Genomic DNA, 72,089 nt, shown 5'->3' with positions numbered 1-72,089 from the left:
CATTTCTTAGTATTTCATTAAATGAAAAAAAAATAACCTTTTTTTTAAGTGTAATATTTCTTAGTATTTCATTAAATGAAAAAAAATAACCTTTTCTTTAAGTTTAACATTTCTTAGTATTTCATTAAATGAAAAAAAATAACCTTTTCTTTAAGTTTAACATTTCTTAGTATTTCATTAAATGAAAAAAAAATAACCTTTTCTTTAAGTTTAACATTTCTTAGTATTTCATTAAATGAAAAAAAATAACCTTTTCTTTAAGTTTAACATTTCTTTGTATTTCATTAAATGAAAAAAAAAATAACCTTTTCTTTACGTGTAACATTTCTTAGTATTTCATTAAATGAAAAAAAATAACCTTTTCTTTAAGTGTAATATTTCTTAGTATTTCATTAAATGAAAAAAAAATAACCTTTTCTTTAAGTTTAACATTTCTTAGTATTTCATTAAATGAAAAAAAATAACCTTTTCTTTAAGTGTAATATTTCTTAGTATTTCATTAAATGAAAAAAAAATAACCTTTTCTTTAAGTGTAACATTTCTTAGTATTTCATTAAATGAAAAAAAAATAACCTTTTCTTTAAGTGTAACATTTCTTAGTATTTCATTAAATGAAAAAAAAATAACCTTTTCTTTAAGTGTAACATTTCTTAGTATTTCATTAAATGAAAAAAAAATAACCTTTTCTTTAAGTGTAACATTTCTTAGTATTTCATTAAATGAAAAAAAAATAACCTTTTCTTTAAGTTTAGCATTTCTTAGTATTTCATTAAATGAAAAAAAATAACCTTTTCTTTAAGTTTAACATTTCTTAGTATTTCATTAAATGAAAAAAAAATAACCTTTTCTTTAAGTTTAACATTTCTTAGTATTTCATTAAATGAAAAAAAAATAACCTTTTCTTTAAGTGTAATATTTCTTAGTATTTCATTAAATGAAAAAAAATAACCTTTTCTTTAAGTGTAATATTTCTTAGTATTTCATTAAATGAAAAAAAAATAACCTTTTCTTTAAGTGTAATATTTCTTAGTATTTCATTAAATGAAAAAAAATAACCTTTTCTTTAAGTGTAATATTTCTTAGTATTTCATTAAATGAAAAAAAAATAACCTTTTCTTTAAGTGTAATATTTCTTAGTATTTCATTAAATGAAAAAAAAATAACCTTTTCTTTAAGTTTAACATTTCTTAGTATTTCATTAAATGAAAAAAAATAACCTTTTCTTTAAGTTTAACATTTCTTAGTATTTCATTAAATGAAAAAAAAATAACCTTTTCTTTAAGTTTAACATTTCTTAGTATTTCATTAAATGAAAAAAAAATAACCTTTTCTTTAAGTTTAACATTTCTTAGTATTTCATTAAATGAAAAAAAAATAACCTTTTCTTTAAGTTTAACATTTCTTAGTATTTCATTAAATGAAAAAAAAATAACCTTTTCTTTAAGTGTAACATTTCTTAGTATTTCATTAAATGAAAAAAAAATAACCTTTTCTTTAAGTTTAACATTTCTTAGTATTTCATTAAATGAAAAAAAAATAACCTTTTCTTTACGTGTAACATTTCTTAGTATTTCATTAAATGAAAAAAAATAACCTTTTCTTTAAGTGTAATATTTCTTAGTATTTCATTAAATGAAAAAAAATAACCTTTTCTTTAAGTTTAACATGTCTTAGTATTTCATTAAATGAAAAAAATAACCTTTTCTTTAAGTTTAACATTTCTTAGTATTTCATTAAATGAAAAAAAATAACCTTTTCTTTAAGTTTAACATTTCTTAGTATTTCATTAAATGAAAAAAAATAACCTTTTCTTTAAGTGTAATATTTCTTAGTATTTCATTAAATGAAAAAAAATAACCTTTTCTTTAAGTTTAACATGTCTTAGTATTTCATTAAATGAAAAAAAAATAACCTTTTCTTTAAGTTTAACATTTCTTAGTATTTCATTAAATGAAAAAAAAATAACCTTTTCTTTACGTGTAACATTTCTTAGTATTTCATTAAATGAAAAAAAATAACCTTTTCTTTAAGTGTAATATTTCTTAGTATTTCATTAAATGAAAAAAAATAACCTTTTCTTTAAGTTTAACATGTCTTAGTATTTCATTAAATGAAAAAAAATAACCTTTTCTTTAAGTTTAACAGTTCTTAGTATTTCATTAAATGAAAAAAAATAACCTTTTCTTTAAGTTTAACATTTCTTAGTATTTCATTAAATGAAAAAAAATAACCTTTTCTTTAAGTGTAATATTTCTTAGTATTTCATTAAATGAAAAAAAATAACCTTTTCTTTAAGTTTAACATGTCTTAGTATTTCATTAAATGAAAAAAAATAACCTTTTCTTTAAGTTTAACATTTCTTTGTATTTCATTAAATGAAAAAAAAAATAACCTTTTCTTTACGTGTAACATTTCTTAGTATTTCATTAAATGAAAAAAAATAACCTTTTCTTTAAGTGTAATATTTCTTAGTATTTCATTAAATGAAAAAAAAATAACCTTTTCTTTACATGTAACATTTCTTAGTATTTCATTAAATGAAAAAAAAATAACCTTTTCTTTACGTGTAACATTTCTTAGTATTTCATTAAATGAAAAAAAATAACCTTTTCTTTAAGTGTAATATTTCTTAGTATTTCATTAAATGAAAAAAAATAACCTTTTCTTTACGTGTAACATTTCTTAGTATTTCATTAAATGAAAAAAAATAACCTTTTCTTTAAGTGTAATATTTCTTAGTATTTCATTAAATGAAAAAAATAACCTTTTCTTTAAGTGTAACATTTCTTTGTATTTCATTAAATGAAAAAAATAACCTTTTCTTTAAGTTTAACAGCTAGTATTTCATTAGGTAAAATAGCCATTTTGTGAAGATAAAATAAAATAAAAAAATAACCTTTTCTTTTAGTGTGACATCTCTTTGTATTTCATTAGATAAAATAGACATTTTGTTGAGATAAAAATAAAAATAAATAATAACCTTTGTAACATCTAGTATTTTATTAGATAAAATACATTTTTTAAATAAAAATAAAAGTAAAAACAACCTTTTCTTTAAGTGTATCATTTCCTAGAAGCAAAATACAACAAAATTAAATATCAAAGATATTAAACAAAACGTAAATCATATTTATTCAAATAAGAAACTAAAATTGATCACTTACTATAATAACTGAAAACCACAGACTCCATTATATTAATTCAAATACCTATTGAAATATCATCAAAGCATTTATATAGGTTTCAATACCATGCTATTGTCGAGGATATTTACTCTGCATCTTTCGAAAAACAATACTATCACCAAACACATGATGAATCAACATTCCTGTTCTGGGCTCCAATTGAGAAAAAAATAGTAGACAACAAATCTATTATCGAGCAAACAGAACTCATTACTTAAGGTTACCCAAGAATTATAGACAGACAATAAAATTTCCATTGTGAGTTTACTAATATTAAACCGACATTAATAAATAAAGGATTTTCTAACCATAATGTTAATCAAGGCTAATTTGAAAGTTTATAGGCATGCAGCAAATCTGGTAACTACATCAGACAATTTTTACCAGTAGCAGAGAAAGTGAGTCGAAAGTACATTGATATTCATTAAATATGGTAACTACATCAGCCAATTTTTTTCAGATCCAGAATCAGCAGACACAAAATATCTATTCAATAAAATATATCTAAAGCAAGGACGTTTCTTGATAATCATATGTAATTCTAGGTATAATTTCTTCTAGATTATATCCTTATAGACTTTTGCATCGATGTTAGAAAATCTTGTTATTTTTCTCAGGTGTCTTTTATTAATATTTCGATAAAAGTTGTCGAGATTTTATGAGTTCAATCCAATGATATTGACACCAATAAAAAAAATGAACATTAATATGCGAATAGCGATACTAAAATTATTGAATGTTGTGTATTTTTATTTACAGATGTTCCTGCCTGAATGCTTATAGTGAATTTGAATAGATCATCATAATCTTTAAGCACAGTTATTGTTTGAAAATGTCTTTCTCAGGATTTAACAAACTCTGAACATTTTTTATTTGTGAAATATGTGTTTAAATGAAATATTTTAATGTTCAAATAAATCAATCGAATCACAAATTGCAGAAAATGTGTCTTTGAAATAAAACTAGATTGTATATAGTATGAGAAACCATAGCACCAAGAAATATATCTTAGAGGCGTAAAACGAAGTAAATGATATATTCTTTGAATGATATGTGTCTTTTCTCGAATTTGTTAAACATTTGTGAATTTCGAAAAAATGCGAGGATAAAAGTTTTATTTAGAACTGTTGATAATCTTATTCTATGATCAATTTTAGTAAAATATGCAGGTACCCAGTTATGAAAAGCTATATTCTTGTGAAGTGTGTGGATATTCTTCTACTAAAAAATCAGCGTTAGTTCTACATATGAGAATGCACACTGGGGAAAAGCCATATTCTTGTGAAGTGTGTGGATATTCCTTTTCTCGTAAAGGCGATCTAGTTACACATATGAGAACTCACACTGGAGAAAAGCCACATTCTTGTGACGTGTGTGGATATTCTTGTTCTAAAAAAAACAATTTAGTGACACATCTGAGAACTCACACTGGTGAAAAGCCATATTCTTGTGAAGTGTGTGGCTATTCTTGTACTCAAAAATCAAAGATAGGTATACATATGAGAATGCACACTGGAGAAAAGCCACATTCTTGTGAAGTTTGTGGATATCCCTTTTCTCGAAAATCAAACCTAGTGGCACATATGAGAACTCACACTGGAGAAAAGCCACATTTTTGTGAAGTGTGTGGATATTCTTGTTCTAAAAAATCAAATTTAGTGACACATTTGAGAACTCACACTGGTGAAAAGCCGCATTCTTGTGAAGTGTGTGGCTATTCTTCTTCTCTAAAATCAACGTTAGTGAGACATATGAGATTTCACACTGGTGAATAGCCACATTCCTGTGGAGTTTGTAGATATTCGTGTTCTATAAAATCGGACCTAGTGAAACATATGAGAACTCACACTGGGAAAAACTGAAAGGGACGGCTAGAATCCTGAAAAGATCTCTTGGTTGGACTCACTAAAATAGGGGTAAATGTCAGACATCTGGTTGGATGTCCCATCCCCTAGAAGAAAAAGTTTAAGAAAAATGAAAAAAAAAGGGAAAAAAACAAATTCCTGTGAAGTTTGTGGATATTCGTTTTCTCAAAAATCAAACCTAGTAACACATATGAAAACTCAAACTGCAGAAAAGCCATTATTGTGAAGGTTGTGGATATTCCTTTTGTAAAACATCGGACTTGTTGAGACATATCTGAACTGACACTAGCCCATGGTTGTGGGCCCCTTGATTTCTGAGAACTTCGACTGAAGTAAAATTAAACAAAAAGGGAAAAGATACATTTTTGTTAAGTGTGTGGACAATCTTGTTCTGAATAAAAGAATTAGTGATACATATGAGAAGTTACACTAGAGTTGAATGCCTACTAGACACTGTCCTCGAGTGTCTAAGGTCTCTCTGTACAAGGGTGTGCCAGAACAATTTCGCATGAGGATACAAACCCTGACAAAATATTCAAAATCACATAGTATTTGCAGCCTAAATAAGATCTCCTCACTATGGTTAACCCACATTTGCTTTTCCGATGAATGGTGCACCTTCTCCAAGTGATATTACCTCAATTAATAGCACGAAGCTGGATACTCCACCAGATTAGATAAATTCCTGTCCTGGAATCCAGTAAGAACAAGAGACCAAAATAAAAGATATACTACAACGTATAAAAATGGTTAACTGGGGAGAGGAAAATTATGTTCTTAATTTCTTTACTAACTCAGTGCTTGAGAGATAAAGAACTTAGATGGAACATTCGAATATCTATGTATCTCATATAGACTCCAAGTGTTAGCCCCTGATTGTGGGCCTCTTAATTTCTGAGAAGTTCGACTGAAGTAAAATAAAACAAAAAAGGGAACGGCCATATTCTTGTAAAATATGTGAATATTCTTGTTCTGTTAAATCAAGTTTAATGAGGCATATAAGAACTCACACTGGTGAAAGTGACAAATTTCCATTTGATGAAGAACGATTAATTATAGTTGCACAAGACAAAGGCTTATTCACAAATGGATTTAAGAAAATAGTTGGTCTACAAAAAACCGACCAATACATATTCTGTCACTCGGCTGTTGAAAACCCAAGCACCCTTATGTCTGGATGAAAGATCCTTCTATCCGATGGTAATTACACTCGCCACAACAAAGTATGTAGATACCTACACTGGAAGATCTATGGAGAGATGCAAGTAGATAGGTCGTCGAACATCTGGGAACATGAATCACCACCGATAACATCAAATGGAAAAGTGACAGTGTTCTACGACAAAGACATACAGGCATTCAGATACATAAAAGACAAGGCCATCAAGCAAGATATAGTAACATGAAACAATCCCGAAAGGACTGCACTCATTATCGATGATTCCAAGTTATCACAGTTCCAAACGACCTTGGCGTTAATAGAGCAGAACGGGAAAAGATACAATATCAGGACCTAAAAAATGATCTAAAAACAATATGGCGTCTGAAAGAAATAAACATTATACCAGTTGTGGCAGGAGCAACTGGCCTAATAAAAAAGAACCTTCAAAAATACTTAGAAGCAATCCCTGGAAAACCAAGCTGTAAAGAAATACAGATAGCAGCCATAAAGGGAACAGTGTCTATTCTTAAAAGAGCCCTCGGATATAAATTTAAACTGTAATAGAATAAATTCTTAGCCTCAGGAAGGAGCCCATTGATCTCTCCAAACTAACAAAAGTAAAATAAAAAAAGGGAAAACTATATTCTTGTAAAGTATGTGATCATTCTTTTTCTCAGACATCACATTTAGTGAAACATATGAGAACTCACACTAATAAATGTATGATATGAATCGACATTTGGAATTACAAGAGGTTTCAATTATACCAATTATCATAGGAGCAACTGGGCTAATGAAAAAGAACTTTAAAAAGTACATAGCAAGCATACCTGGTGAACCAAGTGCAAGTGAAATACACACGATTGCACTGAAAGGGACGACTAGAATCCTGAAAAGATCTCTTGGTTGGACTCACTCAAATAGGGGTAAATGTTAGACATGTGGTTGAATGTCCCAACCCCCTAGAAGAAAAAGATGAAGACAAATAGAAAAAAGAACAAATATAAATTTAAATCATAACAGAATAAATTGTTAGCCCCAGAAGGGAGCCTCTTGATCTCTTAAAACTTATAGAAGTAAAATAAATTTTGAAAATGAAAAGAAAAAGTGAGTCCTAATTCAAAGACAAAAAGATACATAAAAGTGAAGCCCATTAAATCAGACATTGCATATAGAACAAGCCGTATAGAACTTATTCACGAGATTTTCAAATGACTATAGACTTAATAGAGCTGAACTGAACGTAAACGGTTAACAAAATAGCAGGATCTAAAGAATGATGTGAAAACTGCCCCTTTAATAACTCAATATTGTACCAATTGTGATAGGAATAACTGTTCTAATGAAAAAAAAAATTAAGAAATACTTGGAAACAATCCATGGAAGACCAAGTTGGCACAAATACAGATAGCAGCCGTAAAGAGAACAGCATCTTTACTTATAAATTTAAACCATGATGAAATCATATGATAGCTCCAGGACGAGGCTACTTTATCTCTTAAACAAACCAAAGTAAAAAAAACAAACTAATCACACCGAAAAAGTACCCATAAAGAGAAGCTGCCAATGACAAAAAACATGCCAGTTCTGAAGATCACTAATGAAGCTCTACAAGAAAAATTAACTTCAGCAACTAGAAAACATGTGAATTGAAACATCTCAAATTTCTGGCTGAAACATTACGAAGGCAAAATATGCCAGTATGTTCGATTTAATGAAAGTGTTTTTCACAAATGATTCTGACAAGTGTTTCTGATAAAGAATTCCATGGAAATCCCAGTATTTGTCACTCCAGATGTTTTCTACCAATAAAACATTTTGTCGTTTGGGATTAAAAATTAAAAATTTCATAAAATGATGCATTCTTATTCAATGTAATTGTGTATTGCAGAATTTGCAATGAAAATTTAAACATCGTTAATCAATTACTATTTTCCCCCGTGCCCACGCTGCAACAACGAAGAGGAGGAGGAGATGAGAGAACATATGTTCTTTCATTGCAGCGGGGTGTGGAGTCTCTGGAAGTATGTCAGAGAAGTAATGGCTCGCATCGACCCCGAGCGGTTGGTGCCACTTGATTTAGCATACAGTGTCGACAATGTGGACCCGCCGTTTGCCAGGGAAAAACGGGCAGTGTTTCTAGTGATCCTAGCTGTAGCTAAATTAGTGACGTGGGTTTCACGTCTGGTCATTGTCTATGAGGGGCGATCTGTTTCGGATCACGATCTGGTTGTTTATTTTAAGCATCAACTAAAAATGAAGATCAGATGCGATTGGAAAAGATTGCACCACATAGACTTTGATAGAAGATGGGTGCACAACGCTATCTTGTACATCCGACGAGGTGCTAGGTTCGAGTTCGTGTTTCCACCCTAGTGGTATTGGTCCTGAGGTGCTGTTTTTTTTTTCTTTCTCGGAACCCAGCCCTTTGGTTAAACAAAGTTCACTTTGTACCATGGGTAGACGTTAGGTAGTTAGGCTTTGTAACCACCAAGAGTGGAAAAGATGTACTTTATTAGGGCCTAGACTAGGGTACGTATGAGTGTCAATCCCGTTCCCGAACCTTTTTTATTTTTTGTAGCAGGCACTAGGAGAGCTTCCAAAGATGCCCAGGCCACCTGTTTGTTTTGTCCCTGGTCTGTTTTTGCCCATTACGTACTATATCTTGGAAGACGCCGTCCATCCCTGATGACCCCAACCCTAAGTTATTTTTGCAGAAGTGCTGTCCTTTAGGAATCGACCTGCTTGCTTTCACCTCTCCCCTTGGGGAGGGGACCGGAAGACAGTGGGTGTTCCATTTTATGATCAGCAATTAATACGTTTAATTAAATACAAAGATTTCTGTAAATTTTCTTACTGTTAAAATAAATATTTATTTTGACTCTAACTTCTATTAATTTTTGTTTTCTTGGAATTTTTATTTAAGTAAATACAAAGATTTCTGCATATTTTCTTACTGTTAAAATAAATGTTTCTTTATTTGGACTCAGGTTTTAGTTTTTTTTTTAATTTGTTAATCGTTAATATTCATGGACAGACATGTAACAAATTCGTGAGTTCTTCATAAAAAAAGTATAACCCTATAGCAAATTTAGATTTGACGGCTCATATCAGTTTTCATTATTTTTCATATAAATAAATAAAAACTTTATTGTTTTAGTGTTCTCGGTTTCGATGACAATATATTTTTTTCGTTTACAATAAGCAAACAAAAATGTTTTATTGTAAAGTAAATATTTCCTTATTTTAACTGTAACTTCTGTTAGTTTTTATTCTTTCAATTGCTACCAGTTCATATACCTAACAACATAAATACAGAGACATAACAAAGGTAATACCGTTGTTAAACAATGTGGAAGAGAGATGTGCAGAAGAAAAAGGAATAAACATGGAAAAACAAGGTACACAATCTTCATATTTTGATATGATCAATAAGAATGGAATTGCAAATTAATCAAACGAAATTGACCATGATGTTGGAATTTTTTTGTACCAATAATAGTTCATCCCCACTGTTTACATTTATTATTTATATTCTGGTTCTTCTATTTGATTTTCTGTATTTCGTATCCTTTATGATTCTTAGTTTCGTATATTTTGGGTTTGTACGAAACTCCCTTTAATTTGAAGAAAAGGGAAATGCTAGCTCCTTGATGACGTCACGAGATCAGCGCGAAATTAGGCCTCTTTTGAAATTCCGGCGATGAGGATATTGGACATGATTTCATTGCCCGGCACTGAATATGGAATTTTGACGAGCCTCCTTCAAAGAAAAAAACCCGGCAAGAATACCCCGGACACGCGACGGGACAAACTTCTGAAGATTATTTATGTGGCTACAGTCTGCACGTAATTGGAAGGAGTATAGTTTTTTAAAAGGACTGTAAATCGAGAAAAAAGAAAAAGGCACGTGACTTACTGGCTTTCAAATTGTGAGTACGTTCCTAAAATTTATTACATATGAGAGTGTGATTAGGAACTACTATTTTGAATCTTAATATTGTGTTCGTTCATTGATGCGACATTTTCAATATAAGAACCAGTATTATTTTTTTCATTATATGTTGTTACTTTGGCGTTCTTTGAATTTAATGGCCGCAAAGGGAAAAATTTGCAACTAATTTTATTGTAAATAAAATTTCTTCTTCGTTTTGAAACAAGACCTTTATATTTTATCCTTTACCCCCCCCTTTTATTTCATGCTTTTTTTAGGCTAGTTACTTTCGCGTCGAATTTATCTGAAAGAGGATAAATTTCCGACATTTTACACATTTTTGTCCCTTTATGTAAAAGTTGTTTGGAAAATTTCTGCTTTTATTTGAAAGCACTTTGGAATTTTTTTTCCCCTACATTTAGCAAATTTTTGTTGCTTTTTTTTTGGAACACTTTGAAGATAAAGTGTACCCTTTTCTAATCGAGATACGTTTTTATTCTCTTTCTTTCAAATTAGGATTAAATTTAACCTCTTGAAATCTTTCTTGTACCTCCGCTACCTGACACTATCAACTTGTCTCTTAGATTCGTTTGACAACTGTGAATTTCTTCCGCTATTTAAAGACATTTTCCAAATTTGTTTTCGCTTTATTTAAAAGCATTTTGCAAATTAGTGTTCCCTTATTTAGAAGCATTTTGTAAGTTTATTGCTTTTATTTAAAGGCATTTTGCGAATTTTTGCCCCTTTATTTAAAAGCAGTGGAAGTTTTCTGCTTTTATTTAGAAGCATTTTACAAATTTGCTGTTTCTTTATTTTTAGTATATCCTTCCTATTTCGAGAAACGTTTAAGTCTCTTTCTGTTTCTTCCTTCTTCCAAACGTCTGTATTTCGAAACGGTCTGAATAGATATTTCAACTACTAAATTTTTTTCCCTTCCCCCCTTTCCACATTGTTAACTTGTAATTTAGCGTCCCTTTGGAAGTTTCGACGACTACTATTAGTTAAGAAGACTTGTAAGGTGTGTCTCGGGCATTCGACATTCGCTTAACAAAAATTCCCGAATTTAACATAGTACGTCTGCATAGAGATTAGAATGTTATATTTAGTTTATTCCTGAATTTAGCATTTTTATGTAGGTCTAATGTCTTTAATTATATCTGTAATATATTTTACGTACGCCTAGTGTAGCGCACAATTTTTCATATATTTTTTTCCTAATAAAGAGATTAAGCAATACATATATACTTTCCATTTTCTCCCCTTTAGAATTGAAGTTGAAACTTTTGTAGCCCTCTTTCGGAATATAATTTACATTTTACTTGCATTAGTTGAATTTCCACGGGTATTGCGATTTCTGCTGGGAGAAACTATAGCATTTTCTGTACCTAGTCAGCGAATGAGAGATCCAGATAGAGTGGGGTAATTTATTTTTCGTCCTAATCCAGCGTGTTCGATATTTTTTGGAAGTTGGATTTCCCCACTTTAAGAAACGACCTTTATCTAACTATACCCTAGTGGGGAGCCTAGTAAATAGAGATCCTGTGTCTGAAACCGGTGTTAGTTATATGTTCGTATTTTTCCCCAATATATATATATATATATATATATATATATATATATATATATATATATATATATATATATATATATATATATATATAAAGGGAATAAGTATATACCCTACTATCGTGATTTATAATGAACACGTACGTTCTCTCACATATACTGAATGTCTCTGGCTTGTGAATTAACCAGATGATGTTATTACGAATAAAGTTAAACAGACGATGTTATTACGTTAAAGTCTACTTTACCTAAAACTTGTTGAGTTCGCATGTGTGCGATTACTTTCGTATTTTGTTGTAAAAAAGGATTTCTTATACGTTGAATATATTTATGATAATTTTCAATAGCGAGTTTATACTCATTTGCTATACTTTGTTTTTATTAAGTCGAAATTGTTAACCTTAGCAACATCCGATGAATCATCAATCACAATCTATACTGATCGAACGAACGGTTTATTTATTTATTTTATTTTTTTTTTTAATGTAGGTGAAAGGTGATAATGTAGGTATGGACATGAAATGCCATTATTTAGCTTTGGTCAGAAGTGGAATTCAATTCTATAGTTTATTTCAAAAGCAACAAAGGAAAGTTGTTTTTGAGGATCCGTCATTCTTGTACCATATCTCCGTCACCATCCCAATTTGCAGAACTACTCTCGCCTCCCCTACCATGTCGTTATTTTGAAAAGGAGTCATAAGATTGGATATTTACCGATTCTATAAATTTTTCTTTTGTACAATTTTGTATCTTGGTAATTTAAAAAAAAAATCTTAGCAATTAAATCTAACGTTAGATCTGGGGGTGGGGGAATGTTTTTGGCGTGTGCGTGTCGTGGGGGATAGGGGTATCTTGTGATAACTGCTAGTGAACAGTTACTTCATCAGTAAGGAATGAGAAATATTGATCAGCAACATTCCTCAGTTCCATCGAGCAAATTTGCATAAAATCAATTATAATTAGCTCGATTAAGAGGAAAGGCAATCCTAATTTCTACTATTTCCTACCATTCTAAGAGTTTGTGAAAAAACAAGTTCCCCTTGCGTTAGCTTAGCCTGTATTTGCATTTAGTTATTTGAATTCCTTTGAAGATACACATGTGACATTAGTGGCATATACCCTCCCCGACGTAGTTGTTTATTTAAACTCTCTTCCCACTTTTTTCCTATGTTGCATTTCAGTGAGGATATTGGTATAAAGAGTGTTAAACGTTATTCTTCATTGCCAGTCAATTAACTTGCATATAGAACTTTGCATTTTAAATCAACTTAATTTTAATTTTGAGCCATAGTGACCCTTTTAATTTGTAACTGGGGACTGTATTCCTTGATATTTTAACTGCTCAATATGCTGTATTGGTCTTGTTTTGTTTGTGCTATGAGGAAGAAATTTTATGCATATACCTTTGTAACCTTTGTGTGTGCAGTTTTTTGTGTATAATATTTTGAACGCCTATTTTTTGTATTTGTTTGGATTTACTCCATATTTTTTAAAAGAAAAACAAAACAAACGCTGCACGATGTTGGTCACTCGTTCTTCCGGATTCCTTGTAATGAAACGAAAGTTTTATTTAGGGAAGATTATCGTTGTCTTAGATTTGTTGCGGTTGCAGAGGGAATTACTTAAGCCTTATTTTATGACAATGAAGGCCGATGTCGATGAATGATTATCATCGGTAGATAACATAACTGAGTTGTTGGGTGATCGTTCCTTATGTGAGGACGTGGACTGTTCGCTTGTAGAAGCGGATGCTGTTAATGTTGTAGTGTTCTCGTCCCAGGTTCGATTCATTCTCCTGAGGTTGGCAGATGGCGTGGAGTGTGATTCCTTGTGTAACCCTGTGATATTCGAAACCCATAAGAAGATGCTTGGCGAGTTAACAACTACTAAGTCCAAATGTCCAGACTCTGAATTCGGTTTGCTGAGTGCTGGCAAGTTTGGCTTGAGAAATGCTGCATCACAGTCTGAAAGCAGTGTTGCAAGTGCCCCTTCAGAGGATCTGCGTAGTCAGGCGCTGAAGATTGATTTTTTTCTGGCGGGCAGTTTGCCACTGATATTTTAAAGAAAAATGTATTGGGAGTGAGCTTCCCAGGTATCATGAATGATACCACTCGTGTCCACGACTTGTTAAGCGTGGGCATGAATATTGTGAAATTCATGGAAAGATTTCCATAGAATGTTGGAATTGATTTACCCTCTAACCATGTGAGTTCGAAAACTTGCATATGTGGTTATCTACCGCAACTTTGTCAGAATAATGAGGAACTTAATCATGACGGTGAGATATTACTCGGGACGTGTAGTTCTGACAATGCTCAGTGGTTGAAGGACACGAGTCAATCCTGTGTGAAAGTGCAAGTTTGTGTGCTTCTTTAAGTGCTAATCTTAGCACTGGGAGAGAAATTCTCCATCAAGAGTATAGGGCAGAAAGTACTATATCCACCTGTCAACATGTAAAAACCAAGAGGGGAATGGGTTTGGAAGAGTTACGTGAACTCGAGTTGGACTGGGGTGTCCAGATTCATGTTGAGAGTAACTCGATAAAGAATCCCATGATGGATTCTGTCGAATTTGCTGACTACATGGTGTGTAGTTCAGCTTCTCCGAGTTCCTACGAGAGTGTAGGATATGTTGTGCAGAGATTACTTGCAGAACCTTCATTCTATGAAGTTGCTCCTTTAAGTAGAACGTTTCCTGTTTTGGAGTCACATGCAGGTGTTATTGTGTTTAAATGTTTTGTGAAGATCTGCCTTGGCGTAGCTTACTGCAGTATTGCAAGAGCTATCGAAGTCAAGCTCGATTTGTCCAGGAGTGTTTCTGAGGCGCTCAGAAGCATCTTATACTTAGTTAGGAGTGAGTTTTCTGATGCTGAGATGTTTGTTTCAATGCTGAATACAAGAAGATTGAATCTCTCCTTGATAGGAGTCTTCCATAAATATTACATCTTCAGCTATCTGGGTGTTTCTGACACCTATACTCAACTTTGTTTGTTTGGCTATATGTATATAGCTATACAAACGTTTAAAACTGTAATTGCCTTGCATAATTTGTGCAGAATTTGGGTTCCAGTTTTATTTCATTCCACCAAGATGAAGAACTTATCAAAGCTTAGGGTTGATTGGATTCGTCCCTCTTGTAGCACCGGTGTTGATGTCACTGGGCTCTGGTGGTTACGAGGGAGCTAAGATATTTTGGTGTTCGCTAGAGATAATATAGGGATGAGGAGGTTGGATGGTAAATTATGTGAACTTCTCAAGCCTTTATACTCTTTTACATGTATGTAGTTGATTATCTGGCGAAATATTCTCAGTTCAAACTTCTGTTGCAACCTTACATCTGATCATTAGTTTTAAATTTATTAATCTGGTTAGGTACTTACATGTGAATTTTTATAGAATAAGCTTATTTGAAATTTTCTGATTTTTTGTTCTGATAAGTGTTTCCTGGAGTTCTTCTGACCATACATTGTGTGGTATATGTATACACACACACACACACACACACACACACACACACACACACACATTATATATATATATACATATATATATATATAAAGAAAAAAATGTGTTTTGTAATATTTACAGGTCTCATCCAACTGTAGGTTAACTGCCATTTCCTGTTGGAGGAGAATGTTGGAATTTTTTGTGCCAATAATAGTGCATCCCCCCTGTTTACATTTATTATTTTTATTCTGGTTCTTTGATTTTTTTGATTTTTCTTTCTGTATTTCGTATCCTTTATGATTCTTAGTTTCGTATATTTTGGGCTTGTACGAAACTCCCTTTAATTTGAAGAAAAGGGAAATGCTAGCTCCTTGATGACGTCACGAGACCAGCGCGAAATTCAGCCTTTTTTGAAATTCCGGCGACGAGGATATTGGACGTGATTTCATTGCCCAGCAGTGAATATGGAATTTTGACGAGCCTCCTTCAAAGAAGAAAACCCGGCAAGAATACCCCAGAGACGCGACAAGACGAACTTCTGAAGACCATTTACGTGGCTACGGTCTGCACGTAATTGGAAGGAGTATAATTTTTTAAAAGGACTTTAAATCGAGAAAAAAAAAGAAAAAGGCACGTGACTGACTAGCTTTTAATTTGTGAGTACAATCCTAACATTTATTACATATGAGAGTGTGATTAGGACATACTATTTGAATCATAATATTGTATTCGTTCGTTGATACGACATTTACAATATAAAAACCAGCGTTTTTTGTTTGTTTGTTTGTTTGTTTTTTTGTTGTTGTTTTTTGTTTTTTTTTGCTTTATATGTTATTACTTTGGCGTTCTTTGTTTTTGAATTTAATGCCCGCAAAGGGAAAAAATTGCAACTAATTTTATTGTAAATAAAATCTCTTCTTTGTTTTGAAACAAGACCTTTATATTTTATTTTTTTACCCCCTCCCCTTTTTATTTCATCCTTTTATTTTTGTTTATTTTTGTTTATTTTTTTGCTAGTCATTTTCGCGTCGAATTTATCTGAAAGAGGATAAATTTCCGAAATTATTTATTTTCTTTTTGAATAGGGGGTGGGGATGGAGCTCTTTTAAAAACTATATCTCAGTATTTTCTTCATTTGTTTATATTTGAACGATTATCGAGACTCCCAAGATGTAATCCTAATCCTCTCATGTCGGGCATTATTTTTATTCGAAAGTAACACTTGACACTACAGTTTTTTTAACTGAATAAACGCTTTAAAATGAGTTAAACCAACAAAAACTTACAAAGCTAGGTAGGAAACGAACACTTAGAAAAATCGAGTTTATCTTTTTAAAAAGAACAGTAAACAAGTAAAAATATCTTAATATTATGGAAGTGTAGTCTCTTTTAAAAACTATATCTCCTTCAAGAACAGTTATAAAATTTGTTTTCAATCGATATTTATTCAACAATCGACAAGTTTTCCTACCTAGACAAGTTATCTATGGACGAGTTTTTCGTGATCGAGTTTTCAAGGCACCTTTGTATGTACATATAATTTCGTTGAGCGTTCGGCAAGAACATCCAAGAAAGGAAACGAATTGTCCTTCTCACTTTCCATAGTGAACTTAAGAGCCCCATGTAAGGAATTCAACCTATTAAAAAATATCAACGCTCCACTTTGCGATGGAAAAATAGCAAAAGTGTCGTCAACATATCTAAAATATGCAGTGGGTTTAGTTGTAGAATTAAAAATAACGGATTCACCCGACGAAAATATCCGCTAAAGTTAGGGTCAACAAACTCCCCATTGAAACCCCATCGACCTGACAGTACATAATATCACAAAAACTAAACTCCACGGATTTAGTGCACATTAAAATGGGCCGACCATCATAGAGCGCGTCGGTACATATGCGTATATTGGTAAAGAGACTAGAGACATCAAATGCGCACATAAAAGACGTCTCTGTATTTGAATCCAACCCACGTACACAATCAACGAACCAAAAAGAATCTGGGATACAGTGCGTGGTATATAACTCGCGCACAGGTTGCAGAATTTCTACAAGCCACTGAGCCAAAGAATGTTGTGCTGAACCAACCATTGATAAAATAGGTCTCAGTGGAACACTGGAACACCTTGCTTATGGATTTGGGGGAGACCATACATTCTGGGACGTTGTGACCCAGAGGGCCTGATCCTGTCATAGACGTCCTTGCAAAAAACCTTCTTTTTAAATAATGCAAGTAGACGTCTTTGCATTTTAGTCTCGTTCTTGCAAGTATGATCCGTCAACTCGACGGGGCCGAGTTTACGGAATTTCGAAACATCATTGAGAATAACTGCCATTTTCTCAACGTAGTCCGATTTGTTCAAAATCACCACTCCTACACCTTTGTCTGGTTTGCACATATAAATATCAGTATTAGACTTTAACGCTTTCATAGTTTTAAATTGCGTTATGTTCCAGACAAAGTTGCTATGATCGAGAGGTGTGTTACTGTATCGGTGAGCTAAGGCAACTAAACTAGATTTCATCCCAGCAATTTTTTTCGGGGAATTCAGAACATTATGTCTAAGTTGGGAGAACAAAACTTCAAAGGCAGAAAGTGTTCTCTCTTTATTTATACTCGTACAAAAATCTAAACCCCTAGACAAAACTATATTTTCAATTTCTGTAAGAACAGTTTTTGAAAAATTGAAAATATGTTTGCTTCCATTAATGGATTCACACCCATATCTTCTGCGAACCAGAAGAGCAAGTTGTTTACTATTGTCTTTGGAAGCATTTTGCCTAGCAAATTGATCACCAATAGATAAATACTTGCAAAAACGGAAAACGTCAAAAAAGGACAGGAACCCCTTTCTTCACTACGGATCAGAGGTAATGACGATTAATAATATACGCCTCTAGCTTCTCCGTCAACTTATTAATGTCGTCACGTATAAACGCACGCTCCATAGACAAACTTGGTTTCACCCCAGATGCAGCAATGCGTTTACTAATGTACACTGGGGCCACATCTTGTTCCAGACAAGAACGCAAAAAAGCTAAGGAGTGTGAGAAAATAAAAATAAAAATAAAAATAAAAAAAGGAGATTGCTTACTTGGTGGCGCCGGCCTCGAGGGCGAAATTCTAATCTGAGTGGTTGAGAGAACGAGTCTCTTATAGACTTGGAGGAGTAGGGGGAGGCACTATTCTTCTGTTATAAAAGAATTGTGTCTCTGTCTAGCACCAGTTCTGTTAATGACTTACTGGTGAACGGTTGGCACAAATTAGTTACTCGCTGCTCGCCGTACTACAAAACTTGTTACTCGACCCAGTAGGGGGGGGTCGCATAGGGCATCCTTTGCAACCCCTCGGAGCTTACGCTATCACCGGGTAATCTACTTTACCCTCTAAATAGTTTTTTTCCACATCTTGCAAAGAATTTGCTGCTTACTCTTTCGTCGGTTAACTACTGTCATGAACGTCACGAAAGAGCAGCTCCTACGCAGAAGGGAGTCATTGATTCAGAAGATTCAGGGACGACTGAAGATGTGTCGTGATGGAGTTAGGCCATCGGCGTACTCATTCTTAAGGACGGAGATTCGACAATTCATTGTCGAGTTAGAGACTTGTATCACACAGCTGGAGTTAGGCTCCTTTGATGAGAGTACACCTGCCGAGATTGAGGGTGCTTGGCTGCCTCAACTAAAGGATTATTATGAAGACTTGGGCGATTTGGATCAAGCATACCGACAGCCAGAGCCCAGCCCTTACTCGGAATCTGCCTTTGAGTTCTCAAGGGCTTCTGCAACTACCGGGAGAGGTTCTTCCTTCATTGTTAAACCCCCACGTATACAGATCACAGGGCCTACATTTAGCGGACAGGAAATGGAGTCCGACCGCATGAGTTTCAGAAACTTCTTGACTAGGTTTGAGAACTGCGTGATCGGCATGGCCAATGATGCCGAGAGGTTGAACTTCTTGAAGTGTTCACTCTCAGACAGAGCCTTGAGGCTGGTAAATCACCTGAGTTGCACTGACACCAATTACCAGCAAGCCATGGCTATACTGAAGAGGGAGTATCTGGACCTGGATGAAATCATTGACCAAATATTCCAGGATATTCTGGACTATGTACCAAAGAAAGGTGGAGCCCTTTTTGAGCTGGGGGACTTCGTTTCCAGGACGGCATCGCTGTTGGAAGAGCTGGGGAATTCCTTTTCGTGTGACTTTTCTGTGGATGATTCTGGCGGAGCCAGACTGATGGCTAAGATTCTATTTGGGAAATTTCCTCTCGAACTGAAAGGCGAGATAATAGCGCTAACAAATAGACGGGTGCCACCTTTGTCCTCCATATTGAGACTAACTGGAGAAGCAATAAAGAGATTGCAGATTAAGGGCGGTGTCTCCTCCACTGCATTTACATCAACAGTAAGACAGAATACGTCTCAAAAGTTTGGTAGGGGGAACGCTATTACTCCTTCTTTTCATGTGGATGTGAACAATGCAACTTCAACCGGGTATTCCCGCACGTTGCCACCCATTCTCTCAGTTACATTCTCTTGTGGACCAAAGACAGTGTCAGTGAATTGCCTACTGGACACGGGTAGCGGGCGGACATATCTGGCGGCAGATGTACTGAGAACTTTGTGCCCAATCGAAACCCTTGGTGTCAATTGTCAGCTGAGATTGTCTACCTTTCTAGGTGAGTGTCAGCGTGGGTTCACAGAGGTAGTCCTGGGAGTTGACTTGGGTTCTGGAAGGACTGTGACATCTCCTGTCTTGGTAGCCGATGGTATGGACTTGTCGGTTCGAGTGGCCAACCTGGAATCTCTATTGCGTGTCTTTCAGGATGCAAAATATGCTTTGGCCGGCCAGTTTGAGACCGGAAAGGATTTAATACCGATCAAGGGAATAATTGGGTTACACCTGATTGAACACCTGGACTCATTAAAGCTGATCCCGTGTTTGAATGGATGGGCCTTTGCAACCCCGCCTGGATTGGTCCCGTTTGGAGCAGTGGACTCTTTTTTCTTGGAAGATAAGCCCCTCTCTGAGGTTACTCACCTCTCGTTTAATTCGGTAATGGAACATACCCCCCAGGTCGATTCATCACATTTATGTTTTGTCCTTGAAACACAAGCAACATACCTGGATCCCATGGCGGAGTGCTTTCCTGACAGTATGGTACAAAGAGGACTAGAACAAATGTTTACGTTGGAATCTCTGGGGCTTCCCAGTCAGGAGGACTTTTCTGATTACGATAAAGTTCAGATGAAGCGATTTGAGGAAACGGTAGAGCTTCGAGATGGAAGCTATTATGTGGAGCTCCCCTGGCATCACGATAGATTAGCCAGAGTCCCCTCTAATCATGCAACTTCCTTGCATGTTTTAGACCGGGTAGCAGCAAACTTGACTAAAAGAAAAATATATGATGAATATTTGGAGGTGTTTCGTCAGCAACAGGAGGACGGTATAATTGAAGAGATTTTTGTCTCCCCTCAGGAGTTCGACAAATATGTGTGGATACCACATACACCAGTTTTCAAGTCGGACCCTACGGCAACTACCAGGATAAGACCAGTGTTCAACTGTAGTTTGAAGACAGGAGATGGATTATCGCTGAACGAAGCAGCATATTCTGGCGTTAACTTAACAGAGGACATCTTAAAGTTGTTGCTGGCCTTTAGAGCCAACAATTATGTGCTACTAGCAGACATTCGCCTAGCCTTCCTAATGATTCGGCTTAAGCTGGAGGCGGATAGGAACCGGTTTTACTTTTTTCTTAAACAAGGAAATTGTTTGCGCTGCTTCCGCTATACCACCTTGATATTCGGGTTTACTTCCAGCCAATTTGTGTTGGGGTGCATCTTAAAATTGCATGCGGCAAAATACCCTCAGGATGCTTGCCGCAGAATGATGGAGGACCGGTTTTATGTGGATAACCTTGTGGCATCCGTGGCAGACGCGAGTGAGCTTACTACATTGTATTCCCTTGTTAGAGAGCGTTTGCTGGAAGGGGGCTTTATTATCCAGTCATGCAACTCAAACAGTCAGGCGCTCCGCAATAGGATGAAGGAGGATGGTACTCTAAGTATCCATGAAGAGGAGTGGGAGAGAGTACTGGGCTACCGATACTCCCCACATTCGGAGGAGTTGTATGTCGCTCCGGTAAAGTGCAATCCTGACGTGACAACTAAGAGAGGTGTTCTTTCAGAGTCAGCTAAGGTCTTCGATCCGTTGTCCCTATGTCTCCCGGTTACTATCCGCAGTAGAGTGCTAATCAGGTCCATGTGGAAGAATGGTGCAGGTTGGGATGATCCACTCCAGCCAGCGATCTTGAGCGATTGGAGAGAGCTAGCCAGGGACCTTTCAGGGTTGAGTGATTTCCGTTTTTTGCGCAAGGCGCTTATGGCAGGGCTGCCTGGAGATATGTACCTGTTTTGCGACGCGTCCAAGGAAGCATATGGGTTTGCCGTGTATATCGTACAAAATGGTCGGTCATCCTTATTATTTGCGAAAGCTAAGGTGGCACCTATGAAGAACAAGACTTTGCCTGTGTTGGAACTAATGGCCGTTTTCCTCGCCTTCAAGTGTCTCCCCACAATCCTGGACAATTGTGAAGGATTTGTTCCCGAGAATTTGTGTATAGCCACGGATGCACAGGTGGTCTTGTCCTGGATTTTATCTCAAAACATGGCTAGCAAAAATGTTTTTGCAAAAAATAGACTTAAAGACATTCTGCAGATGAAAGTGGAGTTGGAGTCTCGCTATGGCTTGAAGACTCTCTTCAGATATGTTGATAGTACACTCAACCCGGCGGATTTGTTAACAAGAGGATTAACATTGAGAAAGTTCCAATCCAAGATGGAATTTTGGTGTTCAGGCCCTTCCTGGATATGCGAAGGAATATGTCAATGGCCAGGACAGGATATGCCCTGTTTGAGTGAGATATGCCAGCGAATGACCCGCAGTTCAGCAAATTGTTCTTTGATCCATGATCAAGAGTACACTTCGGCCATACCTTTTCAGAGGTTTTCCTCATTATCTGGTTTACTGACTGTTACTGCCTTGGTGTTTAAGTTCCTAGCCATCCGATTTAATCGACAATGGGACTACAACTCTAAGGCAGCAATCTACCTTATGAAGACAGTGCAACGGCAAGAATTTCCCGTGGAAGTGGAGTACCTAAAGGAGCCGAGTGGTAAACCCATGCCAGTTAGGGTTCGTGCTCTGGATCTTTTTCTGGACCCTGACGGTTTGATTCGATCTCGGGGAAGAATCAACCAATCTTCCCACTTTGGTTATGAAGTTAAAAACCCCATTCTGATAGGGAAACATCATCCTGTTACCAGACTCATCATTTTAGATTGTCATGAAAGGTGTTGCCACCTTGGAACTGGGTCAACTCTAGCGGAGTTGAGGCGAAGCGGTTATTGGGTCCCGCAGGGTCGACAAGCTGTGAATAAGGTACTGGCTGTTTGTGCCAGATGTAAACGTTATAATTCAACGCCAGTGACGCCGAATGCTGCTGCTGCCCTGCCGTCGCACCGTACCGATTTCAGAGTCCCCTATAAACACACTGGGATTGATTTTACTGGCCATCTTTGGGTGAGTGACGGGAAACGAGATACGAAAATGTACTTGCTCCTGTTCACTTGTTTGAATATCAGAGCAATACACATTGAAGTAGTTCCCAACATGAGCGTACCCTCTTTCTTCCAGGCACTGGTTCGATTTACTAACCGATATGGCGTTCCCGAAACCCTTTATAGTGACAACGCGAAAACGTTTATAGGAAGTGGAAAGATTTTCGATCGTCTCTCTCTTTTTACGGACTATCAAAGAAAATACGGTCCTTGTAAGTTAAAACTTAAAACCATTCCCTTGTTCTCTCCTTGGTATGGAGGAACATGGGAGCGATGTATCAAGACCATGAAGAATTGCCTATTTAAGATTCTTGGCAGGGGTAGATTGGATTACTTTACCCTTCTGACAGTGTTATCGGATATTCAGAGGTCTGTTAATAACCGGCCTCTTACTTACCAGGTGTCAGCCGACAAAAATGCTACTCCAATTACCCCTAATATGTTCCTTAAGCCCAATCAGAGCCCCGGGCTATTGATACGACTGGATAGAGAGGATAGAACAACCTTGTTGCCTCCCAGCAGGGAGAGGCTAATTCAAACCTTGGAACTTAGGGACTAATGTCTGACAGATTTCCACAAACTATGGTATGAGGAGTACCTGCTAGAGCTGGGAAGGAAGATTCCTGGTCGATCCCGACTCAGTACAAGAACCCGCCTCCAGAAGGATGATGTTGTGCTGATTAAGAGTCCTTTGAAACCCAGACCGTTTTGGGTCTTAGGAACTATTACTGAACTGATTCCAGGCCATGATGGTGTCGTTAGAGCAGCACGTGTACAAAAAGGGGAGGGCTTGGAGGAAGTACATTCCCTGAAACATCTGTACCCCTTAGAGCTTTCTAGGACTCCTGAAGGACCTCCTGTTGCGGAGGGAGGGGAGACGTTGGATTCACCTCCTAGTGTTGAAGAGCAGGTCTGGTTGTGTCCCATGTGCAGCTCTCCGCAGCAGAATCAGAATATGATCGGGTGTGACTCGTGCGACGATTGGTACCATTTCCGATGTGTCGGTATTGACTCAGAACCTCCCAACAGGCAAAAGTGGTATTGCCCAGAATGTGCACCCCTTAAAAAACGACGGGGTAGACCTAGCCTGCTGCCTGCTTGATTGATATCTGGACTGATCGACTACTGCTATATTGTACTAACAGTTGTTTTTTGATTAAGTATTTTGGTGGTCTGTCATTTTTATGTAACTTTTTTTTTTTCTTTTCTCTCTTCTACCTTTTGTTTTTTTTTTTCTCGTTTTTGTCGGGAGTGTGTGAGAAAATAAAAATAAAAATAAAAAAAGGAGATTGCTTACTTGGTGGCGCCGGCCTCGCGGGCGGAATTCTAATCTGAATGGTTGAGAGAACGAGTCTCTTATAGACTTGGAGGAGTAGGGGGAGGCACTATTCTTCTGTTATAAAAGAATTGTGTCTCTGTCTAGCACCAGTTCTGTTAATGACTTACTGGTGAACGGTTGGCACAAATTAGTTACTCGCTGCTCGCCGTACTACAAAACTTGTTACTCGACCCAGTAGGGGGGGGGGTCGCATAGGGCATCCTTTGCAACCCCTCGGAGCTTACGCTATCACCGGGTAATCTACTTTACCCTCTAAATAGTTTTTTTTCCACAGGAGAGATTGGTAGATCTAATTCTACTCCTTAATCGTACAATATTATTACATGCTTCTATTTGGTGTTGTGTGTATCTCTTCCGAATATATTTAAATAAATGTTTACAGGTACAGAATTTATATATATAGTTTTGAAAATAATAAGCGGAAGTTTGTGATATTATGTATTTGTGTGATATTATGTACTGTCAGGTCGACGAGGTTTAATAAAATTATCCATTATTCACTCTTAGGTGTAAGTGGACAGAAAGTCGGGCTTAAGGAAGGAGAAAATCCAATTCCAAGGATACACTTTGGATTGGGACAAATTAAATAACCTCCGAATGAATTTTATCATTCAAGACTGAGTGCAGAAATAAGTTTCTTATATTAACTGCAAAAGTGCAGCAGAATTTTTCTGATTTTTTCTCCTAAGAGAAAAACTATCAATTTTTCCTTCTCTGACTGAGGACAGAAGGATCTTTTTTTTTTTAACAAGTGCAGAAGAATCTTTATTCTAACAGAAAACTATATATATTTCTCCTGAAAGGATAGAATTTTTTTTCTATCGGAAAAAATACAGAATTTTCTTTCACTACGGACAGAAGAAATTTATTATTTTTTTCTAAATAGAAATCTACAGAAGAAATTTCATATTATTACTGGGAACAATAAATTCCTCAATTTCTTAACTTAGGGTAAAAGAACCCTATTATTCAAATTGAAAAAGTACAAAGAAATTTCCCTCTTCTAAGTCAGAAGAAACTATAACTTAAATTTAATTATTAACGCTAAGTCCGGGGGGCAAGACTATCCCACGTGGATGACCGAAATATAGTTTTAAGTTCTAACCGAAAAAGTGTAGAATTTTTTTTCTCACCGAAAAAAAACTATTAAATTTTCCTTCTATAAACAAGACAGAAGGATAAATATGAATTAACAAGTTATAAAAAAATTCCTTGTTAATTCTAACTATAAATGTGCCGGGTAAAATATCTTATAGTAAACCTATTTACCCTTTAACGTACATTCAAGATATAAGACACTAACTTGTAGTAATAAAGTAAAGATAAAATCTTAAAACAAAATTACCGGGCTGAAAAATTATCTCCCGAGAAACTCACAATTTAGACCTAAGCTAACAGAGATAATGTTTTTAATTCTCGTTCAGCACACGAGGCAAAAGAGGAAATATAATTTTTATATATGTCTGAGCTCCAGGATATAAAGAAAAATAAATAAATAACTTATGCACTCTCAACAGACGCAATAAGAGAATATTGATAAATTATTCAATATCCCATTTATTTATAATGAAATGATATCAAATAAAATTAATCCCTAAAATAGGTGAATTATTTGATAGTAATGAAATACTGATATTTGGGGGAAATTAATTTACCGCGAATTTAAAATTGTCTGGGAGAAAGTGTCTCTCAAGAAACCTACAGCTTAAACTAAGCTAACTGAACGTAAATAAAAAATTTAAATCTCGCAAAATGCACGTCCTATATAAACCAATATACCGTACGGCTAAAATACGGAAATGTTACGTATATTTAACGAACACAAAATATGCTAAATTTAGTCAATAAAAATACATTCTAACACAAAGCAAGAATAGTTAGAAAATAAACTTAATTCCATCTACAAATAAAATTTGTAATATATCCATGAATGTAACACGTGCTCCGCTAGAGTAACAAATACAAGAAAATTCAAATTTTAGCATATAATTTAAATATCTATTTAAAACTAGTATATAGCAAATTTGTAGATGGAAAATTCTAAAACAAAAATCGTTAAATTTTCAGCTGAAAAGCAAAGGTAAGGGAAAATTCAAACGAAAATAAATCTTAAGAATTTGCGTTTTGAAAACGACGAATTCAAGATGGCGTCCTAATGAAGGAACGAGAAGGATGCCATTAAAAAAAGAGCGGGAAAATATGACGCAGTACAAAATGAAAATGGTGAAGGTCAGCTTACAAAATTAAAACATTCAAATAAAACATACAAAAATGAAAATAAAGCAATCAATAACTGAATAAAATTAAATGGGTCTTACTCAAAATATTATATTTTTAGAGAGAGTCTAAAATAGTAAGACAAAAACGGACTATTTCCTTAGGGAAGGTATACTAACGTATGTACTCACGTCACGCACACAGATTAAGTAGTGTGAGATTTAAAAGTTCCCACGTGGTCGGTAACAATGGGGAAAGAGTTCTAACGAAAGGCTAAATATCTTGTGTAGTTTTTAGATACCCAAAACTTAGAATTATATGTAAACGTATTATACCGTTTCTAAAGGCATAATACGCGAAATAATATAAGCAAATTGTGGTGAAATTTAATAGAAATATCTTATGTAGTTTGTAAACAAAATTTAGAAATATCTTTGTAGTTTGTAAACAAAATTTAGAAATATCTTATGTAGTTTGTAAGCAAAATTTTTCAAGACCTGAAAAAAATATAAGCAAAATACTGGAATTTTTGGGTTGTCACCAAAGTCCGCTTTTTAAGGTACCAAATTAAAGGGGGGAAATGGAAAAATTAAACAAGCAAAGAGAAATAAGCAAAAGAATTAACGACCTGAAATTAATTTAAAATGATCCGAATTTATTTAAAGAAAATAGTTATGGTTGCTTATATTTTCCTAAGCTCAGGTTTTCTTTTTCTCTCTTCTTCTCTGTCCCTGTTTTTTTTTTTTTTTTAATAAACAAAGCCTTAATAAGGTTTTAAAGTATAGCTCTCTGAAAAAGAGGGTTTCTTATTCTTTCTTTTCCATTTTCTGAAAGGGTTGGTACATCTCTCCTTTCTTCCGAAATAATTTTCCTTTTCTCTGAAAAGTGTTGTCTTGCTATTTCTTCTTCCGTTAGAAAGGGGGACAAAGAAATAAATCACTGTTTACGAGTCTCCTGTCCACAACTTTTAATAATTAGTGACAAGCTCTGTCACAATTCTTACGTCGGTCTCCTTTCTCTGAAAGGGGTTAACGTCTTCAATAAATGGTGTTTTTGAAACACCAATTTCAACTTCTCAATAAAGGCCTTCCATCCTTAAGGACGGTTGAGAGTTTTACATCGCTCGCTGGGCCCGACGGAATTCCAAATCAAGACTTCTCTCTCCGGTGTCTTCTTTGGGAATAATTTGAAAATGGCGGAAGAAAGATTTCTGGAATTCACTTTACAACCCAACCAATCAGCGTTAAGAAATGCTGATGGCTACCTAGAAAAAAGGAAAGGCATTAACAGGGAGAGAGAGAGAGAAAGAGAGAGAGAGAGAGAGAGGGGGGGGAAGAAATGTCCGCGAGGACTTGAATGAAAATAACAAAAAGGGAGAGAGAGAGTGTGGGTGAGAGAGAGTGACAGAGACGTGTCCACATTCGCCAGATGAAAAAGGCCATGCATGCTACAACAACTGCTAGTCGATATCAAGAAAAGGAGGGGGTAGGGATTAAGCAGATTTTACAAGTTGGCGAAAATGCTGATACCCCACTACTTGCCTTTTGCACTGTTGTTGGCGACGTTGATAAAAAATAAAATTTCGACACGATTTCAGGTATAAAGTCTTCATAAAAGATCCATGTATTTCCATCATTTGTCGCAACAAAGAATAAAGAATTAAAAACTCATAACACCCATGGATTTTTGATCAAGAGTCACTAATGCAACTTTGAAGCAAATAAAATAAAATCCTGGCTGAGAAAATTAAAAAAAGGTGACGTCATTGAAAAGAAAAATAACGCACTGGTTCGACCTCAAAATAAATTGTCAGCAACGAAAGTCTCTTGGTGTTTAATGAACACACAAATATCAGCTCTCAAAAGTAAAAAAGAGAATCACAATTGCCTTCATTCAATAATGCATCAAAAACACATCTTAAACTACACTACCATTCATTTGTTGATTCATTCGAACATTCATAACATCTCATCACTTACACCCATGATCTTATTTGTGAATTAACTCCCTATACGTCCATATTGTTATTTTTCGTTGCTATCAATGGTAAAGCTACTGCAAACAACTGGACAATAACCTTAAAAATTGCGGAACCAGATGGTCAATAAGTCCAGAGTATGAAGATGTAGTGAAAGCTCCATTGTCAAATGTCAAACTACAAGAATTACAGGGACAGAAATAAAGTTACTGCTGCTAGTCAAAGTTGTAACACACAACACCCTCCCCCTGGAACTTAACCAGATATCTTAAGCTGCAGGAGTCTTAATTATGAGTCTCTCAATTGCAATAACAACGGGCGTCCGAGCACAAAAACAAGACGACATATTGAAAACGGTAGCTCCAGAATCAACTGATTTTTTGCAGAAAAGAAATTGTTTCAGATAGAATAATTTATCGCCTCTTACAGTGCTGAGAAAGCTGATGAAGATTACCTGCAGGCTCATTATCTTCTTGTATATAATTAGAGACGCAATTTTCCCCCTCTGGACAACAACAGATGGCACATAAAAACTTATTATGTTTACGTCATTAGCCACTACATTATCTTGGTGACCTTTGACAGGGACCCCTTTGCAATCTAACTAAAGACTGCAATTACATACCCATTATTTCGTTATATTAAAAATTACATTTAGTCCGAGGAGCGCCATGACCATCATCGTCCTAACCTAAAGAAAAGTAGCTAAAATTTCACCCTCACTTTACTGACTACTCTTACGACACCATTCTACACGGAGTACGTTTATACTTTTACATACTTTCCTGGGTGTTAACCGTCATTAATTGATTACATATTTCTTACACATACGCATAATCGTACCAATTAAAGCCGACAAATTTAATGATTTCTCCCTGTTAAATATCGGCGCCGCTGATTGGATGAGAACTATTGATTCAACAGTTCAAACATGCGGTTATTCCACCAAATAAACGAACACTTATCAACTATTAAACATGCCGCCACTTTCCAGTACGTGCACAATAATCTTACGTTTTATTTATTATTCATGAATTTGTTCCGCTTTTACACTCTGATCTTATATTATTTACTTGTGAAAATGTTACACACCTAAAACATAAATGCTGGCCAACTACGCGATACAAGTCCTGTTTATAGACACTCGGAGCGAGGGACAGTTACAGATAGAGAGATACAGAGAGTGGGAATGAGAGAGACGCTGAGAAATAAGCCGTTTTTATTTTTAACGGAGCTGACGTCAATGTTTATGCTTGTTAATCAAAAATAATTTTTGTGACAGATCTCTGCCTGTCGTACCGCTGCTGCATTGTATTTTCTTTTGAATCATGTTTATTTTTACAAGAATGTTTACACATTTAATTAGCGTTAAAAATCCAAATTATACACTGAGAATGGAGTTGTTTTTTTTTTCGTAAACAAAACTGATTTTACTTTGATAATTTTTTTTTTTGGGCGCACCGTTGAATTTTCTTCATAAATAATAAAATTTATTAAAGTTTATTATTATAAGATTGTTTATACATTTGCAAAGCGAACAAAAATAAAATTATATGGGAAAACACGTTTAGTATTTTTTTTTACAAAATCCTATTTATGCAACGGGGATAGTTTATTTTTACAAGAACGTTTATACATTTGTCTACCGATTAAACATAAAAATATACAGGGAAAACCATTTTTGTAACAATTAACTTGATACCATTTATTTCTTTTTGTTCGTGTATGCAAAGTTATTTGTTTATTTTTCCTACGACCTGCCCAATTGTAGTATAAATACACCCAGCAACCCCATGTTTAGAACGGCTTATAAAATAAGCAGCCCAACCTTGTGTTAAGAACGGCTTCCGAGGTTGGAGGTGTTTATTCCGAAAGCCATTCTTAACATAGGGAGGTTCGGGTTTTTAGTAATACGTTGACACAATGATTCTCTGCTGTTTATTTTATTTTTCCCATTAAAATCATTCCTTTACTTTTTATTTATAATTTTTAACGTCTGTTCGTTCGCGTTTAATTTTTGATCAATCGATATAATCCGGTGGTTTCTGTCGTTCGCTGGGCTTTGCATGCAGAGAAACCCGGAAACGCCAAATTAAATTTGCAGAAGTACAGAAGTTTGACAATGAGTATATGTTATTATTTTATTTTGTTTTTTATATTAAAAGCATTGAACAATACAAAGTATAATTTGGGGTACTTATGTTATTTTTTGTACCGGGCTGAAATAATATTGTTTTCATTTACAATGCCATTTTAATATTCACAAAAAACGCGGTAGCAAAATGCACAATAAATGTAGAGGATGCATTAATTTTTTAGATTACTTAAACATGACTTCACAAATATCAATACATAGGAACGATTTTTGTCTGGCATTTACATTATTTTGTATATTATAAAAACTACTAGCAGTTCATTGAAAGAGTATTCTTTCAAATGGTAAAAAATTAGGCTGATAATATTAAATTACTCTTAAATAGTGTTACATACAGGGAGTACAGCTGTGGTGAGCATTGGAAGTACATATTATTATTACACTTATTAAATAAATAAAACAACTGTGTACGCTATTGTGGCAGTACAGACCTTAGTAATTTGATATTTGGCCAACAACAAAGAATAACAGCCGTATTTGAAATTTTGACGCATGCTACCACCGGGTAACGCCAGTTAACGGGTCCTGCTAGTATATTATATTTAAAAGCATGTGCAAAAAGAATACATGCGGTATGTTACGTTCATGCGTAGGAGCAACCGGGTAGAAGAGAAAAATCATATACAGAACGTAAAACTGAAACGTATATTGCTTACACGTTATTTGACGATCTGTCATTTTGAGAATGATGTGAATTGTACACATTGCGTAAACACCAGTGCCAAATCATTGGAGTCATACCTCCATCATAATTCAAAAACATTTTAACACACTATGTTACGTTCATGCATTAGTATACGAATGTGGACGACAGAACCGAGTGTAATAGCAACTTTATTGAGCGGCCATCTTACAATAATTAATCTTCCTCTTTTGTAAAACAATTTTATAGAAAGAGGACAGGACTAGGGAGGACAGTGGTCAGGGTTTTATTACACGATACATCACGCCCCCCCCCCCCCGTCAGGGAAAATGTTTTTTATTTTGTTTTCTTCTTAGGTTGAACGGATACGAGACAGGTTTTGAATGACAAAATGGGAGGGGGGAGATTGATTATTCATTTATTGGGGCGTGCAGGTTTTTGAATAATGCGTCCTTAACGCGTAGTTCATTCATAAACGCGTTCTTCAATTAACTCGTTTTCCATGTTTTGTGGTATTGTGACGTAACCGTCTTAGGGAGCGATTGGGGTCCCCAGGTGGAGGTCAAGACTCCTGAAATGCTTGAGAAACTGGGCAGATATTATTATTATTATTATTATTACTTGATTATCGTTTGTGTGCCCAGCAAAAGACCTTGCTGAGAGAAAGATTGCATTTGTAAACTTTATTGTTTTTAAAAAGCGACAACTTTGAGAAAAGGTAACAAAAACATAATTTCGTTTTTAATGCCAATGAATGAGGATTCAAGGTTAGAGGAGAAATGTCTAGCGTTTGAGTACAATTATCCCGACCGAGGTTACTTGGTTGATCTTTTGGGGCATGAGAGCATTTGCAGAATCGCAGGTGCACACGGGAAAGATAGAGCCTCCCCTATGAGTGACGTAAATAGATGCTATTGGTCCAGGAGGCGTCCCTAGCCCCACCCCTTACCTGAGTATATGAACGAAACTGCGAAAATGTAGTTGAGTTTGGGAGCAGAGTTAAGCACAGTCGAAGAGTCACCACACCCCTCTCTTCCCGCATCATTCCACTGTGATACCGAGAGAAATTAAGCTGTTTTGGACTCAGTAGAGTCTGTCAAAATCAACATTGAACTACGGACAATTGTACATAACTATATATCTGTATATCTTATCTTGAATTTAATCAGTAGAATGGAGAACTGAATTGTTTCTTTCTTTTATGTGAATGAAATTGTTTCCTTCAGGCCGACAGATCAATGAAGCGACGATATATCAACCCGATCGTGAAATTAAAACCAACAAAAGTGAGAAAAACATCGGCAAAATATAGTAATGATGAGGCAGATGTCTATAACAGGAGTAAAATGGAAAGGTTCTTCTTCACCTCCCTCTGCACGTTACTGCTGTTAACCAAGTTCCATCGCCGCAATGATCTATATCTGAACGATATAAAAACATAAACATCCGCGTATATATATATATATATATATATATATGAGCAAAAAGTTAATAAAACATGTTAAAAACACTTTGAAATGAGTTAAAAACATATTTAATCTGAAAAAGAAACACTAGATAAGTGGATAACTCATTTCAAAGTGTTTTTAACATGTTTTATTAACTCTTTGCTCGTATTATAAGCTCTATCTCCTATTTGGTTTTATCGAGCTTTTACATCTGGCTGAGATAACTTTATAAATATTAATTCTTTAATATTTATAATATACTTTAATTTTACCCTCTTGGATCATTTTGGTAAATTTAATTGTAATTTTTATTTTATATATATATATATATATATATATTCGTACACGCCGCAGAGCATCATTCATAAATGAGTTGTTCTCAGATTTCTCTAATGGATATGAGATTCTGTATTATTTATATTACGTTTTGTGATTTTCTCATTTCACATGAAAGTTTGTGTTTTGAAGTTAAAGCATCATTTAAGGTTTCTGGTATTTGTTAAGAGAAAAACCAAATCGCATAACATGATAATCAGTAAAATGTGATAGCAATTATTAAAATAAAATTCAAACCACGTAAAAATAAAACAACATCATTAAGTAAATCAAATAATTTTATTAAGTTTATTCAAATGAAAATAACTGGTAAACTAATTGGGAAGGTAAGAAAGCACAAAATTACAAAAGTTAAATGATTGGTAAATATGGGGATATTACAAATATCAGAAACTTCAATAAATGTGTGGTATTTGTCGAGAGAAATTCAAATACGAAAGAATTACATGCTTTAATACTTTATCAAATAGTAATAAGAATATTTAATTTCTAAAGTTTATGCAACATTGGTTCAATTCCTAAAACGTCACATACTATAATGGATTTAGAAAATTTGTTGAATATAATTGACAAGAAAGACGTCAACTCATATGTTAATATAAACTCCATCTATCCAGCGCGGCCTCAGCCGAGATTGAACTCACTACACGAGTTTGTAGTGTAAGATGTTGCTTTTATAACTTTATCTGTTTTTCACAACTGGGTTGCATTCTAATTATTGTGTCTTGATATTTCTTAAGATTTTGTTTATAAGTTTAATTGATCTTATGTAATCAATATAATATTTATATCTTACGCAATCAATATAATATTTATATCTTACAGGGAAATGATGTATTTTCAAATTATTCATTACTTCCTCATATTGTCCTATATTTTCAACTTTAAAATAAAGAATAGTTTCATCAATCATGAATTGTTTCCAGTTTGTTTAAAGAAATATTTTACTTGATGTTCTCATATGACTAAATGCGAATTCTTAGAATAATACTATGCACATATTTAAGAACACTATGGCATTTTCTTACTGTGTATCTTGTTCATATGCTTCACTAAACTTTCTTTAGAAGAATAAGAATATTCACATATTGTGCAAGAATATGGCTTTTCGCCAGTGTGAGTTCTCATATGGATTATTAATCTTGATTTTTGAGAACAAGAATATCCACAAACTTCACAAGAATGTGGCTTTTCCCCAGTGTGAATTCTTATATGTTTCACTAACTTTGATTTTTCAGAACAAGAATATCCACACACTTCACAAGAATATGGCTTTTCTCCAGTGTGAGTTCTGATATGTGCTGTTAAATGCGATTTTTTAGAACATGAATATTTACACAGTTCACATGAATACGGCTTTTCTCCATTGTGTGTTCTCATATGGTCCACTAATGATGAGATCCTAGAAAAAGAATATGCACACACTTTACAAGAATGTGGCTTTTCCCCAGTGTGAATTCTCATATGGTTTATCAATGATGATTTGGACGAAAAAGAAAATCCACACACTTTACAAGAATGTGGCCTTTCCCCCGTATGAATTCTCATATGAGTCACTAAATTTGATTTGTGAGCACAAGAATATTCACAAACTTCACAAGAATATGGCTTTTCTCCAGTGTGAGTTCTAATATGTCTCACTAACCTTGATTTTTCAGAACAGGAATATCCACAAACTTCACAAGTATGTGGTTTCTCTCCAGTGTGAGTTCTAATATGTCTCACTAACAATGATTTTTCAGAACAAGAATACCCACAAAGTTCACATGAATGTGGTTTTTCCCCAGTGGAAGTTCTCATAATTAATAATGACTTTTCAGAACAAGAATGTCGTTGTAGTCTCTAAAGTAAGGTCATAACTGTTTAAATAAACTCATATTCCATTAAAATCCCATAAAAGAGTTCATTCAGGAACATCTGCAAAAAAGGAAAATTCAATAGTTTTAGTATTTGCATTCACGTTTTCTGTTTATTGTTGTAATATTTATTGGATCGAACTCACAATTAAGAGATTAATTCAATCCAAAACATAATATTTCTAAATTTTCACAGAACAAATCAGTACATGTGTTGCTTAGAATGTAATATAATGGTAATTATATGAGCTTTTATATTTTAACATGATATACATATATATATACATTATTATTATTATTATTATTATTATATCAATGCAACCTTGTCTGTGTGTATGTTCGTTCCTCATAGATTCCCAAACTAATGTGCTTATCCATTGCAAATTTCACACAAAGGTAATTTATATGTCTGGCAGTGTTCTTACATGTTTTTTTTTTACAGAAATTCATCTGATAAGTATCGAAAATTGAAAAAATCCGATCCTAAAAATATTTTTTTTCTTAAAGATAAAAAGAAGTTTTACAAGGAATTTTTATACATCACACTGGCAAGGGAGATAATGCAATCTTAGCAATGTTTTTATCAAGAAAAAGAATTATTAACATGTGGAGATATAGCTCCGTTGAAGAGCATTTGACTACAGATCCTGGGTTTAAACGCAGGTGTACATTTTTTCTTATTAATAAGTTCAATTTACAATAAAAGATCAAATCGCTGCAAATTCTTTGTTTGCATATTTTAAAAGTAAACATTAATTAGAAGTCACTTTTCTAGAGCAATCATCGTCAAGCTCAAATATAAGCTCACGTGATCTTGCAAACAAACACAGAGAAAATTTTATGAACGATATTATCATTATTTTTCATATGTCTTAGTGAACGCGTCCGCCGAGATAATTATTCCACATTGCCTGTGTGTGTGTGTGTGTGAGTTCTTTCTTCATATACTGTTATTTTAATTCATCGATAAAACATTGTTGACATGTCGCTTAGCAACAATTATAGAACAATAGGCCATGAAATTTTACTGTGGGTAAAGTAATAGCATTTATTTTTTTTTTTTGCATGACAGGGTCTGTAGGTTCAGACTCCGCACAGAAAATTTCTTAATTTTTTTTATTAACTGCAAAGAATTTTATAAGACTTAAAAATTTACGATTTTTTTTTTTGCATGACGTGGTCTGTAGGTTTAAACCCCGCACTTAAATTTCGTAACGTTTTTTTTTCTTCCTTAACTTGAAAGAAGTTTATTTATAAGATTGAAAGATTTACATGTGTTTATATTTTTAAAATATCTAATCATTTTGCAATATAAAATGTGAATATTACGGTACTTTTAGAAAACTTTATAATTGCTTATAGGGAAAAAATAAAATCGTTCAAATAAAAAAATGCACTTGAATTTCACTCAAGTCACTTAAAATAATAAACCTTTAAATAAAAATGTTTAACGAAGTGTTTAGTAGAAAATGATTAATTTCTTTAATCAAAGATTCAGACAGTAATACCCCAAGCAATTACAGTACAAAAACAACTTAATATATTTTTATTTTTAAAAAAGGTTCTTACATTTTACACCCCCCTCCACCTGGGCTGCCTACTGTTGTTTTGATTCCCCCGCTACTATCACTTTTTTACACCTCTCTCCACCGTGACTGAACTGTTGTTTTGATTTCCCCTACCCCCACATCTCCACACCCCGCTAGTATATATATATATATATATATATATATATGTAACTCTTGGTTCGTTCGCAATTAATAGTCTAAAAAAACACTGGACGGATGGCTTCCACGTTTTGGTATATGTTTACTATATCCATGTGTGTTTTTATATATTTCTTTTTAATTATAACATTATACTTAATTTTTCTATGATATATAGGTGTTTTTTTTGTACCGATAGGCCACTTTTTATTTAGGGACAATTATTTATTACCGCTTCCTGTCACGTGACCAATGTTACAATTTAGTGGTTTTCCTGCTAGATCTAGAGATTTCGTTTGCAATCTAGCGGGGAATTCTAGAAAATCTGGAGATATTTGGCACCCACACACCCACAATTTTAGATTAAAAAATAAAGAAAAGCGCTTGAAAATACTTTAAAACATAAAATAAACTCATTCGTGTAAGTAAATAAAAGTAGCATTTATTGCCTTGGATAACAATTATTTATTGATTATTTTTGTTTTTCACCTTTTTTCGGCTAACCATTCTTAAATCTTGCTATAAAATCGATTTTTCCAAGTACATTTTAGGTGGGGGGGCATTCCAACCTCCGAAGTTTAGTTTAAAATACGATCTAAGCAACCCTGCTTTATTTAGAAGTATTTAGTCGAAAATTGTAAAAAGCAAGAAACAGTAAAAAAAAACAAAAAAAAACTTATACCAATACAGTAGAATCTACCAACCTAAATACTTTTAACATGCTAAAACAAAGTTTTTTTGTTTTTTATTTTTCTAATTTCAAAATATGTTGCACCATTATTGTGATGTTTAATTTGCAGTATATTTCAATATAAAAGTTTGAGTTTATGATTTGTTTCCTGCAAAAAAAATATACCCTCTCTGAAAAAAACAGGCAAAAGTAGCTAATAAAATATGTAAGCCTTCTGGGGAGCTAACCGCTTCAATATAATTCCAGAAACATATAGTGAGAAAACACGGAACATTTTATATATTTAATATACTATATTTATAATTTTTATGGTAGGAAGTTAAAATATGGAGTTTGGGGGGTGAGATTAGTGATTTTGGAAAATTTCAGACGATAAAAGTTAAAAATCTAGTGATTTTCTGGACATTTCTTTCTCCTGATCTCGCAGTTTTTTTAAATCTCAGTTGCCAACATTGCATCACTAAAAAAAAACACTACAGGCTTAATGTAAACAGAATGTGTTTCCAATATAGGTAAATTTTCAATGGGTTTAATCACATGATTATTGATAATGTAACCATGTGATTGAAATTTAATTTAAATTAACCACACATGGTCGCTTTCCTATCAAATATTCATCGAGAAATGGTAGGTACACACAAAATGAATGCCGACGCTCAAAGTGTTTATACATTTTGACTCCTCGCTTTACTTAAAAATTCACCAAAAGTCAGGAAATTAACCAATTTTAATGAAAATTACAGTATTTTTGAAATAATGATCGCAGAATATAATGAACTAATTATTTTTTACTTAACTCTTAGTGAAAATGTTTTATTTTGTTTAAACAAAAAAATACCTTTACTAAAGTTATGGTTTTCAGTAGTAAATAAAAAACGCAACAATTTATTTTTGCTTTTTTTATATAACGCATCGTAATTTGTAACAATAAAAAATAATTTTTACAGTAACATTACGAAAAACGCCCCTAAAGTCCGTATTAATGAATTCGATATAACTCGAAGAAAAATGAATTCTTGCATACTATTCAGGAAATTAAAGATTCAATTAGATTCCTATTTCAGTCACCTAAATTATTTAGGGCGAAATGAGTTTAGGAATTTATAGCCAAATCTAAATATTTTTTCTTTTGCTTAAGAAAAATAGCATTAATACAGTAAGTTAGGTAAAATTTGCATATAATGCTCTGCTTTACGGTTGTTGTAAAAATGGAACGGAAATTTGAATTTCGTTCCCTTTTAAATTCGATACATTTTTACATTACGTCCAACTCATCGTTCACATTCGACACGTCAAATTTTATAGCTTTTCAGGTATGCTGGCAAGGTTAGGGGTGTCTATTCCGAAAGCCGTTCTTAACATGAGTAGATTGGTAGGTGCGTCAGAAATTTCGTGAAAAATAGTGAATAATTCCACCCCGTCTTTTCAAGCTTATACCTCCTCAAAAAATGTAACTCAAGCCCTAATTTTTTTTCCAATTAAAGGAGCAAGGATTAAGATTTCATTAAAAAAAAACAAACAAACATGTTTTTAAAAAAAAAGGTTTAAACATCGGACTTTACAGGTAAATTTCTAAAAACACTACTTTTTTTAAATTTTAATATATTATTTATTGACCTTTTCTCTTCAATTTGTGATATATAACACTTTGGTGAATAAATTATTTACTTTTTAATAGACATTTCAAAATGGGAGGCGTGAATTATTCGACCCCCTGTCTTTCCAAGCTTATAACTACTCGAAAAATGTAATTCAAGCCCTAATGTTTTTTTTTTCAATTAAAAGGAGCAAAGATCAAGGTTTCATTAAAAAAAAAAACAAGAAAAAACAAACAACGTGGTTTAAAAAAAAGTTTTAAACTTCAAACTTTACAGGTAAATTTCTAAAAAAACACTACTCTTTTGTTTTAAATTTGAATATATTACTTATTGACTTTTTCTCTTCAATTTGTGATATATAAAACTTTGGTGAGTAAATTAATTATTTACTTTTTACTAGACACTTGAAAATGGGGGGGCGTGAATTACAAAAAAACGTTTGTCTAAAATATTCCATTCGGTTTATTGGAAAGAGCATAAAATTTCACATTGACCCTGAAAATATCGTAAAAATAGAATGAATAGAAAGATTTTGATAGATTTTTAAAGTTTAAAAATTGAAAAATATTGAGTTCAGAAAATTCATTACTGTTTAAAAAAAATTCTATTACTTTTAAAACAACTTTAATGGTTTATTTGTGAAGTATAATCCACAAAGAAAATAAACAACCCACTTTTAAAAGAGAAATTACGAGATTTTTATATTTTATTCGCAGTTTCGTGATAGGGGTGTAAAAAATTCCTACAAAAATTCTGATACATCTACTAGATTGGAGTGTTTATTCGTTGTAAAAATACCCGACAACCTATAAATGTCGACATTTCCAATGTGAATGGTAAGCTGGACTTATGTAAAAAATAACAAAAGATATACCAAACTGACTTTTTCGTTTAAAAATGGAATTATTTCCCTTTCGTTATTAACTTTTTAAAAACATTTTTTTTTTAATAAATATTTTGTGTTTTATATACATAAAGTACAATTGTTGAATGTTACTGTTTTGATTATATTCGTTTGGGGGGGCACAATTAAAAAATTAAAAAGATTAAAACGAAGCAAAATTTAAGTTTGCGTTCCATTTTTACAACAACCGTAAAACAGCGCATACTCAGCAAGTTTTATCGTAATTTATAAGCATAATATTGAAACACTAAATCAACATTTTATTTATTTTTTTGCATAATTAATGATGGAAGTATTTTTCTGTTTATTTTCTTAATATCTGTTAAAAAAATAAATAATTTGTACATTCTCTTGAAAAAAAGAATCAAACTTTTCTCTACTTTCACATGTGTTCATTTTAAACAAACTGAGCCACAGCAATGCGTGGCCGGGTACAGCTAGTATATATATATATATATATATATATATATATATATATATATATATATATATATATAAATAAGTAGATTGTAGTTTGCTTGAAGCATTGTTGAAGAAAATTATAAGGTAAAATTAAAAGCCAAGAACAATGCGAGATTTTTTTTTTATATAGAGTAAAATTAAATGAAAACAAAAAGAAATAAATATCTTTTTTTTGTTGTTTGTTTTTTCACACAAATTTTAACTATAAACAACAGTAAATTTTTTTTTTCCTGTTGTATTCAATAGTGTTATAAATCTCAATATATTTCAGACTTATTAGTCCTTTTTCAAGAGAAGACGGTGGAAGAGTGTTCAAAATTGGAAAAGCAGCTACAGAGTTTGCCACGTGATACCGCGAAATATAGAACAAAAAATGACGTTTTAACGTTCTCCTAACGTCATGTTTAACTGATAATGGTTCAAATGTCTTTAAATATATTTGTAACTACAGACTTTTAATTCATAAGGTTTTAAATGTGTTTAAATATATTTGTAACTACAGACTTTAAATTCATAAGGTTTTAAATGTGTTTAAATATATTTGTAACTACAGACTTTTAATTCATAAGGTTTTAAATGTGTTTAAATATATTTGTAACTACAGACTTTTAATTCATAAGGTTTTAAATGTGTTTAAATATATTTGTAACTACAGACTTTTAATTCATAAGGTTTTAAATGTGTTTAAATATATTTTTAACTACAGACTTTAAATTCATAAGGTTTTAAATGTGTTTAAATATATTTTTAACTACAGACTTTTAATTGATAAGGTTTTAAATGTGTTTAAATATATTTGTAACTACAGACTTTTAATTGATAAGGTTTTAAATGTGTTTAAATATATTTTTAACTACAGACTTTTAATTGATAAGGTTTTAAATGTGTTTAAATATATTTGTACCTACAGACTTTTAACTGATAAAAGTGTGTTCAAATGTCTTTAAATATTGGTACGAACAAATCTTTAGATTACTAATTATAAAGTACATTGCAAATAATTTCAGATTATTACCAATACTTTTTAAAGAAGATGAGTATTCTCAACTCCGCTGGAAAATTAATTTAAACTTAGAGTATAGATGTCTTTAAGCCTCAGATAAGAATATGCATTGAGCATTATTGCCACATATGAGCTTTGTCTTAGATAAAATTCAAAAAGCGTCTCAAATCTAATACGTCCCACCCCGACTAAGACGTTTTGTTATGTGGTGTTGGTGATGATGATAGCGCCACAAAAAAAAAACAACGCTTGTTATATGTAGAAAAGAACCGGGGGGGGGCAATCAACACTGCCAGGTGTCTCGATTCTAAGGATGAGACCAGAAGGCGCAGCTTACTCAACTCGAGGTGATTGTCTCTTCACCAGTACCGCCGGCTGACTACTCCCTTGCTAAAATCTGCATGGTTTTTTATATGATTTCTGTCACGTTCGCCCAGAGACTCCGACCTACATGTAAGCGAAACTCGATCTGCTAGATACTCGATTTCGTTGACATAGAGTGATCGAATATCGACCGAGACATTCCATGTATTGTTCATCTGATTTCTATTTTTAGACGCGAGTGTTTTTTGTTTAAATTAAGAAAGATGGACCTTATTTTGCATGTTTCCATATTTAACAAACGAAAATGCAATTTCGTTGTTTTTTTTTTCGATTAAACACCACCAGCACTAATTCCGCTTTTCGGGCCGCACTATCTAACAGTGACCAGCATTCAAAATCAAGACGCCTGACCATGTCACAATTCTCTGTCCCACCCTCACAATGTTAAATTCCTTTAAAACGTTTTTTTAAATAATTAGAATGTCCTCTGATTAATACACAGTAATTGCGCTTCTTCAATACTTCTATTTAATCCAGCAAGCAGCAAAATTTTGTTGCTTCCCTCTTGATATTTCGATACCAGAAAGCCTTTTACACTTATAGTTGCCTTCCTCTGTCTTACTTTGGGATTATGTCACTGTGTTTTATATACAAACATCAAGCTAATAGTTGTTTAGTAATAATCCCAAATACTAGTCCCTTACATCTAGGTAGTAATATGCTTTGTTTGTGATAAAACTGTGTAAAAAACGGCTTATCTTCAAATATTTGTTCACATAAACGTTAAAATATTTTTTTAATCCCAGGCATTTAACGTAGGGTGTTTAATAGTTGATTTTTAAATATTAATAAGACAAAATATTGTGGAGAAATGCGTGCCTTACCTGGATAGACCACGTGCGGGTCGGACACCGAAAATAAATAAAAAGAAAGAAAAGAAACGGTCAAGACTCTTATTTATAGAGTAGTGATCACGTGAGTTAGAAGAATATGCAAATAGAGTTGAATGATTTTGCGATATAAAAAGCCTGTGTTGTTAAGAGGAGGGGGAGGCTGTTGGAAGAAGTCAGTGCTGTCAGACGTGCTTTAGAGTTTTGTTATTATATGCTGTGTTCGATTATTGGAGAGAGAAGAGAAGAGGAGGAACCAAGAAGACATTCTGCAGGTACTTTGATACAACGGGGGCGCAATTCAACAATCCACCATTTCCTTTGGTTTAAGAACACAAAGGAATCGAGATACTTTACTTTGTGTTGGTTTTAAATATTTAAACCACTATAAACAGATAATGCCTTTTTCGTCTAACCGTATTATTATATAATATCCATCTATTTTTGGTTCAAAATCGTAACTCCTTATGTTAGTGTATCATTGTGACATGTTTCAGGTGAAAATGCAGTAAAAAAAATTGTTCTGAACATTCTTTGCACGCACAAGTGTTTAACTGTTTTAATATTTGATTTTTAAGTAAGACTAAATATTTAAATTATTGTAAACAGATAATCGTCATTTAACTTAACCGTTTTGTTAGCGTTTTAACGTTTTATATTAAAATTTTGATAAGATTTTATTTAATGATTTCAATTAATTTAAAAATAGATTTTTTCACATATTTCTTAACGGATTGTAACAATTGATTCTCTTTAATCAAAAGATGATATCATGCCTTTTTACAATCCTATTCAATTTAATTGAGTATTTTAAGAGTCATTTAGCTTGTTTATATGAAATTCGCTACAAGCCTCAGGTTTGGAAAAAGAAGGTATTCTTTTATGTGATGCATTGTAATGAGATACCTGAACACAAATTTGGTTGTCTCTTTATGGTACACATATCTCTCAACAGGTATCTTTGATATAAAAATGGTAAAGAACAATATAGAGTGATTAAAGCAGGTGGATTCAATGATAAAATTTTTCTTGTTACCCCTTTTCAGATGGAGGAAAAGGGTTCAGAAGTTGAATTGAGACAGTTTTGATTTCTTGGTAACAATGCTGCACGTGATTTATAAAATTAAGGTATGAAGCCACTTAATATAAGAAGTATTAAAAAGAAGCAAAGATGCTAAATGTAAAGGCAGCAAATTTACCACAGTCTAAAAATCATTATGATAGCTGAACAGGGAATTGATGAAGTTATGGTGGGTGCACCCGCAGTGAATACCAGTTAGGTTTTAAAGACTGACCACTCTCGTTGGAATATGAACCAATTAGTTTACCCACAGTTGACATCTCTCTCAACAAGTATATGTATATTTGATCTCAAAAAAGTAAAAAATAAATAGCGATTAAAACAGGTGGATTTGATGATTCAATTTTTCTAGTGACCATTTTTCTAAGGGAGAACTAAGTTTCAGACGATTAAATACCTAATCTTTATAAAGCATGTACATGGGAGTTGTATTGAGACCGTTTTGATCTGCTGCTAACTATTTTGCATGTGATTTATTAAATGCAGGTTGGGATTGTATGACGTAAAAATATTTTCAGTTGATTACAAGTTGTTTAAAATCATGGATAACTTAATGTGTAAAGAGTTTGTAACAACTCACCTGATAAATCAAATGGCCGTTAAAATAGGGTAAACTAGTGCTGAGCGGATATTGGATAATTAGTTAATTATTTCACAGAATTATTCTGTCTGATCCATCTATCAGCCCAGGAACAGTTTCGTTTCTTGTTTTGGTGTTGTATTAAGACTATTTCACCTTTACGTAATAAATTCTGCTTATAAACATATTTTCCTACCGAAATATTACTCTAATTAAACTCTTCAAATTAATCAACATTTCTTATTACTGTTTAAAACATTTGATATATTCTCAGAAAATATTTGACGACACTAAATTTTAATCCTCTGATATAAAAATTTTGTAACGTTCAACATTAGAAAACTTTCATTCTACAGGTGGACATAAAACATTTTCCCCTTAAGCCTTGTGCTTAGATTTGGAATAGGTAGTTAACGAGTTGCATCAGTTTGCCAGTGTCTGCTGCAAGGGCAGATGATTGGGTTACGGGATAATTTAGGCATAGTTTCTGGCGGAGGGTGAAGGTTTAGACAGAGAAACGTGATTATGGGTAAAATACTTTCAAAAAGGAAAGGAAAACATACAGCGTTATATATATCGCATAATAACGTTAACATCCTAGTTCTCATCAGATCACTGAAGTTAAGCAACTTTCAGCCTGGCTAGTATCAGATGCATGATTGTTTTTGGAATTCCAGGTGTTGTATGTTCTCTTCGCATATTCAGCATTGGTTATGTATGGAACCTCAATTTGCAACTGACATTTAACAACACCAAGTTAGAAGAGATGTGGTTAGATATTATTCAACTCTTGCCACAAAAATTCCATGTGCAGGAACCCTTACAGTGGGTGTCCTTAGTCTGTCAAGATTGAAGGAAGCAACAACGAGTGTGAGTGTGTAATACTACACAGTTAATTCACTACAAAACTAATCGGGCTATGAATAATATATGAATAAAATTAAATTAAAATCGTATGTGTTCAGCATCAGCTGTGAATAATAAAAAGCAGTTCCCGCTATATCAAGCCAAATGCTGTGTTTACTATTTCTATTTTTAGACAATAAACCGTTTTGTATATCAAATCATTAAGTGAAAGTACAGAATAGTTACCAGCTGCCCATCGTTAATTTGAAAAAAAACAATTCTAAAAAATGACATTATTTAGGATGCAATTCTAAACATGTGGAATGAGGGGCTTTGTTTGAAATATTTCTTTGAAGGTTTGAAATACTAATATACAGAATGTATTATACATACATACTACTACTTATAATAATAAAAATAATAATAATAATAATAATAATAATAATAATAATAATAATACCATGTATTCATTGATTGAGTTTGTCGGACTGACTTCCTCATCTTGGTTGTTATTGTCACAATGTTTCGGCCGTTTTGCCCTCCGGCCTTCGTCAGGTGAACGGTTTGTTAGGAGTCTCGAACCCAACTCTTTATTATTATTACGGGGGTTTGGGACATAGTTGCTGATTCTCTGTTTTTCAATGTTACTTTTTTCACTGCCTTCGTTCAGGATTGAACTCAGCAACTTTGGGTAACTGTAAACTTTGATACAACGTCTAGGACCACTCGGCCATATGTCACTAGGACAATTCTTAGTTGGTTTTTGTTAATGTTAAACCTATGTTGTTATTCAAGGTTTTCTCTCTCTATCAGAGGTGTCCAAATTGCATTCAGCTCTATGCTTGGTTTGCTCAGTAGGTTGTTATGTCCGAGCATGTGAGCTGTTTCTTTAAGTTTTCTCACTTTCCAGTGGGTCTCTCTGTTTATTATTTTTACTTCATCCCATAGGGGGCGATGATCCCCCCTCTCCATCCAGACATGGTTGGCTATACCCGATTTTTCCGTCTCCCCTTTAGTTACCGCTTTTCGGTGTTCTTCCACCCGTACTTTAAGGGGGCGGCATGTTTCACCCTTGTAAACCTTTCTGCAACTGCATGGGATGGAGTATATGCAGTTTTTGGTCATGTTCTCATCCGTGCGGGGCTTCACTCGTACCAGGTGTCGTCTGAGTGTTGACTCGCTTTTGAATACCGTCCTGATGTTGTAGGAGGCACATATTCTCTGAATCTTTTCGGAGATGCCTCGTATGTATGGTAGGCAGACCGTTGGAGGTTTTTGGGTTTCATTCTCCTCTCTTATACTATTAACACGTCTGGTGGATAGTATGCTATCGGGGTAGTTGTTACGACGGAGGGTATTCTTCAACCTGACCATTTCTTGGTGGTATGTAATGATGTCGCTACTTATTGTCTCTGCTCGATGTTGTAAGCAGCGTGCGATTCCATGTTTGATACTGTATGGGTGATGGGAGTTGAAGTTTAGGTATTGTCCGGTGAAGGTAGGCTTGCGATATACGGATGTCTTAAACCCATGCTCTGTGCGTGATATGAGTATATCAAGGAAGGCCAGTTGGTTATCTTTTTCTTTCTCCATTGTGAACTGTATCGATGGTCTTATTGAGTTCACATGATCTAGGAGAGCCTGGATGTCTTCTTGATGGGGCCAGAGTATGAAGGTGTCATCAACGTATCTTAGCAACATGGTGGGCTTTAAGGGAGCTGAACCTAAGGCCATGTCTTCGAAGTATTCCATGTATATGTTCGCCATCACTGGTGATAATGGCGAGCCCATAGCTAGTCCCTCCTCTTGTCGATATAGGTCAGTACCCATTCTGAAGTAGGTTGTTTCTATGCAGAATGTCAGCATTTCCATTAAGTTTGGCAATGGTACACATGTGCGCTCTTCTATGGAGAGGTCCGCAGCTAGTTTGTCTTGAATTACTGCTAGTGCCTCACTAGTTGGGACTTTAGTGAATAGGCTAACCACATCTAGGCTTACCATTTGGTTTGTACTGATGGGTGCTCCCTTGATCAGTTCCGTGAAGTGGGCAGAATTCTTTACATGTGTTGCTGACTTGCCTGCTAATGGGTTTATTATATCCACAAGGTACCTGCTCAGTGGGTGGCATGCTGAGCCTCGGCAGCTAACTATGGGTCTGAGTGGAATACCGTCTTTGTGTATCTTGGGGAGACCGTACATATGTGGTAGCTTACTGTAATGCTGGACCAGCTGTCTATATCTCATCGGAGCGATGAGATATAGACAGCTTTTTTTGTTTTTCGTAAGGATTTGTAACAGCTTTCTTTTGGTTTTCAAAGTTGGGTCCTTCTTTATTTTACCGTAGCTACCATCTGCGATTAGGCCTGCCATTTTTTCAGAGTATTCCGACATGTCCATCACCACAGTAGCATTGCCTTTGTCTGCTGGCAGAATTATTATACTGCTGTCACCCTGTAGGTTTCTTATAGCCAGCCTATCTTCCCGAGAGATGTTTGATTTAGGAGTAAATCTTTTCTCGAGTACTTGTCTCACTTTCCATCTTATTTCTTGGGTTGATGGGATTCTCAGGGCTATATCTTCCATGTGTGTTATGATATCTAAGAATGGAACGCGTTTGGTTGTTGTTGCGAAGTTGAGACCTTTATTTAGTACTGCTTCTTCTGAGTGACTCAGTTGGCGGCTGCTGAGGTTGATGACCGCTTTCACAGGTGAGCGGTGTTTTGATGTTACAATCCTCTGGTCTTTGAGCTTTGTGAGCTTCTTGATTTGGCGTCCTTTGACCTTCTCATATTCTTGTCTGTACGATTTATCCAGATCTGATTGGATTCTCACCCTGTCTTCCTCTTGGGTCACTTTGACAAGGAACGATGTTAACGTGTTGGAGATTTCGTTCCTTAGTTTTTGTTTATTCCAGCGACTCTACGTGCCTTCCTGGAATCCACTGCTGTTTTTAATGTCAACCCTGCTTTTTAGTTTTAAGTCTCTACATCTGTACAGGAAGGTTAGATGGTTAGCGAGTCTTGCCAGTTTCATATGACGCTTTTCTAGGTGTCGCCATTCAATCCTAATGTCGGGTCCGTACCGATTCGATAGTAATTGTCTGTATTTTTGAGATGAGTTGTTTTCATTGATTGAGTTTGTCGGACTAACTTCCTCATCTTGGTTGTTATTGTCACAACGTTTCGGTCGTTTTGCCCTCCGGCCTTCATCAGGTGAACGGTTTGTTAGGAGTCTCGAACCCAACCCTTTATTATTATTACGGGGGTACCGTGTTCGGACTCCAGCTAGGCTTTGGGACATAGTTGCTGATTCTCTGTTTTTCAATGTTACTTTTTTCACTGCCTTCGTTCAGGATTGAACTCAGCACCTTTGGGTAACTGTAAACTTTGATGCAACGTCTAGGACCACTCGGCCATATGTCACTAGGACAATTCTTAGTTGGTTTTTGTTAATGTTAAACCTATGTTGTTATTCAAGGTTTTCTCTCTCTATCAGAGGTGTCCAAATTGCATCCACCAGACGTGTTAATAGTATAAGAGAGGAGAATGAAACCCAAAAACCTCCAACGGTCTGCCTACCATACATACGAGGCATCTCCGAAAAGATTCAGAGAATATGTGCCTCCTACAACATCAGGACGGTATTCAAAAGCGAGTCAACACTCAGACGACACCTGGTACGAGTGAAGCCCCGCACGGATGAGAACATGACCAAAAACTGCATATACTCCATCCCATGCAGTTGCAGAAAGGTTTACAAGGGTGAAACAAAGTACGGGTGGAAGAACACCGAAAAGCGGTAACTAAAGGGGAGATGGAAAAATCGGGTATAGCCAACCATGTCTGGATGGAGAGGGGGGATGAAGTAAAAATAATAAACAGAGAGACCCACTGGAAAGTGAGAAAACTTAAAGAAACAGCTCACATGCTCGGACATAACAACCTACTGAGCAAACCAAGCATAGAGCTGAATGCAATTTGGACACCTCTGATAGAGAGAGAAAACCTTGAATAACAACATAGGTTTAACATTAACAAAAACCAACTAAGAATTGTCCTAGTGACATATGGCCGAGTGGTCCTAGACGTTGTATCAAAGTTTACAGTTACCCAAAGTTGCTGAGTTCAATCCTGAATGAAGGCAGTGAAAAAAGTAACATTGAAAAACAGAGAATCAGCAACTATGTCCCAAAGCCTAGCTGGAGTCCGAACACGGTACCCCTGTAATAATAATAAAGGGTTTGGTTCGAGACTCCTAACAAACCGTTCACCTGACGAAGGCCGGAGGGCAAAACAGCCGAAACGTTGTGACAATAACAACCAAGATGAGGAAGTCAGTCCGACAAACTCAATCAATGAAAACAACTCATCTCAAAAATACAGACAATTACTACCGTATGTATTGTGCAAATCAATAATAATAATAATAATAATAATAATAATAATAATACAGTAGGTATTGTACATAATAATATAATAATAATTTTAATACAGAATGTATTGTCCATAGTACTAGTACTACTACTACTAATAATAATACCGTATGTATTGTAAATAATAATAATACTGTATGTATAGTACATAACAATACTACTACTACTAATAATAATAATAATATAATACAGTATTTATTGTATATAATAATAATTTTAATACAGTATGTATTGTATATACTACTACTACTACTACGACTATTACCACTACTACTAATAATAATAATACAGTGTGTATTGTACATAATAATGCGGTATGTATTGTACGTAATAATAATAATAATAATAATAATAATTAGTGGTGGGACGATTAATCGGAATCGGAATCGTTAAATCGTAAGAATCGTGTATTTTGGAAGGTATCGGAATCGGAATCGCATCGTTAAGAAATACCTTAATTTTCCGATTCCTTCATTACAATTCTTTTAGTCTGATGTTGAAAAAAAGAAAAAAAATTTCCTGATATTTCTAACCACAAGAGAGAAATGTAGCATGTTATAAAAAGAAACCAAAGAAATTCATTATTAACAGGGCAATGCTTAGTGCCCCTCCCTTACAAGGTTCATTCATTCAGATCTATTGTAATCAAAACTACAAAAGAGTTAACTTGAAAAGAAGTATGCAGGGCTCTACATTGCGAGTAAAAATAAAAAACGCTTATCTTTTTGCGATTATTTTTTTTACTGACAAATCTTCTAATACTGAATGAAAATGCTTTTTCAACTTATATTTTCTTAAAATAAAACGAGCAAAGTCAAATTATTTAAACAGTAAAAGGTTTAATAGAACAATGTACTTTTTTTCTTTTTTTAAAAGAAGGCTTTTGAAAGAAATATCTCTAAAATGAAATTGATCACGGTGTATTATTTCGCAAAGTTTTGACAGTAGTCGGCTTCTTTTGAAGTTTCAAAAAAATCGACTCCATACCTATCTCTTCCAAACCTAAAGTTATTAAATAACCCCTTCATTAATTCAAGGGTAATTAATTCAATTCAGTCAAGTTTTTTTTTAATTTCATTGAAATAAAATCCATTTTTTAAATTTTTTTCTCCAGAAAGATAAAACCCTGAATTTGATTATATTAAAAGCAGAATAATATAATCTTTTTTCTAGAATTTTAAATTGAAAATTAAAAGTGTTTTGCGCAGTTTTTTGCCGAACGAAAAAGAAATTAATATATATATTTTTAAAAGGTTTTGTAATCAATTAATTTTTATGTCTAAATAATATTTACGATTAATTAAATAATTTCATTTTAAAAAGTATTTACAAATAGAATTTTACTTAAGACTTATAGTTTAGCAATATTGAACCGCATCAACCATGTGTGAATTGAACATAGTCAACCAAAAAAAAAAATTCAAAAGAAAATGCATATTTGCATTTCATTATGTCAACTTTTATACATTGGTTTCAAAAATTAAATTCTATAAGCTTTTTTTGTTAACTAACGGTTGGTACAATTTACCGCCCCATCCCTTTATATTTTTTTCTTTTTTTTACACAGTGATCACCACTTATCAAGGCCCGGAAGCCTCTCAGGGATAAGGGTTATTGCAAGTACATTACGTTAGTGTGGAGATTTGATCAAGTGTTTAATTAGAGGGGCAGTTCATTAGGAATTTGTTAACATTGGACTTGAAGACATCCAAGTTGTAGTCCGGAGGGAAGCAGGCAGACGGAACAGAGTTCCACAGGCGTGCAGTTCTAAGAAAGAAGCTTTATTCATGGAATCCGCGTTTTGATTTAGGCACAGATATAGAGTGGGGGAAATATTTCACAGTGGATTCAGCTAGACAGGTGTTTTTTCGTGAAAGATTGGCGAGGGGGGACCAGAGATTGGAGTTAAGACGAGCACCTGCCATGAAAATAATGATAAAACAAGGATAGGCTCGCAACGTCTCTTCTGTGGGAGAGAGGTTGCAGTGTAGAGAAAAGAGCATCCGCCACTAAACCACAAAGTCTATTTTGTACTCTGTCAAGGCAGGATAGGCTGTTTTTGGCAGCTCCTGCCCAAATATGGCAACAGTATTCCATCCTTGGGCGTACTTGGCTTTTATATAGATAGAGAATTGCATCAGTAGTGAGATATCTTCTGGAGCGGTAGAAGGATCCCACCATCTTTCCAGCGACCTTGGCAACAGACTTGATGTACGTGTTCCATTTCAGATCAGGAGTAAAGGTCAAACCCAGAAGCTTTTCAAAACACGGGGCCTCACCCAGACGAGAGCCATCCATCACAATTGATGCCAGATGGGGATCAGAGCGTTGATGATGTAAGGATAGGAGTTTGGTTTTCGATGCATTAAAGGTAACCAGCCACATCTTCCCCCACTGAACCACGCGCTCGAGATCAGAGGAGAGAGAATCAGAGAGAACTTTGTCATTTACAGCCTTTGATGTGTTGCCGTAGATGGTCGTGTCATCAGCATAGATGTCAACGAATGATTTAAGTATGTGTTCAGGGAGGTCATTGATGTAGATCAGGAAGAGAGTTGGGCCCAGGATTGATCCCTGAGGGACTCCAGCATTTATATTGAAAGCCTCCGATTTTTGTCCATCTACCACTACTCTTATGAGCCTATACGAGAGAAATGATTTAATGATTGAGAAAACATTTTCAGTGATACCGTAGCTGGAAATCTTGTGAAGTAGACCCTTATGCCATATCTTGTCGAAGGCCTTTGATATGTCAAGAGCAATTGCCCTAGAAAGGAAGCCTTTGTCAAGAGATTCACTAATCCTGTGAGATATAACCGTCAGCACATCTGCGGTAGATCTTGCAGAGCGGAAACCATATTGTGTGTCACTAAGAAGGTTATTCCTGCTGAGGTGGTTGACTATTTCTCTATTTAATATGGATTCCAGCAACTTACTCATAACACAGAGAAGACTTATTGGTCTGTACTGAGAGGGAGAGGACTTATCACCTGAATTCTTAAATACAGGGCAAACTGATGAGGTCTTTCAGGGGATCGGAAAGCACTTCTCCTTAAGGCAGCGCTTAAATAGTTTCGTAAGTATGGGAGCAAGTTCTGGTTGAAGCTTTTTTAACACTATAATTGGGATGCCATCAGGGCCAGTTGCCTTACTAGAATCTAGGTTCTTGATTAGCTTGGCGACCTCATGCACGGATATTTGTATGTTACCTAGCTTGTTCTGTGTTGTAGGAGGAAATATGGGGAGTTGATGGCCTTCGTCGCATAGGGTAGAATTAGCTGCAAAGTTCTTTGAAAATAGTTTGGCCCTGTCTGACGCTGACGAGATGACCTCTGGTCCATTGATAATGGTTGGGATAGAACGCACAACACCAAAGTCCAAAAAAAGTCTTGCATGGAAACTTTTTGAAGTTGATGAAGATGATGAGTTGAAAGCCATTTGCAAAGTCTGTCAAATTAAAATATCGCTAGGAATAAAACCATCTAACATGACCACAACCAACATGTTAAAACATTTAACTATGAAGCATCCAAATAAATTGGAGGAGCAAAATAAAAAAGAAAAGGAACAAAAAATTACCAACTAGTCACTCAGAGCAGTTTTATTAGTGAGGGTCGAAATCGCAGTGTCTTTTTTTTTTTTTTGCCTACGTCACCATCTAGGTGTCACCAATTTTTTTAACCCTCCTTAACTTCAAAGAGTAAATACAATATATACAACTAAAAAAATAATTTTTAAAAATGCTGATTCTATTCATAAAAAATTCTTTTAACTAGAAATTAAAACTTAGGTAAAGATAGCTGACTGACAGCAACAGGAGCACTGGTTAACTACTGAACCACGTGGAAAGGTGTGGGGGGAGGAAAAAAAGGAAATTAAATGATGATAATAAATTATGATAACCGTCTTTAAAAGGCACTAAACTCCTAAAATTTACTTCTTTAAAATTTTAGGCGGCACTCCCCGGCGATTTTAAAGCACTCTCTCTCTCCAAAAAAAAAAAAAAAAAAAAAAAGATTTAATTTTTAAGTTTGGGAAAGATATATTTATTATAACCGAATTCTTGTATGAAGACTGGATCTACTTTATTGGACGTTAATTTGTGAGATAAGTAATTTTTCAATGTTTAATGTTTTTAAAGTTTTAATTATCAATTAAATTTTTTTAATTGCGTTTATTTTTCAATTTATTTTAAAAAAAAACAGGGTTTTAAATGTATTTTTCAAGGTAACAAGCTTCGAAAGAAGTCTAATAAAAAAAATCACTTCATTTTTAATTTTGACAACCCTGAGAATTTAATTATTAAAAAAATATTGAAATGTGACATTTTTTATTTAACATTTCTATTAGTTCAATTAATTTTCTTTCAATAATTAATTTCACTCAACAAACTTCACCATTTTTTTTTTTATCTTTTTCTTTAATTTTGGTAATTATGTTTGCTCAATTTTATCTAGTATTTCATTTGTTTTTATAGTGGTATCATTTTTATATGTGTTCCTTTGATATACCCTATTTCAAAATTAGTTTGGTTAAACTTATTCTTCACGTTAGAAACAACGTGTAAAAGCAATGAAAAAGTAAGAAAAAATAATAGGTGTTAACTACTCCTTGTGAATTATGGAGGTCTGAAGAACTGCCGTCACAAATACAACTATCAATAGCCAAACAAAAAATCGTTTTTGAAATTCCTTTAATTGTAACTTTTCGCTATACCTACCTTTTTGGTATAAAACACAAAAACTTTCGATTAATGGTATTTCTCATATATGGTCGTTAACTTTGGAAAGGTTATTTTGTATCTACGGCACCATGTCACATGGTATATTGTTTTTTTTTTCATTACGCACGTTCATTTATAAATTATTAAATTAAATATTTATCTTTTTTATATTTAATTAGTATATATTTTCTTTCTCTTCCGCTATATTTTTTTATTTAATTCATTAAATCTGTTAATTATGAGGACCAAAATAATGAATCGTGTGTATTTATTCTCTAATTTTCTTGTTTTTGTTCTGTTATATAAATTCTATTTTATTTGTTTTTTCTCTGAAGGATAAATTCTATTTTCTTTGAGTTTTTTTTCTGTATTCCAATTAAGTAAAATAAATTTTCTCTAAAGTAAATTTTGCTAAGTTTTCCATTTAGTTTACTATATAATAATTTTATTTAAACCAAAACACGACGGTGTAGACATAAAATATCTCTTCCAAAGTTAGGGAACATATTTGGGAACTACCGACCATAAGTATAAAACTACCTGGTATATTTCAAAACAATAATTCCCTAGGAATCGGAATCGTACTTGGTATCGGAATCGTTAATCAATATTTTCCTGGAATCGGAATCGTATAAAAATTAGGAATCGTCCCAACACTATAAAAAATAATTCATTTTATTAAATACATAAATAATGAAAAAGTTTAATTTCCAGTAAAAGATATAATTCAACAAAAAAAAAAAGCTCCAAATCTATTTTTCGGCTATTATGCCTTTAAAAAGCAAGGAATGATATTTCTCATATATGTCTATCGGTCGGTCTGCCTGTTTGTCTCCATATTTCTTAACTATCTCCTGTGAAACAAAAAGCTGCACAGCGTTACTAGAGGTATCAAATGATTGAATTTTTATGGGCTTTAGCAAGTTAATGGGAAAAATTGAAAAAAAAGTTGAACATTTCATCTTAGTTTATTCTTATTTATAGTCTCGGTTTACATGCATGATATGTTGGTACAGTGGTTAAATTACCAGTTTGGAATGTTACAGTTTCTGTTTTGAATCTAGCTGATCGCACCTGAATACATTTTTATTTAGTTTTGAAATCACAACTCTATAATAATATATACAAATTCTGGACAATTTATAATATAATATTTACACATATTTATGCCTGGGAAAAGCTGGGCGCCCCTCTTAGTAGTATATATATATATATATATATATATATATATATATATATATATATATATAGCTACTTTATTTACTCACATAAAATTAATATACAAAAGTATAGATTTATGTGTAAACTTTAAGTATTTATTTCAAAAATGCTCAATACGTAGGTAGAGCTAGTTAGTAAGTTATAAAATATATATGGCGATTAAGCTACACTGAATATTCGGCGTTTCGTCCACTCTAGGACTCTTCAGGCTTATGTGCATAAGCCTGAAGAGACACAAGAATATTCAGTGTAGCTTAATCGCCATATATAACTTATTTATAACTTATATATATATATATATATATATATATATATATTATATATGCCAGCAGGAAGACCAGGCGTCGTTTGATATAAAATGAGGATAAATGAATATTTTACACTGCCATATTTCATTATCATACACATCAGTGAAATCATCTACTCTAGTCAGGGACCATTCATGCTGCACTGGGAGGATCCTTCACATGCGTCCCCAGTTTGGCTTAATTCACAATACATCGTAAATTGCACTGTAGAGAACTTACTGCTTGTTTTATAATTTATATATTTATATATATAATAGCTTCTATTAAAGTTTAAAATGCAAATGTCTGGTATCATGGTTCAATTGTGCTTTAAACAGAAACATTCATTTCACCCCCCCCGCCCATGTCATATCAAAGAATCTACTGTTGATTTTATATCCTGAGCCTTTCTACTTGTGTAGTAATAAAACCTTTCAAATAAACTTGTAATATTAGACCGTATAAGGTGCTAATTTTAATCGAAATCAGGTGTTTCTTTCATTTGGATTTTTTCAAATACTTATCGAAGACATTTCCATAGAAAAGCTATTTTTGAAAATTGCCAGACACAAAGTATCTTCACACAAAATTTAAACAAAAAATGCAGCCGTTTAGAAGTACATAGGGAATGAACTCACGCAGACAAGCTGTTTTTATATAATAGAAGAGAGAAATTTTTAAACTAGGTGATAAAAAATATCTGCAAACTCCAAATTAAAATAAGATTTTAGAATGGGGAAATCACTTTCCTGTATAAATTTAATGTAAATTGAGCACCCATTTCAAGGCCAATCGTTCACAATTGCAAGTTTAGTGAAGTATAATAAATGCATTATTAAAAACTACTATTGTATCTATTTTCTTTTGTTTTATAAAAAAATGGGGGGGCCATCAATTTTTTGTTTAAATTTAAATTTTTCATATATTTTATGTTCTATCATATTTTAAATTAATAATAAGGTTATTATCAGGAAAGCCAGTCCTATCATTAGGAAGGATGTCCTTGTAAACCAATTTGTATCATTTCATAAGTTAGACAAAAAAAACAGTAATAAAAAATAAAAAAATATATATTACAAACTAGCATTTAAGCCCGGTGTTGCCTGGGTGTTTGGAGGTGTGTGTTGAGCAAAAAAAAAAAAAATCAAAGTGGAAGTAAGAAGGTAGGCTCGACCCCATACCGCAAAGGAGGAAAAGAACGGGAACAAAAAATGTGATGTCTTTGCTGTTACGACCACTGCCAAAACGGAAGTGACATAGGTTTTAATTAAGGCTAGACAATCGAAAGGAGAGGATGAAAAAAGCGAACCCCCTGTAGAAAAGTGCCCAGTTGAAAGTAAAGATATTAATGTTTTTAGCCAATTTTTCGATATTTGCCGTCTGAAAGTTGGAAATTTAAAATGCTACTGATCTAGTAAAACTCCGTCGCCTCTGTCGAAAGTTTTATGCAAACATGCATACATACATACATACATTTATATATTGGTAATTCAAATTTTCGACCCAAACCGAGTAAAATGCTTGCCTTTTCTCTGAATACCCTCTATGTAAAATTTCAAATGTTTAGACCAGAAACTGTCTGAGTAATTTGGTAGAGATTGAAGCAGTAATTTTTTTTTAAATTGGACCCCTATTATCACCCTTTAACATTTATTGCTTTGGGCTCAAATTAAGTTATTAAGTTAGATCCATGTCCAAGGAACCTATATCCAAAATTTCAAGTGTTTAGACAAAAAAATGTCGGAAGAGTTTGGTAGAGTTCTCAAAGGTCAAATCGTTGAACTTTGACCCCTTAACAGCCAAATTTCTGGCCAAAAACCTATTACAAAAATTTTCCCAAATTTCAGTACCCTCTATATAAAATTTCGAGTTTTTAGACTGAAAATTGACAGAGTTATTGCGTAGGGAAATGTACACAAACACCCAGACATACAGAGAGAGACAGGCATTTTCACTTTTATAGATATATAGATAGATTAAGGTGAAAAAATACTTTTCTACGTATCTGGATAAGTTTTTTTTTAGTGTTTTATTCTTATTTTGAAGCGTTTACTTACTTTGGAAAAAATAGTGCTGAACTTTCGTTAAAACCAGAAAAATGATCATTTTGAATTATTTTCAATCATCAACTATGCTAGGTAAAATTATAAAAACTCATTATTATTTTTTTTCAACATTAAGTTTCTACTAATTTATGATGGCCGATAAATGAACACATATTTTATGTAAAGTTTATAAAAAAAAGAAATTGATCCCCCATTCTAAAATCTAAAATACGGGATAAAACATTTTAAAAAATAAAACGAAATTTTAGTGACATAATAGGTAAATGTAGACAGAAAAAGGTGTTTGTTTTTTTTAATGTTAAAACAATTAAATAAATAAATAAAAAAAAAAATTTTTGTTGTTTTTTTGTTCATTTGTCTAACAATTAAACCGACTTCAAATTGAGTTATTGTGTATATGGTTATTATTATTGTTTTCTAAGAAATCAAAATTTTTACTAAAACAAACACATTTTGGGTTTGTATTACTGTACACATAGATTCGAAAAAGGTGGTCAAAAATTAAAATATACAACAAAGAAATATTAACCATAGCTATAAAAGTTACTTTGCAACCTACCTGAATCATTTATTAGTGTTTTTAAGTAGTTTTAAACGTTGTTTATTTCATACCAAATATTAACTTTTTACGAGTGGTAAGAATTCAAGATGGCCAAAATTAATACCCCCCTTCTTTGCAGAGAGAAGCCTCGTTTTCAAATTATAGTTCGCGCATATTTTGGGGGGGAAGAGCTTGTCTCGTTTTCAGCACATGTCTCTGCAGACATGTCTCTGCGGACATTTTTTTTGTTTACATTCTTTTAGAAGTTCCGTCCTCGTAATGAAAGTATTTGTAAACATTACATTTGATTTAGATATTTATTGCGCACAAATATTTTTTTAAGTTTACATTTTTAAGAAGTTTTGGTACTAGTGCAGAGAGTGACCTGGACGTAAATAATAACGCTATTATTTAAAAAGCCAGTCTTAATATGGGGAGGGGAGGGTGTTTTGTACCTATTCTATACTTTAACCTTACAATTGAATAAAAAAAAACACCATAAAACTTTAATTAAACTTGGAAATACAATCTTACACATCAAGTTTGGGAAAAGGAATTATAAATAAAAAACTAGACAAAATACGGTTAAAAACTCGCTCAATATATGTTTGCGTGACATAGGTTGACATGTATTCAGTGGGTTTTTAACAGTATTTTGGATATTTTTTATTTTCGACTCCTTTTCCCAAACTTACCGTGTTAAAGAGAGAGTCGGTCGCCATTCTTAATTTTCCAATACATCGATAAACATTGTATGTTTTCGAACTGAATAAACATGTTACATTAAATAAAAACACTCGAAACACGTTTCGAGTTTGTATTACTGTACACATAGATTGAAAAAAGTTGTCAAAAAACAAATATATAACAAATAAATGTTATCAAAACAAGATAAGTTACTTTTCTACCTAACTGGATATGTTTTTAGTGTTTTTATTTAATGCAACATGTTTATTCAGCTCGAAAAACATACAATGTTTATCGATGTATTGGAAAATTAAGAATGGCGACCGACTCTCTCTCTTTAACACGGTAAGTTTGGGAAAAGGAGTTGAAAAAAAAAAAATATGCAAAATACTGTAAAAAACCCACTGAATACATGTCAAGCTATGTCACGGAAGCATATATTGAGCGAGTTTTTAACCGTATTTTGTCTAGTTTTTTATTTATAATTCTTTTTCCCAAACTTACCGTGTCAGATCGTATTTCCAAGTTTAATTAAAGTTTTATGGTGTGTTTTTTTTTATTCAATTGTAAGGTTAAAGTATAGAATAGGTACAAAACACCCTCCCCTCCCCATGTTAAAACTGGATATTTAAATAATAACGTTATTATTTACGTCCAGATCACTCTGACTCTGCACTAGTACCAAAACTTCTTAAAAATGTAAACTTAAAAAAATATTTACCGTTTTGACCACTTTATATGTTATCCCCCCTCCAAAAAAATAAATAAATAAATAAATAAAAAGTATTTGTGCGCAATAAATATCTAAATTAAATGTAATGTTTACAAATACTTTCATTACGAGGACGGAACTTCTAATGTAAAAAAAAAAAAAAAAAAATTGTAAACGCAAAATGTCCGCAGAGACACGTGCTGAAAACGAGGCAGGCTCCCCCTTCCCCCCCCAAAAAAAAAATATGAAAAAAAATTTGAAAACGAGGCTTCTCTCTGCGAAGAAGAAGGGGGGTATTAATTTTGGCCATCTTGAATTCTTTTTTTTTTTTTTCTTTTTTTACGACTCGTAAAAAGTTAATATTTGGTATGAAATAAATAGCGTTTAAAACTACTTAAAAACACTAATAAATGATTCACGTAGGTTTCAAAGTAACTTTTATAGCTACTATTAATATTTCTTTGTTGCATATTTTAATTTTGGACCATTTTTTCGAATCTATGTGTACAGTAATACAACCCCCGTATTTTATACAAAAAATCTAAATGTCGGATTGAAAAAATGTTTTTAGGAGTTTTTATTAAATAGGAGATTCAACGTTTTAATCAGGTCCGTTAAGAAGCATGACGAAATCAATATTTGAATACATTGATGACACCCAAAAATAAACTTTTTCAATATTTCAGATTATTTTAAAAGTTAATGGATGTAGATTTTTAAAAGTATATATAAAAAAAAATAATAACTTACCTTTCATTCTTGGACAATACAAAAAAAAAATCGGGATGAATTTGTTTTTTCTTTTGTGTTTAAAACAGAAAAAATGTCTGTTGTGATTTCTTTAGTAAATTGATACAACTTTTGTTTTGTGTGTCCAATTCATTAAGAAATAAAAAATATGAAGATATAAAAGAATCAAAAGTAAAAGATAAAAAACACGATTAAAACGTGAAATTATTTAAACTGCTCAAGAACAATGAATTTAGGTCATCGTAACACGGTGTAATCATTCTTTCTTTCCTTGTGTAAAAATGTGCGTTTATTTGTTAAGTGTGTCGAATTGTTTTCTTATCAAAGCTTGTAGCGATTTTCTGTAAATTTATATTTTATATATACAATTCATTAAAAAAGATATAAAAACCAGATTGTTTTTTTTAACACTGAAGATTTTTTTTCATTATTTATTTGAACTAGTCGAAAACGTCCAAGATGGGAACAGTAAACAGATTAATCCAAATAATACTCTGATATAATAGTCTTATTTTAAATAATCCTCTATAATAATCCTCTGGTTCAAATAGTTTAAATAATCCAAATAATACTTACATAAAAAATATTTCACATTAACAACTCAAATAAGATATCTCACTACTGATGCAATTTTCCATCTATATAAAAGCCAAGTACGTCCAAGGGTGGAATACTGTTGCCATATCTGGGCAGGCAGGAGCTGCTAAAAACAGCCTATCCTGCCTTGACAGAGTACAAAATAGACTTCGTGGCTTGGTGGGGGATGCCCTTTTCTCTACCTTGCAACCTCTCTCCCACAGAAGAGACGTTGCGAGCCTATCCTTGTTTTATCGTTTTTTCCATGGCAGGTGCTCGTCTTAAATCCAATCTCTGGTCCCCTCCCCTCGCCAATCTTTCACGAAAAACACCCGTCTAGCTGAATCCACTGTGAAATATTTCCCCCACTCTATATCTGTGCCTAAATCAAAACGCGGATTCCATGAACAAAGCTTCTTTCTTAGAACTGCACGCCTGTGGAACTCTGTTCCGTCTGCCTGCTTCCCACCGGACTACAGCTTGGATGTCTTCAAGTCCAACGTTAACAAATTCCTAATGAACCGCCCCCTTAAGTAAACACTTCATCAAATCTCCACACTAACGTAATGCACTTGCAATAACCTTTATCCCTGAGTGGCTTCCGGGCCTTGATAAGTGGTGATCACTGTGTAAAAAAAAAATTTTTTTAAATAAGGGTAAGGACTTCTACAAACGACGAACTCACCCAAATGACAAAAAAAAAAAAAAATGGACAAAGAAAATTAAATATAATCGCATGATTACATTATGAAACTTGCAACTTAGTGTTATCAACCCCGATTCCATTAGACTTACGACTTAAACAACCCAATTTATGTGTGTTATGTTTTGCGTAATCATCAGTCCGGCGAGATACATGCAGCCATTGCAGCCTTTACTTGTTATGAGTTGCAAGGTGTATCAGAATTTTTGTAGGAATTTTTGACACCCCTAACACGAAACTGCGAACAAAATATAAAAATCTCGTAATTTCTCTGTTTAAAGTGGGTTATTTATTTTCTTTATGGATTATACTTCCAAAATAAACTATTAAAGTTGTTTTAAAAGTAATAGAAATATTTTGTTTTTTAAACAGTAATGAATTTTCCGAACTCAATATTTTTCAATTTTTAAACTTAAACATCTATCAAAATTTTTCTATTGATTCTATTTTTACGATATTTTCAGGGTCAATGTGAAATTTTATGCTCTTTCCAATAAACCTAATATAATATTTTAGACAAGCGTTTTTTTTTTTAATTCATGACCCCCATTTTCAAGTTTCTATTAAAAAGTAAATAATTAATTTACTCACCGAAAAGTAAATAATTAATTTACTCACAAATTGAAGGAAAAAGGTCAATAAATAATATATTCAAATTTAAAACAAAACAAAAAAACGTAGTGTTTTTGTAGAATTTTACCTGTAAAGTTTGAAGTTTAAAACCTTTTTTTTAACCATGTTATTTGTTTTTTCTTTCTTTTTTTTAATGGAACCTTGGTCCTTGCTCCTTTAATTGAAAAAAAATTAGGGTTTGAATTACATTTTTCGAGGAGTTATAAGCTTGGAAAGACAGGGGGTCGAATAATTCACGCCTCCCATTTTGAAATGTTTATTAAAAAGTAAATAGTTAATTTATGTACCAAAGTCTTATATATCACAAATTGAAGAGAAAAGGTCAATAAATAATATATTCAAATTTACAACAACAAAAAAAGAACTGTTTTTTTTTTAGAAATTTACCTGTAAAGTCCGAAGTTTAAAACCTTTTCTTTTTTTTTTAAATAAACACTTTGTTTTTTTTTTGTTTTTTTTTGTTTATTTTTTAATGAAACCTTGGTCCTTGCTCCTTTAATTGAAAAAAAAAAAAAATTAGGGCTTGAATTACATTTTTCGAGGAGTTATAAGCTTGGAAAGATGGGGTGGAATTATTCACTATTTTCACGAAATTTCTGACACACCTAGAGTTGCAGTTGCACCCTCCCAGGCATTTACTCCGTCTCTGAAAGGGAAATAGCTAACTTCAAATTGTCCTCACTCGGTAATGTCAGCGTGTGCTTACTGCTTCTCAGTCATTTTTCAGATCAGAGCGCTCCTCTCCTCTCCTTTCAATTAAATAGTTTGTTGCCATATTAAACGTTAAATTGTTCAATGTGCTTTTTTTTTTATATGACAGTCCCCATTTATTAAGGTTCGAAAACCACTCGAGGATAAGGGTTAATATAATGGTGTAAATTGTGTAGCATCTTATTATGGGAACAACTCCATAAGAACTTGTTTGCATTGGATTTGAAGGCTACTATATTGTATTAAACCGGGAAGCAGTCAAGCAGAACGATGTTTCACAGGCGGTCAGTTCTGGGAAAGAAGCTTTGTGCTGTAAATCTCACAGAAAGGGAACCATATTGCATGCCATTGAACAGGTTATTTTGAGGGAATATCTTCACAGAATTGTAAACTCATAAAAACCACTAGTACATATTTATTTATTTTTTTATAGATTTTATCTTTTTCACGGTCAATAAACTTGTGTATAAAACATGTTTTAACAATAAATAAAGGTGGAAGCGTAGTATCTGTTCTTGGTTTCTGTACGCATATATGGTATGTTTATGAACTCATAGTAACCATGTTTCGCATCATCATTATTACGGCAAGTTAAATGTACGTTTTGCTTGTTGTTAACCCTAACTCTCATGAGTTGCCTCATCCCAGGCATTATTTCCTCTTATTAGATGAAGATTGTTAATTACAAACAGCTGTTACTTGGAATTGTAAAGAGATCTTTGTTGTTGTTGTTTTTTTTGTTTTGTTTTTTTGGTATATTGTTTCATCATGTAATTCATCTTTTCCCGTTAATTTGTCGTGGCTCCAAAATCACCGCCTCCATTTTTCTTTCTCTCTCCACCCTCGCTGTTCTCTTCGCCTTCCCTTCCCTTAAACAAAGGACACGATATATTAATACGAGCTAACGTATCAACAATATCCGGGCTCAGTGAATACATTCACTATTGCTTTCTATTAGTCCTCAACTTTCTACGCATGTCATAATTCAAATATATCAAACAAAACGGCAATAACTCAGGTAATTGACTTTTTCTGTTGCTTTTCTATTTTTTGAAGATAGCCCAGTAGGTTGGGAAAAGTCACTGGGCCAACACCTAGGAGGGCAGGCCTCTGCCTCTTCACCATGAGGGACGCCCCTGGTGTAGCGATAGTGCCGTTGTTAGCGAATGCCAAATCCGGTGGCATTCCGTGCCATTGTCAGGGGGGGTACCACATCCGGTGGTACCCCAGTGTCCGTGGTCGGTTCGAGGGGCACCACACCCGGTGATGCTCCAGTGTTCGTGGTTGAGATGGAAGGTTCCACACCCGGTGACGCCTCATTATCAAGCACCAGCTCCTCGCCCCCTCCTAGGTTAGCGAACATTTCAGGGGTCATCACATGCAGTGGTTACCCATCAATAAGAGAGTCTGGTAGGAAGGAAGATGCCGCAGAGTCGTCCGCACTCAAAGAAACTCAGTGCCCGGCAGATGTGAACCCTCTTGAAGAATTTTTGAACCCCTGGGCCTTCGCGGGCGGAAGTGCCATCGGGGTTAACAAGGACACAGTGAAAGGCACTACGAGAGAGCAGGTGACTGCAGCTTGGGCAGACTATGTCAAGAGAGGAGGGGACTGGACAGTACCGCAAACGTCAGATAGCAACAGCCACCCTTTCACTGGCAAGGAAAAGGGAAGAAAGAGGAGAGAAGAGTCAAGAGAAGTAAAATCGGCGAGTAGCAGCCCGCGAAAGACACAGCCATTGAAAAAATGGCGGTCACTGGACTTTGAGAAACCGATAATCAAGTCGCGAGAAGACCCTGCAGAAAAGGAGGAATGGTCCAGGTTGAAAGAAGGCCAACAAAACAAAGTTCCAGAGATAATAGCGTCCAGCCCGAAAAGTGGATGGAGGCCAAAGGGGCAGAAAACTCCAGAGGATTACAAAAAACTTTTTGAGGAAAAGTACAAAGCCCTCACAGAGGGGAATATGATAAAGCCGCTCCCAGGAACCCTAGAAGGAATCAGAGCGAGAACAGTATCGCTAGTGACCTTCGACGAGAAAAGCAAAGCTCTCACCGGACTCAACAAGGAGAAGTTTCTTGCAATGCTAGTAGAGACCAACACCCCAGCAACCTATGCAATGTGAAGAAGCTTCATGATGCGGGACATACTATTGCCAACTGCTGAGGAGGTAGAAAAGATTGCAAAAGCAGATGTCGTCTGGAAGGGCATAAGATGTAAGACCGAGTACCTGGATAAAAGACGTCTCCGTATTGGGCTTTCCGAGCTGCATAACAAAAGAACAACTGGAAGCAATTCTATCCCAATATGGGGATGTGGAAGAAGTGACGCCGGCACGGGGGCAAAGAAATATCATGACGGGCGACTACCGCATTCAGATGAGAGTCGAGCGAGCCAGCTTCCACGCCATACCAGCTTAATTGATTTGCAAACCTTGGACGATGTCACTTATCGTGCAGGGAAGTAGGCCCCATTGTTGGAATTGTTTAGTGGTGCGGCATATGGCGAAATTTTACCCCAAAAAGAAGACGGATAACTCGCCAGCAAGGGTTCCCACGGAGAAGGTTGAAAAGGAGGGGAACAAAGCAATGAAAGAGAATCCGACGAGTTGGAGCAGAGTCGCAAAAAGAGGAAAGCAAACAACAGTGGCCCGGAAGGAGAAGGAGAAGGTGGAAAAACCAAGAGAGGAGAAATCCGGAACCAAAAGAAAGCTGACCTCTGAATCTGAAGAGGAGGAGGAGGAGGAAAGTAGAACATTGACAAAGAAAGAGACATCAATGGCTAGCACGAAGAAAGCCAGGGAAGAGAGCCAAGAAGAAGAAAACCTGCTCAGTCCGCAGAACCCAGGGATGAGCAGAATACCCCTCCCTTTTTTAACACACCCGGTGTAGAAACACCAGCAGCAGAAGAAGTGGTTGTAGAAGCAGAAGACAAAGAGGACAGCGCCCCACTAGAATAACAGGCGAGGATTGAGAGGACACAAAAGCGGTACTTTCTACCCGGTGACAGTGTGTGAGGTTGATACTACGCAAAGGCAGACGGAGCTTAGCGCAGGGCAAAGAAAGCATTTAAAACAGTTTGAGAATTTAACAGTGGTAGACAGAAAGGACGTGGAGAAACAAAGCAACTTCCCAAAAGCCCCACTACAAATAACTTTTCTAAGGAAGGAAAAAGGTACAAGGGTTAAGGCGCTCTGGAGGATGATGGCAGACGCAAAACATAAAACAAGCTTTTCCGGGCCAAAAAATAGTGGATGACGAACATCATTGATGCAGATATCAGTAAAATGTGAAGGGAGGGTCCCCGTTTATGTATACCCTTCTATAGAGCTCTCAAAATAACCTTTCCCCTGGATGTGGGGGGACTAGTCCGAGGAGGTCAGTTTACAACAAATTTGTTAACTGGCAGCATCGGTCAATCATTCGGCGTTCTAACTCCCGAGGATTTTAGACCCGCCTTTCGACGAATGCTACTAGTAAGTGAAATCATGGCAACAACCTTAAACCTGGCTAGTTTAAATGCGAGGGGCATGAGAACACGAAGCAAGGCTGTTTGCGTGCTGAGGGATCGCGTGGCCCTTGAGGTAGATATAGTTACGATTCAGGAGACCCACTTTGTTGGGCCTGAGGATTGCGATGTGCTGGTGGACGACTTTAATGTTTACTCAGCATATGCCAATCCTCGTGGGGTTTCTGTGCTAGTGAGTCGCACCCTAGCTGCGACAGTTACTGTGGTTCACGCGAACGCTCATGGAAGGCTAGTCGTGGTTGCGGTTGCCATTAAAAGTGGTAAGTTCCGGATTTTGGCTGTTTACGTGCCCAATATCGCTGTAGAGAGGGTGTCGTGGGGGCAAGAAAACTACCTTCCCCCACTCCACCGTGTTTAAACACGCGTCATCTCTAACATGAGCGACGGAGAAAAAGAGAGGCGAATGGACGAATAGCCTCACCTAAAAGGCAAGGTCAGCAGCTGACCTACTTATGTCTCCCTTCCAGCATCCTCGCTGTTAAAGGGAAACACTTATAAAAATTAATCTTTTACGATTAATAACGAAATGATTGTCTTTTTTGTTTCAGACGGAATGAAATAAAATACAACTCTCAAACTGCCAAACTAAGTTTGACTTGTAAACATTTCGTCTGGAATTAATTACTTTCATTTATCCTTTTTCCGAGACTGACGCCACTTGTAACACCCTGTCTCCACAAAGAAAGCGCCTCTCGGCCAAAAAAGTCAATCCGGCTAGGGGGCTACGAGTCCCCTGAATTGGAGATCCACTCACACTAGCCGACGGATCTCATGCGGTAGCAGCAGCGGTCAGGAAACACCCGAGAACCAGAACCAGTGCCGAAGCAGCGACAGCAGTATTCAAAGAGCCCTTTTCAGGGCTAGGTTCCTACGAAAGACCTACCACTTTGTTTACTCTGTTAGCCCTCCTCAGAACCACTCCAGGACCAGCGCCGATGCAGCTACAGCAGTAACTCAAAGAGCCCTTTTCAGGGCTAGGTTCCTACGAAAGACCTACCACTTTGATTACTCTGTTAGCACCTCCTGCCTGCAGCTTCCAGCTTCCTGCAGCCTCCAGCTTCCTGCATCTCCTGCCTGCAACCTCAGCTTCCTGCACTGCATCTCCTGCCTGCAACCTCAGCTTCCTGCACTGCACTGCATCTCCTGCCTGCAACCTCAGCTTCCTGCACTGCACTGCATCTCCTGCTTGCAGCCTCAGCTTCCTGCACTGCACTGCATCTCCTGCCTGCAGCCTCAGCTTCTTGCACTGCACCCGCATCTCCTGCCTGCAGTCTCAGCTTCCTGCACCGCTACCTCGCTCGCACCTTTGGTCTGCTACCTCGCTCGCACCTCCGGTCCGCTACCTCGCTCGCACCTTTGGTCCGCTACCTCGCTCGCACCTCCGGTCCGCTATCTCGCTCGCACCTCTGGTCCGCTACCTCGCTCGCACCTCTGGTCCGCTACCTCGCTTGCACCTCTGGTCTGCTACCTCGCTCGCACCTCCGGTCCGCTACCTCGCTTGCACCTCCGGTCCGCTACCTGGCTCCGTACCTGTCGTCCGTTCCGAACACTGATCCCTCCGTTCTTGGTGTTGTCGGTTCCTCAACACTGACCCCCGAGCGCTCAGTGTTCACCCTGCGTTCCGGATCGCCCTGACGCCCAGCTGACCGTTTCCATACCCAGCAAGCACCCTCTGAACCACACTACGTCCAGAATACCAGTCCGGACCTCCAGACCTTGCCTCCAGTGACGTGCGACCTTCCAGGCGATCAGCACCCGGATTTGAACATTTTTGTTTATATTCAAATAAAAGGCGAACCCTCGTCTTTAAATCGAACAACCTGTGTCTGTCATTCTTCTCTGCCTTGCATGCTGTTTACCTTTTGCCTGTGTCTAGTTTGTTAGTTGTTGGGTCGATTGTCTCCGGACGACCGGCCCCCGCAACAAGGGTTTCCTTTTTTTGGCAGGTGGAGGTATTCCTTTCGGCGGATCCGGAGTGGGTAGTTTTAATGGACTGGAATGCCATCCTGGACCCCAAGATAGATAAGGTAAGGGGGAATTGAGGGTCGGAGAGGTGTGAAAGCAGCCTCTTTGACCTGATGGCCTCGTGCGATCTTGTCGACAGGTTCCGTTTGGATCATCTGGGGCGGGAGATGTGAACGTGGCAAAATAGCGTGGCCTCCGGTCCAAATACTTACTTGGACAGTATGTTAGTTAGAAGAGACAACATAGATTTCTTATCTTGTCCCACGTTCTACTGGCTAGATCATTCGGACTATAAATTAGTTATGGCCCGTTTGAGAATAGGTAATAGGCCTAGATTGGCTGGTTACTGGAAGTTGAACGCCTCCTTACTGGAGATGAACGACTTCCAGGAGCAGCTGACAACATTAATTCAGTGGGAATTAGTTGGGGCGGTTACTGGGAGTAGCTGGTGGGTTAAACTTAAGGCTGCGATTAGGCTCTTTTGTGTCCAATATAGCCAACGCCTCGTGTTAACTAGGGCACGGACCAAAAGCCACCTAGATGATAGGCTGACCAAGGTGGTGGCTGGTGGGTATCCCCTAGAGATAGCAGTAGTTAAGGGCGACCTCCAGCGCTTGGCTAGCGAGCGTTATGAAGGTCAAGTAGTTAGAGCTAGGTTAAACAGTGTCTCTAACGAAGCCATGAACATTGACGCTGTTGAGCGTAAGGCTGCCTTAAGATGTGGCTCGGATGGGTACATTCGGAAGGTGAAAAACCTGGAAGGACATACCCTCGTATTGACTCGGGAGATTTGCAATGAGTTTCGTCAACATCTGGAGGAACGCTTTACCCAACTACCCAGACTCCAAAGCCAGGAGTTTGTCAGCTATTTAGCTGGCTCGCCCCGCCTTACTGCGGCCCGAACAGCTAGCTGTGATGGGATGGTTATGGAGCGTGAAGTCATTACTGCGTTGAAGCAGGTTGGCCATAACAAATCTCCGAGGCTCAATGGTCTGCCCTACGAACTGTATTTGATGCTGTCGCCCATGTTTGTTCCTCTTCTGACGGGTGTGTTTAACCACTGGTTTGCTCAGGGATCCATTCCTAAGCAGGTAACCAAAGGAGTTGTCACACTTCTGAAGAAGAGAGAGCGGCATGGTGGGGAGGACTTAGATGATTATAGGCCCATTACTCTGCTAAACAAAGAGTTGAAAATTTTGGCCCGCGTTTTTGCAAACCGACTGCAGGTTTTATCGGCGACTTGGTCGAACCGAATCAGACTTGTTCTGTGAAGGGGAGATCAATTCAAAACAACTTGCACTTGGTGCGCACGATCATAGAGGGGTTAGAAGACGACACAGGAGCCGCTTTGATCAATTTAGATCAGTCCAAAGCGTTCGATAGGGTCGACCATGGTTTCTTGGAATCTGTTATGGAGACCGCCGGCTTGGGTCCAGACTTCCACAAGTGGATTTCCGTTCTGTATCGTGATCCTGTAGTAGCGGTACAAGTAAATGGTAGGTTGTCAGAGTCCTTTGGGGTCTCTCGGTCGGTGCCCAGGGTTGTCTGCTGTCACCTCTGTTTTAAGTCCTGGTGTTGGAGCACTTCCTTTGCAAATTAAGGGACGAGGAGACTAGACCAGTCCTGCGCAGCATAGCTCAACCTGGCAGCAAAGTAGCCAGGGTGTCCGCATATGCTGATGATGTCACCGTTTGCGTAGGGCAAAAGAAAGATATCAAAGCGGTGATGGAGGCGGTCGCTAAGTATGAAAGTGTCACAGGGGCTGTAGTAAATCGCAGCAAGTCTGTTGGACTGCAGTTGGGCACCTGGACCGGGGTAAACTCGCTTTCAGGTGGGTTCGACTGGACGGATGGCCCGATAAAGATTCTCGGAGTGTGGTTCGGGCCTGGACTCCAGCTGGACAAAAATTGGTCGGAAGTATAGACGAATGTCGAATCGTCAGTAAGGACTTGGATTCGCAGGGGCTTGTCCCTGAAGGGTCGTGCGGAGGTGTGTCAAACTTACATCTTTCCGTTGATCCTTTACCACTTGTCAGTACTTCCTATTCCTGCAGACCGCTTTAAGGCTTTGGCGCAACTCCTTTTTAAACTTCTTTGGAAAGGGGGGAAGCCGTATATCCGTAGACAGATCTGTACACAGAAACTCAGCGAGGGAGGCCTAGGAATGCCTGACTTGTTAAGTGATAAGTACACCGAAAGATTGGCGTTCCTGAGTCGGACACTGCTTGAGGAATTGCACTGGGTACGAGTTGTGGAGCAAGCTTTTCCACAGCTCTTATCCTCCCCTGCCGCTGAAGGTTGCAGATGACTGGTAGGGGAACGGCAGTCTCTCTCCGAATGCCAAGCCGCCCTTAGGGCATTGCCAAGGTCCAGTGATCTTGCACGGCCTAGGAGAAGGCTATATCAAGATTTAGTGGGGAGGACCGCAAAAGATCCGCTAGTTGAGCGGCTGCACATGTCGAGAGAGGAGGTCCTCTCTCAGTGGATTTGGGCGTCAGCCAGAAGCTTTTTAAAAAATTCTGAGTTTTCTATAACATGGAGGCTTGTCCGGAATGCGCTGCCACTTTTTGGCGTGCTTGCCAGGGACTGCAAGAGGGATGAATACGTTCCCTTTTGCCCCTGCTGCGAGGATGACGAAGATGAAACAAGGGACCAAGCCTTTTTTCTTTGCAGCAGAGTTTAGAGGTCTGGGAGTACGTCGGAGAGGTAACGGCTCGCATCAACGCCGAGCAGTTGGTGCCACTTGATTTGGCGTATGTCGGTGACAACATGGATCCACCGTTCACTGTGGCGAAACGATTGTTGTTTCTCGCAATCCTAGCCGTTAAAATTGTCTATGGGGTTGAATCTGTTTCCGATCAGGATCTGGTTGTTTACTTTAAACATCAACTTAAAGTGAAGATCAGATGCGATTGGAAAAGATTACATAGCATAGATTTTGATAGGAGATGGGTGCACAACACCAGCTTGTGCATCCGACGAGGCGCTAGGTTTAAGTTTGTTTTCCCACCCTAGTGGTATTGGTATGGTGGTGCTAAGGTTCTACGGAACCCAGCCCCGAACAAAGTTATTTTATAGCGTAAGGTTAGTTATGAGTGGAAAATTCTTTATTTAGTGCTAGACTAGGGCAAGTATGAAAGTTGATCCCATCCCCGATTTTATTTTTCATCGGCACTAGGAGAGCTCCAAAGATGCCCAGTCCAATTTTGTTTTGTCCCTGGTCTGTTGCCCCTATACGTACATTTATCTTGGAAGACGCCGTCCATTTCCTATGTTACCCATCCCATTCAAATTTGTTTTAAAACATCGTCCCTAGGTCCCTCACTCCCCACTAGGGTACGACCAGTTTGCTTTCGACCTCCGGGACTGGAAGACAGTGGGCGCTCTATATTTAGAAGTAAATTGGGAGGATCCCTTACTAACCTGCCCCCCCCCTAGGCATTTTGTTTACTTGTTTTCTGGGTGAGTTGTCCCTTAAGCATTGTTTTGTTTGTTGCCTATTAACTGTTGCTTTTCTATTTTATTGCAGATAGTCCAGTGTCTGGACCCAATTTAAGCAGCCATCAGGGTTAGGGGAAACTGACGTGCCTTTTTAGGTGAAGGTCCCCCTGGTTTCCAAATCGGCAAGTTGGGAAAAGGCACTGGGCCAACACCTAGGGGGGCAGGCCTCTGCCTCTTCACCAAGGGGGATGTCCCTGGTATAGCGACCGTGTCGGGGAG

The 72,089-nt window shown here is 35.4% G+C and overlaps 1 long non-coding RNA gene across 1 annotated transcript; it reads right to left on the bottom strand.

Annotated features, from left to right (window-relative positions):
- Window positions 1-33,166: 33,166 nt before the first annotated feature.
- On the bottom strand, window positions 33,167-60,530 carry LOC145239927 (uncharacterized). The gene is made up of 2 exons (XR_013862416.1): window positions 60,260-60,530; window positions 33,167-34,816 (listed from the first exon to the last, which is right to left on the bottom strand). It is a non-coding gene; the product is annotated as an uncharacterized LOC145239927 (long non-coding RNA).
- Between the last annotated feature and the right edge of the window lie 11,559 nt (window positions 60,531-72,089).

This window comes from Euprymna scolopes, chromosome 19 (assembly GCF_053919585.1).
Source record: "Euprymna scolopes isolate OS-2025 chromosome 19, ASM5391958v1, whole genome shotgun sequence".
Taxonomy (NCBI): domain Eukaryota; kingdom Metazoa; phylum Mollusca; class Cephalopoda; order Sepiida; family Sepiolidae; genus Euprymna; species Euprymna scolopes.
This window is presented reverse-complemented; position numbering and strand designations above follow the sequence as displayed.